Consider the following 72,089-nt stretch of genomic DNA (forward strand, 5'->3'; position numbering starts at 1 on the left):
CCCTCATTTAACCCACTTTCTCCCCACCTCATGCCCTCCATAACCAACACGAACACTCACTTGACATTTCCAGAAAAAAGTTTCACCCGGTTTGTGCAGGAAGTGTAATGTGGGTCACCACATATTCGTACTAGGGTCACCACATATTCGTACTAGGGTCACCACATACTGTCACTCTCTAAGTTCAGTGAATTTTTGTACTCACTTGATATTGCTCTACACTCACGGCCTCTAAAGACCTAATTCAAACTACTTTCTCCCCATCTCATGCCCACCCAACCAACACAAACACTCACTTCACATTTTCAGAAAAAGTTTTATGGGTCTGTGCAAGAAGTGTAATGTGGGTCATCACATATTTGTACTAGGGTCACCACATACTGTCACTCTCTAAGTTGAGTGAATTTTGTGCTTACTTGACAATGCCTTAAACTCATGGCCTCTAAAATCCTAATTTAAATCATTTTCTCCCCACATCATGCTCATCCCAACCAACACGAACACTCACTTCAGATTTCCAAAAAAAGTTTCACTCGGTATCTGCATGAAGTCTAATGTGGGTCACCACATATTCCTACTAGGGTCACCACATACTGTCACCCTCTAAGTTCAGTCAATTTTGTGCTTCCTTGACATTGCCCTACACTCTTGGCCTCTAAAAACCTGATTTACCTCACTTTGTCCCTACATCATGCCCTACCCCAACCAGAAAATGTCTTTTTTGGAGAAAAAAAAATACTAAAAAAGCATACATAGTTACACAAACTAAGTAACACATGGCAAATAACAAAGATCACCCAACACAAATCACACAACATGAATGTTTCACTTAATAAAGAAATGAATACAAAATGTATTACCTTTGGTCACCAATCCCTAAACCCACCACCGTGAAAAGAGTTGCAAAAGTGACGAACGGTGGAAGAGAAGGTGGAGGAGAAAGCTTGAGAAGAAGGTGGGAGGGGATGCACACCCACTAAAGAATGAAAGAGGACAGAAAGGCAACGTATGAAGATGAAAGAAAAGAATAGCACGAAAGAGGAAGAAAGTGAAGAACAGAGTTAAATGTGAAAGAGGAACGATCCCCCAATTTGTTATGCCCTAATTTCATATACGGTTGTATGGTGGGGCAACTTCATTGCCAGTTGTTCAACCATCATTTTTCATTAGCTAAATGATTTCTCATGCCACGTGTCTTGCGAGCCAAAGACAATGATAATAATAAGAAATGTTCAAGAATGAAGATGTATCACGTGAAATGAAATGTGATTGCAGTTACTAGTAACTGTAAAACGTAAGGATTATGAGAGAGGTATGTGTAAGACCGTGTGTGCACAAATGGGCAGGTTTCGTTCCCTTTTCACATTTTGGTTTTGGAAATTTTTTTCGGAAAAAAAACAACAGTTTCTAAAAAGAATCGTCATATATGGACAAATCTATAATAATAATATTCATAACAGTAACTATACTAATATTAATAATAATAATAATAATTTTAATTTTAATTTTAATATTAATACTAATTTTAATAATAATAATAATAATGTTAAGATTAATAATATTAATGATAATTACAATAATATTCTTCCAACTTAGTAAGTATTATTTATTTATCTTATATTCTTACAATCTTAATTTAGAGTAGTCAAATATGTTGTTGAATAAAATAAATATATATCGTAAATATACTTTTGAATTGGATTTTCTTGACAGTATTGTTATTATTTTATTCAAAATGTTTTTTTGTATGCTTAAATAGATTGTGATTAGCTTTAGTATGAATGATTTCATTTATTGAAGTATTGGCCAATTAGACTTTAGTATAGTTGAGGTTAATGTGTTGGTGATTCACAAAAATGGTTTAGGATGTCGTGACCCGATGTAAGTTTTTGCATAGTGATCAAGGAGGATGCTGAATAATGTAAGCTTAGTTTGTTTATCACTTGTGAAATTTATTTATCACATGAAAAATGAAATCAATTTAAACATTTTGAACAATGTAACAATGATAACATAGACACTCACTAATAAAATTGTCCAACCTAAAACATAAATTATAAATATTGTACACAACTACAGGTTCGACTGGTCCACTGTGATATTAGAGAAATTCACCTTGGTGTCACTTCACACAGACCTCATACACCACCCCACCAAACAACAATGGTAAGCTCAAAATATTGGGAATTTGTTTAGTGTGCAGAAAGTTGATAGCAAGTTACCACTTATTCCTACGCAAGTCACCACTTATTCCTACACAAGTTATCACTTATTGTGACTAACTACATTGATACTGAGATTAGAGAACTTTTCCTCGATGTCCTCCATTGAGGTCATTTTACACACACCTCAAGCACCACCCCACCAAAAACAACACAAAGCTCAAAATTTCTAAAATTATTTTACTGTGCAGGAACTTGGTAGCTAGTCACCATTTATTCCTACATAAGTCACCACTTAGTGTATCTGTCCCTAACTACATTGACACTAAGATTAAAAAACTTGACCTTAGTGTCTTGTACTGAGGTCACTTTACAAACACTTCATAAAACACCCCACCCAAAAACAACAATAAGCTCAGATTTTCAAAATTTTGATCAGTGTGCAGAAAATTGGTAGCAGGTCACCACTTATTCTTACACAGATCTCCACTTACTATGACTAATTACATTCACATCGAGATTAGAGAACTTGATCTTGGTGTCCTCCACTAAGGTCACTTTACACACACCTCATGCACCACCCCACCCAAGAACAAAACAAAGTTTAAAATATCCAAAATTACATCACTGTGCAGAAAAATGGTAGCAGTCACCATTTATTGTTACACGGGTCATCACTTATATTGACTAACTACATTGAAATTGAGATTAAGGAACTTGACATTCGTGTCCTCCACTGAGGTAACTTTACACACATGTTATGCATTGCCCATGAACAAAACAAAGTTTAAAATTTCTAAAATTATTTAACTGTACAAAAACTTAGTAGTAGGTTAACACTTATGCCTACACAGGTCACCACTTAATGTGATTGTGACTAACTACATTAACAATGCATTAGAGAACTTGACCATCATGTCCTCCACTGGGGTGACTTTACACACATCTCATGCATTACATTGTCCCACCAAAAAACAAAACAAAGCTCAAACTTTCTAAAATTACTTTGTTGTGCAAAAAGTTGGTAATTGTTCACCACTTATTCATACATAGGTCACCCCTTACTTTGAATAATTAACACTGGATTAGATAATTGTACTTTGGTGTCTTCCATTGAGGTCACTTTAAACACACCTCAAAAGGCATAGGTTTAAAATTGACGCCTAAAGAGTATTCACATGGCAAAACATGACTAGGTGTGCTTCATGTGTCTAATGACCGACCTAGGTTAAATTAAGGGTCTTAATGAAACCTTAATTTAATCTAAGTTGTTTTTTAGGTGCCTAATTCAACCCTAATTACAATTAAAAAAATTACAACTATTTTTCCTACTCTACTTTTTGCAAGAAAAATAAATTCTACTCTAGAAAACTACACTAGGTTATGGCATTTTTTAACATGTATAGAAGGGTGTCTTTGTCATCAGGAGCAGAATCTCAGTCTTCTTGTATCTTCCTTGCCATTGACCTAGTGGTTATCCTGAGCTTGGTCTTCTTCCATCACCTCATGCACCACCTCACACAAGAACAACACAAAGCTTAAAATTTTAAAATTACTTAACTGTGTAGAAACTTGGTAGTAGGTCACCAATTATTCCTACACATGTCACCACTTATTCTTACACATGTGATACAAACCAAGACAACAAGAAGATGACCAAGGATGTACACTATGAAAGGTCGTCTCAACATTCAAGTGAAAACCTCACCAGAGGAGAAATGGACAAAGACCAGACAATCTCAAGTTCTTCCTCCTGGTCTTCTTAAGAATAAAACAAGTTGTAAATAATTTGGGCTCACTTTGGAGGTCCAAATAGCAAATATAGGCTAGAATAAGGTGCCTTTAGCATAATAGGGGTGTAGTTATCATTTTAGCTTGTTCCTAGCCCTTTTGGAAGGCATTTTGACCTAGTTTCTAGAAGGACAAGTCTAGGATGCAGTTTTGACTTAGTCAAACCCTAAGTCTGCCCTTTTTTTTCCCTTTTCTCATCCTACCCCTTTAGTTTGTTCTCAAAGGCTCCTTCACCTATAAATAGGAGGCCTTCATGTTGAAATTTTTAGAAGAAGAGAAACTCTGCATCTTTTGTGTGAGATTTGTGAGCTTGTTAGCTTAGGTCTTATCTTGTGAGAGTGTGAGTTCTTCAAGTGGCGGCCAACTTTCACTTATCTTGTAGGACCTCCATACTCCAAGTGGCATGTTTCTTCCATTGCCATCTCCATAAGTTTCCTCTCCTTCATCTTGTTTCCAATTCCATCTATGTTTTCCTTTCCTAGAGTTTATGTAATTGTTATTCTCTTGTATTCCATCCGGTTATATGCTCTTTAATTTGTTTCCTTTCAAGTTATTCCATTTTCGCGTCATCATCATGCTCACCATATCATGTGTTTTCCTTTTGCCTTTGTGAAGTGAACATTCACACTTACTTAACCACTTGGTTAAGTTCGTATCCAATGGGAATCTTCCTTAGGTTTCACCATTAAAAGTGCTAAAATCTCAATCTAAGTAAAGTGTCACCTCTTAAAATGAACAATCCTAAAATCAACACACATCAACATGTCACCATTTAATATGACTTTCTCTAACTACATTAATACTCATATTAGAGAACTTGACATTTTTGTCCTTCACTAGGGTTACTTTACACATACCTCATGCACTGCACCACCCTACACAAGAACAACACAAATCTCAAAATTTTTAAAATTAATTAACTGTGCAAAAAGTTGGTGGTAGGGGTCACCACTTATTCCGACACAAGTCACCACTTACTCTGATTAACTATTAACATTGAGATTAGATAATTGTACCTTGGTCTCCTCCATTGAGGTCACGTTACACACACCTCATGCACCACTCTGCCTAAGAACAACACAAAGCTCACATGTTAACATAAGTGGTAGCCTTTGTATAGGGTTTTACCTTCTTGATAAAACCGTTGAAACAAGAAACACTCATATATGGTTGGTTAAATTTGCTTGGAGTAATTGACTATATATCACTTATATTTAGCTAAGAGATGTTTGTGGTGGTGCTGAAAATGACAATCGTGTAAAAGGGTTGTTAAATACAAATGAATGCACTCAAACCCTTTTGAATAAATGATTTTAAAATTTGTAATCCATATCATCATTTTGTTCTTTTTTTAATACTTATTTTATTTTTGTAAATTTTGTGATTCTTTTGATGATAGTATTTTGTTATATTACATGTACTCAATGTATATTATTATGAGTATGTACTTTATTAATTAGGTTACGAGGTCAAACTTTGTAAATTTCTTGTAATTATTTAAGAAAAACTTCTAAAGAATGCTATTAACATTCTAACAAGAAAGAAATAAGGATGTAAACAATAAAAAATACAATTAAGTTTTACGATATTAATAATATATAACTATTTCACAAGTTTATACCTATACGAATTTTTTTATGTTTAAAAATTATGAATCTCATAAATTATAAATAAATAAATAAATAAATTTTTTTATATTGATAATAACATATGACTTTTATTATTCAAATTTTATTTTATTTTGAGAAAAAATAGATTTTCATATCTTTATATAAATATTTTTTTTTGGAATCATAATAAATTTATTTGAAATCGTTAGTTTATAGAAATCTTACACAAATATGAGATTTTTTTGAGTTTGAATTTTTTTTATCAAACATTTGTCTTGTTTAAATTGAATATGATTTTAATATTTTAAAAAATTAATTACTTAACAATTAATAATATCAAAATTTTAATTATATTTTTTATTTTTAAATTTAAATATGATATATTTTATTATATTGTTATATTATTAAAAGTAATTATTGAAATGATATTTTTAAAATGTGAAAGAAAAAGTTTTAACTTCACATTTATATCTTTGATCACATTAATGTTTTGTTTCACCACGGTTTTCAATTTTATCTGCATTCATCACTTGATAAAACTGTCATGCCATTAACTATCTCTCTCCTAGTCATTGATTGTAATCTTGTAATCTAGGGCAAGAGTAATTTTTTTATTCTAAAAATTAACTTTTCATTACACACAGTTACTTCTCCGTCCAAAATCTAAATAAACCACAAAATGGAAATAGTTCAAGCTATTTTAAAATCCAAACTGTTCCAATTTTAACAAAATGATAATGTCGATGGAGGAATTTAGTGATTCTCTGTTTTCGATTAAACAGTTTTTTCTCCTGAGACTACAATAAATATGTGAAAACGTGTTTATCTTTTCAATATCAAATCATGATTTTGGTCCAAGCCTATAATAATGCAATTTCGGTCATTGTGTTTATAATATGATCCATCAAATAAGTTTTTTTTTTCCAATTTAAAAAAACTAAACAGTTTCTAAAATGAGGAATCAATGCACCTAAAAACCAATAAATATTATTATGATTTAAAGTTTATTAAGTAATAAAAATGATGTCATCTTCTCTAGAATCGGATTTCAAAACGAACACACTCTCATATCATATCAACTGACTACACCCGAATATTGTCCAAATACTTCTTAAGAGTCTCTGACTGTTTTTTAATAGCTTCCGCGTACATTTTAAGAACCTCTAGTTCAGTTTTAAAAGTCTTAATCTCATTTATTTTTATGTTACGTTCAGATTTCAATTTTTTTATTTTGGAGTTCAATGTCCCAATTTCTTCGGTCTGTTTAATATCTTCCACGATCTTCTTTAGCGAAGGGAGTTCTATTATGTAATGGTGCAATCTATCAATCGTCACATAAAGGAACAGTAAAATTCCTGCACATTTTATATGCGAAATCATGAATACAAATTCTAAATATACCAAGTACTTACATATACCAAACAATAACATAGGAGAAAATCTAAATATGATGAATCTCCAAGATTTGAAGCAATTAGAGTGGTGCACACAAGGCAATTAACATATAAGATCTAATAAATTGAACATTGAACCTGTTGAGGTGTAGTTGAATAAAATTAAACAATATACTATTAAAATTTAATAGTTTTAAATTACATAATATTATTCTTTCTCACTATTCAAAAGAATTTTGTCCATCAGTTAATAAGTACTTATTACACGGTTGTGTTAACTGTGTTAGGAAGAGGCTCTTGTTGATGTTTGAAACACCTAAGAAAAGGAAACAAAACAATGTCAATCAAGCTAGTGATTAACATAATCAAATATCAAATAACATTGAATAATCAATATATAAACGTAAATCTATATTATACGTATGGACAAAGTTGAATACTTTTTAAATATAAAAAAAAACTAAAAAATAGAGATTGTTTAGATACAAAGATGTAGAAGCCAAATGAGTAAGTAATTAAACCATCACAATCGAATTTCCTAAAAAACCGCATATATGGATAATAGCACAGAAAATCCACTATCGATTCATAAATCAATATAAATAATTAGTCCTTCACCGTAGGTTTTTTTTCACCATCAACGAAAATAAATAAATAACTCAAACAAATTAACCTAATATTGACCTTTGAGTTTTGAAAAATACCCATGAGAGAAGCTTTCAGCATGTGATTGGACATAAGAACTTGGTGAGTTGCTGCATCTTGACCGTGTTGTAGAGGTGGAAGAGAAAACCCCTACGGTGTGACGCGAAGTGTCTTGAAATCAAAGGTGAAAATCCGAAGCATTTTGCTGAAAATAGCAGTATAGTAACTGCAACATTTTTTTAAATTCACTGACAGAAAATACTAGAATTAGGAAGAGAATAAAATAGAAGAAAGGATAAATAGAGAAAAATAAGAAATGTGTGGGTTCAGTGAGGGTCTGAATTCAGCCCCTGCATGTGTTTAGAATTTTCAATATTCAAAACTTCATTTCAATCTCTAAACAAGTCAAGAAATACGTGTTAAGTCATGCGTCATGCATGCGAGAGTAGTTATAACTTTCTATAAATAATGTGTTAACTCATGCGTCATGCATGCGAGAGTAGTTATAACTTTCTATATAAGTAAAATATTACCGACAAAAACAATTATAGAAAATTTTATATAACTATTTTTGGTTTCAAATATTTATACTTATTATTTAAAAATTTCGGTATTCATTCTTGGATATTTTTGTTTCTTTTATTTCTCATTTAAATTAATATAGGATTTCTTTAGACTAATTTCTACATCAGAATATTAAGCAATATATAAACAAAATATAAAATTATTTTTAATTAATTGAAATTAACTTAGGTATAAGTTGATTTAAAAAAATTTTCTCATAAACTGAAATATTTAGCGAAACCAGGTAAAAGCTATCAAATAAGCATAACTAATTATTAAATCACATCTTAAAGGTTGAGTAATTATATATTTTAATAACTAAAACTTTATATTTTAATTTATTTAAAATTTTTATAATCTCAAAATTTATATAAATTAAATTTCAGGTCAAATTTGTCTAAAAATTTATTCTTCATTATAATTTAAAATAGTTATTTTTTTCTCAATAAAAATAAATACTTTATTACAAAAGGAATAATCAAATTAATAATAAATAAATATAACATTAAATCAATAATTCAAAAGAGTGTAGCAATTAAATAATAAATTAAAAATTATAGTCATAAACATGATTTAAACATTAAGATTTTTTAATATTATTAAAAAATAAAATTGGTAAATAAAACTTACATATTAACCGCGGTTATTTTATAAAATTAATATAAATAACTTATTAAAATAAAATTATTAAAAAGCTATCTTCCCCACTCCAAAAAAAAATTTATAGAATTTTATTTATCGATCTTATTTACCATTGTAGAAAAGTTAATTTTTAATTTTTTAAAACTTTTCTAAAAATTCTTATAAAATGTTAGTGTATACCCTTGATAAATAATAGTATAATCATAATATAAGAGGCATTGGTCATGGGGTGAGGTATTATAATGGAGGTTACTGATCAATTATGTATAATTAATTATATACCCAAATAGTTGTCTAAATAAGACAAGGACAATGACAGTGGAATAAAATTTTCATATATTAAAATAGAAAATTATATTTTTATATGTTGATACAGTGAATTGTCAAATATTATTTCTTTATCTTGAAGTTATACATAAATGCTCTTCTACTATAAAAGTGATTTCCTTTTTTTTTTATCAATATACGATTTATCCATATAAGAAAAAAAAAATAAAAACATGTTTAGAAATGCGAATTTAAAATAAAGTTATAAAAAAAATTAAAATTGTATTTAAAAATAGTGATTATTAAAAAAAAAATTAAAACATCCTCTTAAGCAAGCATACGAGGCTCAGACACTCCTCTTAAATGTGGCGTATCCATATCAGATACACATATCGGACACTAACACTCATACAACACGTATCAGTTAAGGAGAAATACAATAATTTTTTAAAAATTCAAACTTATTGTATAAATTTTTAGTATGATTATAAAAATAAGGAACAAATCCTTTTGAATCACCATGAAAAACATATTTATGCTAAAAAAAACTAAAACATACTTGTAGACATAAATCTTTATATCAATTTATATAATTATATAATTTATAATTATATAATATATAAATATATGTCATACATTTTAGATATTATACGTATCTTTGTGTCCATGTTTGTACCTTATATTAAATTGTGCTTAGTATAATTTTTCTATTTTAAAATTTTGCTTTTAAAAAATATAATTTATTTTAATAAAATCACAAAGAAATTATAAACTTTTTTAGTAAAATAAACTCTATAATGTCATCATTTTTACTAATTCTAACTAAAAATAATTTCTAAAACCTATTATTTTCTTTATGACACCCTCTCATTTGTTACTGACTCTTTCAATTCCGATTGACTTTGAAGATGCGATCATATTCCTTAAGGAAATCTTTCAACTGCTTTTTAAGAGTCTCTGACTGCTTTTTAAGAGTCTCTGACTGCCTTTTAAGAGCATCTACTTCTGTTTCTAAATTTTTAGTCTGTACCTCTGTATTGTCACTTTTGTCATCTTCAAAACTTCGGTTTTGTTTCTTAATAACTTCCATAGTTTTCCTTAGTAAAGATAACTCTCTTATGCAATGGTGCAATCTATCAATCATCATAGAGGAACAGCAATCCTGCACATTTTATACGACACTCTTAACCCACCGAAAGCACTTTTGACATATAAAATCTAATAAATTGAAGTTACTTGAGGTGCAATTGAATACAATATTAAAATTTAATAGTTTTAAAAAAAAAAAATATCAATTAACAATTTATACCTTTTATTCCTAGTGAGTTAAATTTTATATTATATTAAAAGAATAAAAGGTAGTTTTTATTAAAAAGGAAAGGTAAGTTTCAAGATTTGTACTACTTTAAATCATTTAAATTTATTGGAGCCTCTAATTCCTTCTCCCAGTAAATTGGAAACATCAGAAGAAATGTAAGGTTTTACACTTTATTTATTTTACTATTCCTTCCCCTTATCCCTTCCATCTCCCTTTACCTTTGTAACTCCCAATCACACCCAAAAAAGCTAGATCTTAATGCCTTTATAGATTTTGACAAAACACAATGAATACTTTAGTTGTCTTACCAAGTGGAACAGGCTTTTCTTGATGTTTGAAACACTTATTAAAAGGAAACAAAACAATGCAAATCAAGCTAGTAATTGACACAATCAAATAATATTATATTACGTCTTCCACAAAGTAGAAAAGGACCGTCACTCTTATGATCTTAGCATAACATTATATAGTAAACAAATACGCTGATATCATATTTATCACAAAGCTACAGATTACAACGGTCACCATACCATCACTTCATTCTTCAGATATCTAGTTTGAAAGCGTTATCATAAAACAAATAAATAACCCAGGGTAACTAAACCACATCACTTGCATGTTGTTTTTTTTTTTATCAGCAAAGAATTAAGTTAAATTAAGGGGATACAAAAGGGGTATCCCAACCCTTTACATAACCCAAACCCTGTTTTTTAGGACCTCTAAGAGGCATCCCAAAACAGGAGGGAAAAAAGATATATCATAAAAACAGCCCCAAACTACTACTATTGTAATGCTGGACTGCTTCAAAACACTAAACAGCAATTTCACACCACCATAACACCATTAGGTCCTCCCACCAGTTTGACTACTACTTGAAGAGTGACTTTCCGCAACCTCCACACCCAATGGCTAGTGCTGCCTCTCTCAACCTACTATAACAGCGAACATAAATTACCCCCTGCCAAGTTCTTCAGTTTTATACGTAAACCTCCAACAGCTTCAATTAGGCTTTCTGGAAAACCCAGCGATGTGCCTACCACGGCGATTTCCGGTTATCTGATCTTCAGTTCTTCAAGTACAGCGATGATACATACCTACGGCGACCACCGACTACGCACTCACGGAGATCGCCGCTTCATCGACCGACGATCATGTTGGCCTTCTCAACTGCGCTCCTTTCTCTTAACCATACACCTGCAACTCAGCCCGTAACTCATCAACATCGCCCCTCACTTCCAATTATCTGATCTTCTGTTCTTCAACTATTATAAGTGTTTACCATGGTGGTAACAATCCGAACCACCAAAACAGAACCAGACATATACTTTTGACCTCCAACACGAACCAGATTTAGGCACCTACATGTTCGGATCAAACTTGGTACCCAAAACCTCCTGATCACATCACCCTGAAACCATCTCCTCTCCTTTTAGAAGCTCCCACACCGACCTCAGTCTATATAGTGGTGCCCTTCTATTTTATACTTTTAATACAAACAAACGGGTTAAGTAACCAATCCTCAAACGAATATGAATGGAAAGCAGCTTTATGCTTCATCCACAACCAAGACTTGAGTTGTGCCATCTGTAGAATCTCTTCAGCATCAACAACTTGTTGTTTAAACAAAATTGAGTTTCTCTGATCCCAAATACACCTCACGATAGCGGCCCAAATTCCTTTGAGGACCAAATTTTGCTTACTACTGCTTTGGGCTACGTGGAAACTCACAAAGTGGTCCTTAAGGTCGTTGTGTTGGACTAACGTGATACCTAACCATTTGAGGCATAGAGACCACACCTGTTGTGCATACACACATTCTAAGAACAAGTGCTTGCAAGATTCCTCATTATCTTCACATAGCACACAAACTACAAAACTCATCTGAACGCCTCTTCTACTCAGCGCCTCCCTAGTTGGGATCCTATTTACAAGCACCCTCCAAGTTGTTGACAAAACAGTGGGAAACGCTTTTGCTCTCCATAAAGACTCGAAAGCTGCATGATACGTGCCTCCGTTTCCATTAGACAAGGTATTGTAAGCTGCATTGACTGAGTATGTCTCCAGATCCTCTGTCCCCCAGACTCGGATATCATTCTTGGCTTGCTTTACATCAGCCCTTGCAAGATATTCGACAAAGTTTACTTCCAGCTCCGATTCCCATTCGAATCTATCTCGTCTCCATTCTAGCCTCCATTTCCATTCCGAACCTTCCCACACCCCTACATCTTCCACTTTGTACTCCTGATTAACCGACAAAGAATATAGTCTCTGGAACAAGAAATTGAGGCTTGTGTCACCAACCCACACATCCTCCCAGAACCTGACCTTATCCCCCCTACCTAATTTCCAGTGTATCTCCTTTTGGAACCATCCTTCACCACCTCCCTCCCTACACACCTTTACTAGATCTCTCCACCACCATGATTGGTATTTTACTGGTAGATGGGGACTTACTAGTTCCACCCCATACTTTGACTCTAACACCTCCTTCCACTTCCCTTTTTCTTGAGACATAAACCTCCATCTCCACTTTCCTAAGAGAGCAAAGTTGAACTTTCTAATGTCTTTTAACCCCAACCCTCCCTCCTCTTTCGTTTTACAAAGATCTTCCCAACTTACCCATGCAATAGGCCTATTTTCCTTGCCCCATCCCCACAGAAACTGCCTTTGAATACTTATAATGCTTTTGTAGATTGACTCTGGCGCTTTGAAAACTGAAAGATAGAAAAGGGGGATTGCATTGAGAACAGACTTTATAACACACGTCCTTCCTGCCATTGATAAGAACCGCCCCTTCCACACACTTAGCCTTGCTTTGAGTTTGTTGAGAACAGGCTCCCAAAACGCCTTCTTCCTTGGATTCCCTCCCACTTCTAATCCCACTTCAAAAACTTTGAATAGCAAAGGAGATTAATAGACTGCACATTTACACCTGCTAGGCTTGATTTGTGGAAGTTGATCTTCAACCCTGATGCTACCTCAAAACCCCTTAAGATAGACTTCATTACAACCACATTGCTCCATGAGTCCTCACAAAAGAAGAGAGTGTCATCTGCAAACTGGATTAAAGACACCTCTACCTCCTTGTTTCCCACCTTAACTCCGGATAGAAGATCCGCTTTCATTGCTTGTCGAACAAGTCCAGCTAGGCCTTCCGCCACCACTATAAAGAGAAAAGATGTTATGGGATCGCCCTTCCTTAACCCTCTAGTGGGTTTAAACTCCTCTGTGGGACTTCCGTTGACAAGTACTGATACTGTAGCTGATTCTATGCATCCTCTAATCCAATTTATCCAAACATTATGGAAACCCAACCTTCGAAGCACATCGTACAGGAATTCCCATCTGATAGAATCATATGCTTTTTCAAAATCTACCTTGAAGCACAGACCCCTCTTCCCTCTCCTTCTAATATCTTCGATCACCTCATTTGCCAAAAGCACACTGTCTACCAGACCTCTTCCTTCAATGAAAGTCGATTGACTACCATCTAGAAGAGCAGGTAGAACTTTCTTTATTCGCCCTGCTAAAACTTTTGAGATGACTTTGTAGATGGCACCCACTAGGGATATGGGTCTAAACTGATGAAGGTTACACGGGTCCCGTACTTTAGGTACTAATGCTATGAATGAAGCATTGCACCCCTTCGGGATCACACCTGTTTCATGAAAGCACTTCAACGTTGCCACAAAATCAGATTTTAGAAAATTCCAACTCTTCTTGATGAAATTGAAATTGAAGCCGTCTGGGCCAGGACTCTTCATACCCTCACATTGCCATACAGCTGCCTTGATTTCTTCCTCACTAAAGGCCTCAATCATACTCAGGCTTACTTCTGGCAATAAAGAATTAAACTCAACCCCATCCAGTCTCACCCCAAGGTCCTTCGTTGCTTTAAATCTGGATTCAAACAGATTCTTTGCTTCATGCCGAATAGTGCATGGTTCCTCACACCATACACCCCCTATATCAACACCCTTCACTTCATTCCTAAGCCTTCTCCATCTTAAAGACGAGTGAAAGAACCTTGTGCAGGAGTCACCATATTTGAGCCAATTAGTTCTAGCCTTTTGACGTAGAAGGGATTCAATCTTTGCTTCATTCTCCCAAAACCTCCTTACCAAATCTGATCTAAGCTTCTTCTGACTCTCATCCAAACAGCCTCGGCTATCCTGGCAATCCAGGTTTTCAATGTCCTGCAATAAGGACTGCTTTGTAGAATTCAAGTTCCCAAAAACGTCCTTATTCCATACTTTTAGATCCAGTTTAAGGAGTTTAAACTTCTCCTTAAGCACCTTTATGACATTTCCTTGGCCCTCATAGGACCTCCACTTACCCTCCACCATCCCCAAAAAACCTCTCTTTAAGAACCAAGCATCAATAGTTCTAAAAGGTTTGGGACCCCAATCCTTGTCTATGCACTTAATCATCAAAGCGCAATGATCTGAGACTTCCCTCCGTTGGACATATTGCTTGCACATCGGCCATCTCTGCAACCATTCCTCGGAAACTAAGACTCTATCAATCCTACTCTTCGCCGTCCCATTTGCTTTAAACCATGTGTATTTCTTCCCCACAATAGGCACCTCCAATAACAAGTTTGACTCTATAAAGTCATTAAAACCATTTATCTCACTGGAGAAATCCCCCCTATCCACCCCTTTCCTTTCATTCCTGCTTCTAATTGCATTAAAATCTCCACAAAAGCACCACACTTCGACCTGGGAGGCCAATTTGAAACTAGAGAGTTCCTCCCAAAGAAGTTTCTTTTCTCTCAGATTGCAAGCGGCATAAACATTTACCACACAACACCTTTGGGCCGATTTCACATGACTACCCACTGTAGCTATGTAGCCCTTACCCAAGGAATGACTCTCATAGACGAAAGCCTCTTTATGCCACATTGAGAGAAGACTTCCACTGCAATTTACCCCTTCATTATGAATCCACCCAATTTTGTTGTCCCCCCACAGCGAGAAACACCTAGCATCCGTGACTTGCACTGTTTTTGTTTCCTGAAGGCACACAAACTCTGCCTCCTCTGAAGATATACACTGCCTCAGATATCTGACTTTTATTCCTCCCCCCAGTCCTCTAATATTCATATTAAAAATCAATATAAAAAACCATTCAGATTACCCCCTGTTATGCTCTTCATAAACTGCAAATCTCTGTCCTCCATACATTGGTATTCTTGGATCACCTCCTCTTCTTCCCTACGGCAGACTAACCCCATCTGTTTTCCTTGATCCCATAACATAGTTGGTTCCTCTCTAGATTCATAATTTCGAAGGCGAGAATTGAAATTACCAATATCCCCATCCGATAAAGACTTAGATAACGAACCTTCTCTGGTGAACAAATCCTTCCTAGCTTGAGATGACTTCTCCCTCAATCTTACGGACCTCCTTGGATGGGTGCTTGGCTCCACCAGGTCGCGAAGCCCCTTCATTTTCCTCCGGCGAAGAGGAGTTTCACATTTGCTTACCAAATTTGTATCCTCCGCACCCAGCACACAAGGCAAATCAGAGTCATTTTCATCCTTATTTCCTCAGAGGACTCACTTACTTGCTCTGCTAGCGGTTGGGTTCTAGGGACGTTTCCTTCTAACAGAGATTGCGACTTGTCCTCTTTCTGTTGCAAATCAGCCATACCAAAAGCATCCTCTATTCCTTGTCGTTCTGCCTCTTCCCCACCCCGAGCGAAAGCTTCTTTATTCTCTTTTTGTCCTACCTTACAAACGCCTTCCACCATATCAAAGTTATTATTTACTGTGTTGCATACAATCGCAGAGAACGCGAACTCCTTGTTTTCACACGCCGCTGGTTGATTCCCACTAACTTCCATATTCTGGACACGTCCCGCGGCTACTCCTTCCCCTGCTCCACAATCACCGTTGTTTACCCCATGGGCTTGTTGGCAACTTTCCCTGAAATGGGCCTCTATAGGTTTGGGCCTGGAGTTCAAAAAACTTGATATCCCCACCTCCTCTACTAACTTAGCCACAGAATTTTGAATAAGGGCACATGCGTAAGATATTTTTTGATTTGCAAACAGAGCTGACCCGTCCTCAGATAAACCTTGCTTACACAATTCCTTTCTTGTGAAAGGTAAAGACCTCTTTTTCTGACAAACCTCCAACCAGTCTACACATTCCTTTTCCTGTGCTTTCTTTGTCCCTGTCGTTGACCCACCACTTCCTTCTCCGTCGGTCTTCTTCGGCCGCCAACGGTTCACCTCCTCATCCCCTCCTTCTAGGTTGCCTGAATCACCTGAAAAGATTGTGTTTTCAACAAAGGTTTCTGTTGACGAAACACTATCCGACGAGCTATAATGGTTAAGGGCACACTTGCATACAAATTCAGCACCACCATGGGGCTCCACCTCCTCCACAATATTAATATTATACACCACTCCATTAATCCTAAACCCCTTAGACATCTCTGCCTTTGTTGACTGAAGCACACGCACCCGAATCCGAGCATACTCTAAACACTCCCATTTCAGCGTGGCTTCATCAACCTCCACCAGAGTTGCGACTTCCCCTACAACTTTCGATAAACACTCCTTGCTCCACAGCGAAAGAGGCAACCCATAACACCTAACCCACACTACTTTGTAATCTGCTACACATGAAGTTGTCCACGGTTTAATATCTTCAAACAAGCCTTCAAACCATTCCTTATTAAGCTTGACAAAGTTTGCCTTACGTTCTTCTGCTTTAGGTGTCATTAGGACAAGATTATCCCCCAGATATCTTACCATAAACATGTTCATTCCTCCCTTAAAGTACTCTTCCTGTAGGAGCTCAAAGTTAAGCTCGGCTGTCATACGACCAACCAAGCTATTAGTCATCCATGGCAGAGTTACCATTTTAGTCGTTAGGCTCGGGCCCCTCCACTGGTCTTGTGTTCTCTTTCTAACTACATCTGCATATGACTGGGTGACAATACCATTCTTGTGACCTTCCTTCCCACTTTTTTCCCTCCACACCTCCTTTCCTTTCCTCTGCCCAAAAGGATGGACATCTCCACCACTTCTTAATCCTTTAGGATCTTTATGCTCAACACGTTTACGTTCAAACTCATCTCTCTGGTATCTTGGTAGGTTAACATACAGTTTCCTATTTCCAATATAACACTGGTCTAGATCCCTCTCCAGGCTCGCTGCATTGTTGACGTTGAAGAATCTAACGAAATCGAACCTTCTACCCCACCGATTCAGACGCCTGGATATGAACACTTCTTTGACCCTTGCCCATCTCTGGAACAACTTGAACATATCATATTCTCCATGACTATCCGGAAAATTTGAGAAAAAGAACGTAGTAGATGAGCTTGATGAAGGGTACTGTTTACGTTCCACCGTCCCCCTCCAGTATTTCTCCCCCATAACCGATTACCTTGAGTGATAACTGAACAAACTATTAGTTCGTAGCAATAACACTTAATGCAAGATCACTTACTGGGCAGTAGGCTTGGGTCAATCTTAATATCTGAAATATCGTTCGCCTGAACTGCTAAGTGTCATGCACATTTCTATGTCATCGCCTAAAACTCTGCTAACTTAGTTCTCGCCGTGTACTTCTTCTTTCGAGCTTCAACCACAAAGCCATAGGCTTCCAAGGATGCTATTTTCCTCTTAACTGCCAAGGCGTCCTCTGCGGAGCTGCCTCATACCTTGAGCTATCAACTTTTACTTGCATGTTGCTTCTTCCCTCTTTTTGTTCTAATTTTCTTAAAAGAGTAATTTTCCATTTTTTTTTCTTATGATTATCCATGTCAAGTTTTTACTTAACATCTCACAATTCAAATTCAAATAGACAATTTTCCTAAAATTCCAAGCAATCATTATATAAGGGAAGCTGATGGCCATTTCAGTAATTCCATATCCCTTTCCTAAGACACCCTTAATCACCTCCATCCAAAATAAAAACCCATTCACACGAGAAAGTTAGAAACAACCTACCTAATACTGAATAATTCTACACCAATTACTACATAAGATAAGAAATAAGTGAAATCCATGAGCACCATTTCTAAAACATTAAATAGTACTGAAGAACCAATATATAAATAGAAATCCATATTATACAAAGTCGATTACTTTTTAAATACAAGAACTAAAACGTAAAGATTGTTTAGATATAAAAAGATATGGAGGCAAAATGAGTAAGTAATTAAACCCTAAAAACAACACAATGAAATCTTCTATAAAAATCATCACAATCGACAAAAGTAAATAAATAACTCAAACAAACAAAATAAAGGTTATTTTGAGATACCTATAAGAGAAACTTCCAGCATGGACTTGAACATAAAAACTTGATTGGTGGGGTTAAGTACAGCGGCCACAAGGGTGTGTTGCTAAAACTTGACCATGTTGTAAAGGCTGAAAGAGAGAATCACCATCAATGTGGCGCCGAAAGTGTACACCACCATGGGGCCATGACCGCGTTTGAACCGATCGAGAAAAATGATGACAAATTTTCTGAGAGGTCTTGAAAATGAGGGTGAGAATCATAAACATTTCAACATCTTGTTGGAATCACCTTGGATAACTGAAACAAAATATAGAATTATTTTTAATTAATTGAAATTAACTTATGTATAAGTTGATTTACAAACAATTCTCTCATACAAATATTTAGCAAAGTCAGTTCAAAGCTATCAAATAAGCATAACTAATTATTAAATCACACCTTAAATGTTGAGTAATTATATATTTTAATAACTAAAACTTTATTTTTTAATTTATTTTAAATTGTTATAATCTAAAAATTTATATAAATTAAATTTCAGGTCAAATTTGTGTAAAAAATTATTCTTCATTATCATTTAAAATAGTTATTTTTTCTCAATAAAAGTAAATACTTTATTAAACAAAGAATAATCAAATTAATAATAAATAAATATAACATTAAATAAATAATTCAAAAAGAGTGTAGCAATTAAATAATAATCTAAAAATTATAGTCATAAACATGATTTAAACATTAAGATTTTTTAATATTATTAAAAAATAAAATTGGTAAATAGAACTTACATATTAACGAGTTATTTTATAAAGTTAATATAAATAACTTGTTGAAATAAAATTGTTAAAAAACTATCTTCCCCCGCTAAAAAAAAATATAGAATTTTGTAGGGATATCGTGTGCGGAAGCGTGATAATTTCAACAAAAGATTATGAGAAATTAAAGTAACAAGTAAAGTGAGAATGATACCAAAATTTTTAGGTGGAAAACCCCTTTAAATAGAGGTAAAAACCACCGGCAAGAGAGTATGGAAAAGAGAGATGAAGCAAGTGTGTGTTGCTGTTTGTTGTGTGTTACATTGCTTGAAGGAAGCCACTATATATAGTGGTTATAGGAGACAACAATAATAAATACAATTAATGGTAATTAACCTCCCATTGATTGCAATTGATTGTGGCAATTAACCTCCCATTGATTGCAATTGATTGTGACAATTAACCTCCCATTGATTGCAATTGATTATGGCAAGTAACCTCCCACTTATGACAAGAAAACGGAAAGGTGAGTCATAACCCACAAATCTCCACCTTGACTTGCCTTTGACTGGAACACTCTCTCGCCATGAAGTCTTGATTGAGTATGGATAATACCAGCTAAGTTCAGGCAATGATCAAACATAGCCGATGGAAGTGGCTTGGTTAACATGTCTGTAGAATTTTCAGCCGTATGAATTTTTTCAACAATTATATCTCCTGTATCAACAATGTCTCGGATAAAATGGTGTTTAATTGCTTGGTCCTTGAGTGATACTTATTGTTCCTGGTTAAGTGGACAACACTCTGACTATCACAAAATATAACAAGAACATCTTGTTGAAGACCAAGTTCACTTACCAAGCCTCGAAGCCATATAACCTCTTTCATACCTTCTGTAGTAGCAATATATTCTGCTTCAGTGGTGGACAAAACCGCAATGGCTTGAAGTGAAGAATATCAGCTGATAGCAGACCCACATAGGATAAAAATGTAGGTTGAAAGTGACCTTCTTCGATCTAAATCACCACCATAGTCAGCATCAACATAGCCAACTGCTCCTCCGGGATCGGCTCTATGTTGATCAAATACCAAACCAAGATTTGGAGACCCTTTCAGATAACAAAGTATCCATTTAACGGCTTCCCAGTGTGCCTTGCCTGGATTATGCATGAACCTGCTAACAATGCTAACAGCATAAGCTAAATCAGGTCTAGTACATACCATAGCATACATGAGACTTCCAATTGCATTTGAATACGGGACATGTGACATGCGTCTTTTGTCCTAGTCTGATTCTGGACACTGATCTAATGACAACTTGAAGTGGGCGCAATTAGAGTATTAACAGCTTTGCAATCTCGCATTCCAAATTTGTCAAGCATCTTAAGAACATACTTCTTTTGTGATAGAAAAAGATTTCCAGCTTGACGATCTCTGTTGATCTCCATTCCCAATATTTTCTTGGCAGGACCTAAGTCCTTCATATCAAATTCACTGCTAAGCTGAGCCTTTAACTTGTTAACTAAAAATTTATCTCTTGCAACAATCAACATGTCATCAACATATAGCAACAAGTATACAAAAGACCCATCAGATGTCTTTTGAAAATAAACACAGTTATCATAGCTGCTTCTGGAGTATCCATGTCCAACCATGAAAGAATCAAACCTCTTATACCATTGTCTTGGTGATTGCTTCAAGCCGTAAAGAGATTTTTTCAAACGACATACATGGTCCTCCTTTCCAGGTACAACGAAGCCCTCAGGCTGCTGGATGTAAATCTCTTCCTCAAGATTACCATGAAGAAAAGCAGTTTTCACATCTAACTGTTCCAGCTCCAAATCATACAAGACAACTAAAGCAAGTAATATACGTATTGAAGTATGACGAACAACAGGAGAAAATACTTCATTAAAGTCAATACCTTTCTCTTGGTCAAAACCTCTTACAACAAATCTTCCTTGTACTAAGCAAGTGTGTGTTGTTTGTTTGTTGTGTGTTACATTGCTTGAAGGAAGCCACTATATATAGTGGTTCTAAGAGACAACAATAATAAATACAATTAATGGTAATTAACCTCCTATTGATTGCAATTGATTGTGGCAATTAACCTCTCATTGATTGCAATTGATTGTGACAATTAACCTCCCATTGATTGCAATTGATTGTGGCAAGTAACCTCCCAATTATGAAAAAAAAAACGGAAAGGTGAGTCATAACCCACAAATTTCATCTATCAAATTTACCATACATTCACTACAAAAATTTATAATTTTAGTAAAAGGATTATTAATAGAGCTATTATAACTTCCAGTAAGACATACATTGCATTTATAAATAACAATAACAAAATAAATATTCATTTACTTTAGTTGTCTAATTTCACCTCTCGATCTAAATATTCTAGTATTATTATTATTATTATCAATTACTTATCTATAAAATTATATACAAATCATCTCTATTTTTGGATCACTTCATCTTAAAAGTTATATTTATTGTGATAAACAATAACTCCTTGTAGATTCAACAACCCTTAATTATAATACAATTGTCTCGATCCACTTCCCAAATAAAAGAAGTGGGACTTAACAATTCCGCCATCAATTATACATTACCTTTTGTTCTAATAAACAACACAATATAATATAAGTACTTAGAGGTCTTACACACATTACTATACCGATTGAAAACATTTTTTTAATTATATTTTCAATAATCAAATATCGAATGGAAAAGGTTGAAATTATTTATATAATTTTATATGTAATAAATTAATATACGTTTTTTTTTTCATTTGAGGCAATTATACAATATATTATTTCATGAATAACTCCATGCCATACTTAAAAATATGTCATACTTAAAAATATTGCATAAAATTAGTGATAAATATAGTAAAAAATTTATTTATTTGATAGACATAGGTGCTTACAAATATAACCATAAATTTAGTGTAAAATCAAACCTCACATTATGCTTTTCGGATTTTACCGAAATGAAAGTAGCTTCAACACAATTTTTTTTTAAAGGAAGACATAATAAATTATGGTTGATAGCATAATAGATTATTTTACCACCCATAATCCATTAAGCCTTCATGCAAAAATACAACCCCAAATCACCTTCCTCATGCCACATCGTACTTCGATTCATTACGTTAGGGAAGTTGGAGCACTTATTTCACCTTGCTTCTCAAACTCTTTGCTAGTGATGATATTGTTTGAGTCCATGTAAAAAAACATAACATTAATCATTAACCTTCCATAATCCTGACTACTGAAACCATAACCCAATCCACTTACCTCTCAAGACCTTCACAACTTACTAACAACCTTCCTTCTCAAACTTTTCATGTTGATTGAGTGTAGCACATAAATATCTTCACCTTCTTACCCTATAAGACAACATTCTTTGGTCAAACCATACACCATCAACCATAGGGAGTTAAGACACACTAACCTCTTACACAAAATGCACAATTAACTCATCCCTCGTCACTCACAGATTTAATTTTCCACACTCCTTAACTTGCCAACAAAGTCTAGATTAAACTTATGCATGTCGTTTTACTGTGCGCCTTACTCTCTTTCCTTACTTTCTTCGAAAACAACACAAATGAATCTCCTCCATTTTCCAGAAACTAACGTTAACTACACTAAATGCTAAACAATTTCTAAGAATGTGATTACATGTGTAATATTTTTAATATATTTGTTCAAAGAATGTCATGTTTGTATAGGGCGTGTTAATTATTTCCATATAAAACTATAAGGCTTCTTTCTATAATTCAAGTTGTTGAAAGAGGAAACCTTGTGAGATTCATTCCTACTTCATTGTTTTGCCCATGGAATAAAACATGTATTATGCATTGTTATCTATGCATAACTTTTCATTGCTTTATCTCTCAACCTTCCAAATCTGTACAAACATAAGCTCTCATTTTTCAAATACATTATTTCTTAATATTTTATGTATATGTGACCATGACTTGATAAAAGAAAAGGTTAAAAACCATGATAATTGTAAGCAATAATTTAATTGCCCTAATCACAATTATTAGTGCACGAAAGACCAACGTTTCAATCGATATATTTTTTTATCTCCCTACAAAACACTTAAGCGTGGACTATGCATCACCCAAAAATGACCGCTAAAACTCTGAAAACAAAGGATTTTAGCGTCGACTTAGTGAAAGACACAATTAGCGCGGACTAAAAAGACGCTAAGCTGAACAAAACATTTTTTTAGTTTAAATTAAGTGTGGGTTGGACAGATACCTGGACAACAAAGAAAATATTAAAAATAATTTAAGGGTTAAGCCGATACAAAATCCTATCCTATGTAAATATAAATATAAAAAAAAAGTTTCAATTTGCAAGAAACTAGTTTTGAACCTTTTAAAAAACATTCAAAACAAAACCATTCTGATTAATTTCTATTTCAACTAATCAATTTTCAATTTAAAAAATCATCTATCAATTTCACCACAAACAAAAAAATTTAAAATACAGAAACAAACTCAAAATTGAAATAAAAAAAATCCATATAACTCACCTTTCAGGAATTTGAAAACACTCCACCAATTTAGACGAACCCCTTCAATCCCATTGCAATCACAAAATCTTCATTCAACGAAAATAATTTTTAAAAAAAAAACTAAAACAATAACAGCTGTGAGGACTAAAATGGAGTTGCAGTGGTGTAGGCCAATCCCAACAAATAATTCAAAATCTAGAAACAAACTTAAAATTGAAAAAAAAAATCATACAACTCACCAACTTAGACGAATCCCTTCAATCCCACTGCAATCCCAAAATCTACATTCAACGAAAATAAAATATAAAAAACTAAAAAAATAACAGGTTTGAGGACGTGAAATGGAATTGCGGTGTTGTAGTTGGGAAAGAAGAAAATGGAGAGAAAGAGGAGACTCACCTGCAGAAGGAGGAGGTGGGCGACGGAGGGCAACGACGAGGTCGGAGCTAACTTAGGAGAGCAACAAAAGAGGTTGCAAGAGGAGGAGGGGCGAAGGAAATTGAGCGTACCTTGGGATTTTAGATTTGGAAACTGAGTGCGCAATGAAGAAAGTGAGTTGGGTTAGGCTATACAAATAAATGTAAAAAATAACACAATTAAATATATTATAGATAGTGGTATAATAACACATCATTATGATAAAAAAAAATGTAAAAACATTTAGGTTAATTTTCCTACAATTAATTAAATTGAGATAGATTATTAAATTATAATCTAATTATTTTAAATTTATTCTTAAGTAATAATATATATTTGATAGAATAAAATATATTATATTTTAGGATTGTAATATTCAGATATGAAAACTGTATCATTGTGAAAATCTTGCCATTCATCAACCTAGGGATGAGAAAAACTTTAATTAAAATCCATCTTAAAAAAATTGCAAATATTTAATCACTTTTAAAACAATAATAAATTTTGAGTCATGTTATTCTTAATTTAATGAGTTTTTTTTTTAATTTTGTTAATTTAATAAACGGTTAATCCATGATAAAATATGTATTAAAATATATACTAGACAATCCTTCTTCAATCAACAAATTATGTTATTTTGTTCATTATATAAAAATAACATAATTAAATATATTATTCATATATATCTATTGTATTAAAGTTGTGGTATAATAACAAAATTATTGTAATAAAATATATATATTAAAAAACTTAGGTTAATTTTCGTATAATTAATTAAATTGAGATTGACATATTAAATTATAATCTAGTTTGTTTTAAATTCATTCTTAAATGAGTATGTCCAACTACATATTTTAAGTAATAATATATCTATACTTATTTATATCTATATAAAGGATTCTCCATTTTAATTTATTCTATTAATTTATTGCTGATAAAAAACTGTTCTAAATTTTTTTTTTATTTTATCCTTACTTAATATTTTATTTTATTGATTTATTTTTGTTATTTTGACATTTTGTAATTTCAGAAGTTAATAAAACAGTTTTTTTAATTTTAAAATTTATTTTATTTGTTATCATTTAACTAGTAGGGGAGTGGAGAAATTGGTTACCCTACTTTTCTGTTTTAAAGATCTTTTTCTCTATTAAATAAAAATTAAAGATATTTGTTAATATTTGTTGTTAGATATGGACGCAGGAGAGTGAAAATATTGGTACGTTACTTTTCTGTTCCAAATTGATCTTCTTTTCTATTAAATAAATTAAAAATAATTGTGTTCATTTGAAAAGAATGAGTAAGTAAAACTTTGAATTGAAATGTGGGTTGATAGACATTTACTTTAACTCACTCAAACACCAAAAAATGTATTTCATTATTGTTACCCTTACTCTTTTGTTTGAATATTGAAAGAATTATTACTTATCTTGATAGATATATTTGAATATTGAAAAAATTATTACTTATCTTGATAGATAGGTATACTTCTCTTTATAGATATCTATACATAATTTATAATTTATAAAGTGAAAAATATATTTCATTATTTTTACCAATATTGTAATATTTTCAATCAAGTTTATCAATAACTAATTTTTTTATTCAAAAACTAATTACTAGTTTTAATAGAATTTTCTTTTTAAGTACTCATTTTTCTATCCAATAATTTTGAACCAATCAAAAAGTTGAAAACTCATTGCTAAATATTTAAAAGATAAATATTATTGCAAATATTAACTAACATCCCGTGTATCTAGCCATAATAATAGATAATTTTGAAATAAAATCTTTATACATTATTAATATTATATTGCGAATTTTGTGTATCATTGGCCATAAAAACGGACCCAATATGCAAACGCAAGAAGCAGTTGGAGAAGGTAGCTTTTGACATTGTAAACAACTCTCATTCCCAAAGTCACGAAGTGGTTGTTGAGAGATGTGCCCTTTGAGGTTTATCTTGGTGTTCTTCTCCGCCGTGCTCGCCAGTTATTTTGCGTGGGAAACAGTGCATTCTTCTCCACCGTTTAGCAGATAGCACACCTATAAGGGCCAGTATTGGCATCCCACTAATAGTATTATCATGCATAGCACAAGCGAGGTGGTGCACCCACGCAGCCTCCCACAACCACCCCACTATCACTGCCCCAGCAACACCAGTACCTGCACCCCTGCTCCAGCTTCTTCTCCTCCATTTGCTGCAACTTTCCCAGCTCAGTCATATTGGGAATGTGTAAGATTTTTGGGGTGGTAAAGCATTGACAATGGAGGGAGGGAGGGTCTGAAGAAATGGAGAAAGGGGAAAGCGGAAAAGGGATGAGAGAAGGCGAAGAATTAATAAACCCCACGTCTGCAAACCAATACCATAAGTGTAAGTGCCAATTTAGATAACTGTTGATGAAAACTTAAAAGAATGGACCAATTTAAATATTTTTTAAAAAGCATAAGATTAAATTAATTTGTTTTAAAACCACAGTGCTAAATCCAAATTTTGATTAAAGTACATCTTAAAAATATTACCAAAACAAATATTTAATCACTTTTTAAGACTTTAATAAATTTTTTGATTTGTTATTTTTAATTTAATGAGTATTTTCTTTCTAATTTTGTTAATTTTAAAAAAAATTTAATCCATGATAAAATATGTATTAAAATATATATTAGACATTGATTTATCATCATTCGTTACAAGAAAATAATTAAATAGAAATCAAGTTTAGAAAAAAAAAATTAGTTGATATACTAACAAAATTATATATTATTTTAGAGATTAAAAAAATTATTGGTATTTAAATTAGTTTTATTATTGATAAATCTAAATTAATTTATATTATTGATAAATAATTTATAAATTAGTATCTAATTAGATACCAACTTTAGAATATAAATAATTGGTAGCTAGAACTTAGTAACTAATTAGATACCAATTTAGAAACTATTTATCAATAATAGAATTTAATTTAGATATCAATAATTTTGTTTAGTCTTTAAAATAGTATCTAATTTAGTTAATATAAAAGCTAATAATTTTTTGTCTATAAAATTGATTTCTATTTAATGATTTTATAGTAGTGAATCAACAAATACCTATCTAAAAATCGTATGTAAATGTCACAATGGTTCAACGCCTCCATAAATATTCAAATACTTTACAATTAAATATAAAACTTACAATTATAACAAATTTTTTTAACAAATTCCATATTTTAACAATTTATAAGAACAACACAATTTAAATTGTCAATTTATAGTTTCACTATTCAAATTCTTTTTATTTAGAACCTTAAAATTAAACAACATCACAAAAACAAAAATTTCTTATATTTGTTTTCAAATAATAGAGTTTTTTTTTTTTTTAACTTCAAGTTCAATAGTACATTAAACATTAAATATCAAATTAACTTCTCTAAAATTTGTATAGTAATTGATATAAAAATTTAAAACTTATAAATACTTATTTATATTTTATGCTTAAAAAACATGTTTATTTTATATTTAATATATTACAAATTTTCTTAAATTTGCTTTTTTCATTAATTTTTATTTATTTTAAGTACTATTTTATATCTTATGTTTTTAATTAAATTATTATTATGTCTCTTACCATTTCTTTCTTAAGCTTTTCTTATTTTTATTTTTATGAATTTAATTATTAAAATTCTTATTAATTATATTATAAAATTAATAAAAAATAATAGTACTTCTTTTAATTAATTTAATTACTTATAATTAAATTAATTATAATATTTAAATACATATAATATAAAAAATTAAACATTTATGTGACAGATAAGTAGACGTATATAACATATGAATAAAAAAACATGCAGTGTCGACTTAGTCCACATTAACTTATCTAATTATTTTTAAAATTATATTTTTTAGCGTCTCATAAGTCGACGTAAACTATTTTTTTTTATCTAATGTCTAAGTAGAGTGAGTTTGGTCCACGCTAATTTGTTTTGTCCGCTTATTTTGACTTGACCCACTTTATTTGTGTCCAACCATGAACTCATGCTAATACGTGACAACTAATTCGTCTTTTTCTTCTAGTGTCTTGTGATTGACTTCATATAATTGTTTTTTTTAGACATTTTTTTTCACGATATTTTACATTGCACATCAATATAACAAATAAATATAATTACTTATATTGGATTTTATGGAACATAAGAGTAGCGGTAGGAATCAGTGTGTGCACAGAGATGGGTAAAGACAAACCCTATTCACGAATAATAGAGAAGAAGATAGAATGAAAGAGAAAAGAAAATCTGAAATTGAATCTAATCTGCAATAGTTCAAACACGTGTCTTAGTTATGGTGGTAAAGGTACATATATAGAAAAGCAAAAAAAAAATAGTAAAGGATTACATAATGGGTCAAGCCCAATAGAGCAATAAAGGATTACATAATGGACCAAGCCCTATAGAGGCAAAGAAAGCATGCATACTAAATTCAAGTCCATTATCAATACGTATTGTTTTAATTTTCGTATGAAATTGAGTTTCCACATAAAGAGTAAAGTTTATGATATGGTTACGAAGCATGATAACCCAAGTATAGCGTGAATAATCATCAACAACAGTCAATAAGTATTTAAAACCTTGCATAAAAGTAATAGAGCAAGGACCCCATATATAAAAAATGTACAATATCAAAGATACTTGCAGTAGTAGTATTGCTTAAAGAGAAAGGTAGTTTCTTTTGTTTGGCTCTATTACAAGTATCACACAAATCAAGTTTATGAACACTAATAAAAGGATATTGAGCACTCAAGATAGTTAATCTTTCATGAAAAGGATGACCCATTCTATAATGACATAGATGTTTATCCTTAATATTGCTAATTATAGAAGGAAAGTGAATCTGTGGTGTTGTGTGTGAGGGAACAGAAAGAGCATTAAAAAGGTACAACCCGGCAGTAGCCTTAACTATACCAATCTTCTCGTGTGACAAATTGTCCTGTATTATACAAAGAGTAGAATTGAAAGTTAAGGTACATTTAAGCTGTAAAGAAAGTTTAGATGTTGAGATAAGGTTCAATTTAAAATGTGGTACATATAACACATCAAGAAGATAAAATTTATCAGAAAATTTTGCTAATCCAGAGTAGTGTGAAAAACAGTGTGACCATTAAGAAGATTAATTAAAACAGGAGAAATTTTGGTGTAATGTGTAAAAACAGAAAGATCAGTGAATACATGATCAGTGGCACCAGAATCAATTATCCAGGAATTATGAATAGTAGGTGTAAAAGACAATGTATTACCTGCTGGAGACTGATTGTTGGGATTGTTGGTATCAACCGAAAAGGTGCCAAGCTGATTTACTTGTGCTTGAGCAGTAGTGGCGGCAGTAATATTATGGCGCAGGAGGTCATTTAAGAATTGACATTGTTGAGAGGTTAGCTGGAAATCTTTCACATCCTGTTCTTTTGAAATGTTATCAATAAAGAGATCATCAGTAGTAATCAGATTATGAATCTGTGTGTGACGAGTGAAATTCTGAACTTTATATCTAGGAGAAAAGCCGTGTTTCTTGTAGAAGGTATCAATGGTGTGACCAACTTTATTGCAATAGGTACAAAATTTTCCACCAGAATAGACTCTAGTATTTCTAACATCAGTAGTAGGAAATCCGACTTTCCTAAAGCAAACAGTCTCACTATGGCCCAGTTTTCCACAAAAATCACACAAAAGAGGATTTGACGAAGTAGTGCGACTAACATTAGTGCTATGAGGAGAAGGTAGAGGCAGAATAGTGGAAAGTTGACGTTCTTGTTGGACAGCTAAAGAGAAAATTTTAGGGAAAGGAGGTATGGGATCCATAAGCAAAACATGGGAACGAATATTACTGTATTGATCATTCAAACCCCTAAGAAAATGCATAACACGGTCTTCACATTTTCTTTGGGTCATCACAGTTTGCACAAAACAAGAACATTTAACAGAACAGGTGCAAAGGGGATTAGGACGAAAATTATCTAGCTCATCCCAAATTATACGCAGTTTGGTAAAATAGTCAGTGACACAAAGATCACCCTGACTTAAAGATGCGACTTCTAATTGTAAATCAGAGATGCAGGATAAATCTCCTTGAGAGTAACGGGTTTTCAAATCGTTCCAAATATCAATAGCAACATCCATCCAGATTATACTCTACCTAATGGGAAGAGAAACAAAATGAACTAACTAGAACACCACCATGTTATTGCAGCGTATCCACGCAGGAAAATTAGGGTTATCTTGTGACGGATGAGGGTTATCACCGAGAATGAACTCTACCTTGTTCTTGGCGCTTAGAGCAGTTATCATTGAGCAGCTCTAAGAATGGTAGTTGGTGGAATCGAGAACCGGAGAGACTAGAGAAGTTGCATGGTTTTCACTCGAATGCAGATACAAAAAAACTATTTGTTGGTTGTTCCGATTGAGTGAGCGACATAACCCCTTCGCCTGCCATTGATCCTACACAAGAAAGAAGAAAATCAAGGCACTCAAGAACAAAAAAAAGAAAATTAAAGAAAAGGTAAGATAATGAAAAAGGGGAATCGAAGGAATCAGGGTAGCGCATCAGAGCTCTTCATTTGAAGAGCTCTTATATCATATTGGATTTTATGGAACATAAGATTAGCAGTAGGAATCGATGTGTACATAAAGATGGGTAAAGGCGAACCCTATTCACGAAGAACAAAGAAGAAGATAGAATGAAAGAGAAAATGAAATCTGAAATTGAATCTAATCTGTAATAGTTCATACACGTGTCTTAGTTATGGTGGTGGAGGTATGTATATAGAAAAGCATAAACAAAATAGTAAAGGACTACATAATGGGCCAAGCCCAATAGAGCAATAAAGCCCTGTAACAACTCATAACCTAATATTAATTTACTCTTATAAAAGAAACTTTTCTTACAAATGACCAAATTTTATTATAACTTTTATATACTTATAATTTCTTTTTTGTGAAAAATCTTATTTTATTTAATTCAATATTTCTATTGTACAAGTTATTATACAACTTCTGGAAATATATTCTAATTGTAATGTATATGGTTAAATTTTTAAAAAATATTATTTAATATAAATGCAAGACCATTTTTTGAAACATGATGCAGTAGAATTTTTTTAATACTTTAATCACACCTCATTATTGACCCCACCATCTATACTTAATACATTTGAAGGGAGCACAAACATAAAGTTTTACACTTGTCACTTCCACAATTTAAAAAAATTACTAAAACAAAAACTTTTGACACGTGGCCCAATGAGTAACTTCTTGAGGTCTATTGCAACAAAAGAGGCCTAAAATCTTCAGTTGGCCCAAAAAAAATGAGGACAAATTGGAGCAATTAGGGTTTTGTTTTGGGTGTATTTGGGGTCATTGCTTTTCGAGAACATGGTGCAGAAGAATCACAAAGAAACCTAAAAGATAATTTTTTTTTTAATTTGAATTGCATTTTCGGATGAGTCTAGCACCTTTTTTACACTACATATATTTGCTCTTCATACCTCATTTGACATTGCATCCACAATCCATTATTATGTTGTTGCTCATGCCATTGTTAACCTGATTGTGATTTTTTACCGAAGTTTGTTGTCTGTTTTATCTAATAAAAATGAATGTTTATGTGCATTGTTTTTTTTTTTGTACATCATATCTTCTGTGGCATGCATTCTGCACTACATTTCACAGTTTTCTTTTGCAGTGTGTTAGAGATTCTTCACAAGCAACCATTCTATGTTTTTCAAATTATGCTAACATTAAATTTTTTGTTATGTGTAGGTTGAGTTTGAAGAACACACTGCTGCTTATTATGTAAATATAAGGATCAAAAAAATTTGTAGGATCAAAGAACTTTCATTTATAGGATTGATACAAGGATCAAAGAATTCTTTGATTGTGTAAAGATACATTTTGTATACTCTAATGAAAGAAATTTGTATTAATGTAAAATCAACTTTTGATGTAAACTGTTTAGATTATGTTCAAGGTCATTTCCTCTGTTTTTTGAAGCTTGATGTAAACAGATTGAGAATGGTAAATAATATGAATATTCTGTCATTGTTTGGAAACTTTTTTCTATTGCATTGAATATTGCACTATGAATGATGATATATTTGAATACTATATAATCATGAGTCACATTAAATAATTAATCATATATCCAACATAAGTTTAAATCAAACTGTGTATAGAAGAATGAACGTTAAATAGCGTATGAGATTCAAATGGTGGTTCTTATAGCAGTGAGATCAAAGAACTTTCATTTATATGATTGATACAAGGATCAAAGATTTCTTTGATTATGTAAAGACACATTTTGTATACTTTGATGAAAGAAGTAAAAACAACATTTAGAATGATAATATTATGTGAATAATATATAATCGATAATAACATTAAATAGTTGATCATAGATCCAGAATAAGTAATGTCATAAGAAAATGAATGTATACAAATAATTATGATTTAAATTCAACTTCATCATCATTCCTAATGGATTTAATATTGCACTGTATAATCTGTCGTTACATTTAATAGTTACTCATATATCCAACATAAGTATAAATCAAAGTGTTTATAGATAAATGAAAAATAAACAGTATATGACAATATTATGGTACTTGTTATAGCAGTTAGATTGCAAGACGAAAATATTCTATTGCATTGAATATTGCATTGTGAATGATGGAGGTGTCAAACACAAAGTAATATACATTCATTACTTTCAACATAGGAATAAAAAGTTTAAAGGGTATGTAATCTGCAAAATAAAACAATTTGATACTTAAACAAAAAAAAAAGTAATAATAAACATGACATAATCTTCAGAACAATGGGAAACAAAAAAAAAAGCAATACAAAATTCCAATATTTGTTAATAAAGTGTATAAACTTTAGATAAGCATACAAAAATTGTAAAGAAATATTTGTAAATTTTCTTTGCTATATATCACAGTTGTTGTAGGGAACCAAGTGACAAAGATGTCAATATAATGAAGTACTATGACTTAGAGAAAAACAATAGACTGTGATACATGTGTGAGCCTTGCCCGAACTGTGTTCAAATTGGTCTGAGACATGGATACTTGAATTTGAAAAGCATCTGTGAACATGCATTGTTAAACTCAACTATACAAAAATGTGCAATAGAAGTTTTGCAAAATTAGTGTGAAAATTCAGATAAATTTATTTTCAGAATCTACACAGAACAAAATTTAAATATAAGTGCCAATGGAGAAAGAATTGATATCTTTTATGAATGGATTAAGTAGTAGTTATAAGTTTGTGGCATCACATTATTTATATGAAGTTGATTATTGTTAATTCACGGAGTTATATTTTGTCATTGTTTTTCTCTATTTTATAATGTATTGTATTAACAACTCTGTATAATCAGAATGAGAATAAAAAGATCACACATCAGGTTAAGAAGACATTGAACATAGTAATAAAAAAATGAAAAGGTAATTTGTGCACTCACATTACACGTGAAAGAATGCACAATGTTGAGTGATGGCCTAAGGACAAATGCAATAAACAAATACTGGAGAAACATAACATTGTGTGTAATCTACAAAATAAAACAACTTTATACCCAACCAAAAAAAAACAATAAAGCAATACAAACTAAAGAATGTTTGTTGCAATAGTGTATAAAGTTGCGAAACTCATACCAACACTCTAAGAACTTTGTACAAATTTCTTTTTCTACATAGCACAACTATTGTAGGCAACCAAATGTGTTGGACAAAAATCATTTTGAAAAAGTCAACCAAATGCCAAAGTTGCCAATACAATGAAGTTTTGTGACCTAGAGAAAAAGTTGTGCCTTGGGCTTGCCCGAACGGTGTTAAAATTGGGCTGACACATGAAATGTTGAATATGAAAAGCATCACAAGAACTGGATTCTGAAGCTCTGCTATACAACTGTTCTGTGTAATCCCATATTTGCTCAATTAGTGTAATAATTTAGAAAAGGTAATTTGAATAATATGCACAGAAACTAAATTAACTAGGCAGCAGCTTTGGCACGTAATGCAAATTTAAATTTTTCATGTGAATCTATTAATCAAAATGTAGCATCATTTTTGTGGCATTCCACTATTTATATCAACTTCGTCATTGTAAAGACATTATGTTTTTATTCTGTCATTGTGTTTTCTCAATGAAATTGTTTACTCCATTTCTTGGTATACAATATGTTTATAGTGAAATTGGATAAAATGTTCTATGGCTTAAATGATGTGAACTCAACAAAGGAGATCTAGAATGTTGTTGTCAGAGTGGTACGACTATGGTGTATGCAAGACTTCACGAAGCAAAAAAATATTGTTTTCAATGGAGATAATGCTACGAGACCAATAAGTAATTTTTTCATAAAAGTCTCAATTTTGACTTACATAATTTTATATGTGCTACATTTAAACATACTTTGGTTTTGCATTTTTTAAGGGAGTCCAAATCCATGCATCAGTTAGAAGGACGCTTATATACAAATTTCAAAGTCAGATATCTGATGGTTGTGTGTATTTCATTCAATTGTTTAATGTTGCATCAAATGGAGGTTCTTACATAACAACAACACATTCTTATAAAATAAACTTTCAATATGGAACAAAGGTATCTTTAATGGATAATGAACTGGTATCACAAACTACCTCACTGTACACACCTCTTTTAGTGATTTTTGCGCCTGGCTTTGACACTACCTATTTAGTTGGTTAATTCAATTATATACTTCTTTTTAATACATGTTCACTACAGGATTACAATGATCACATTCAGTATTGTTTTATGTAGATATAATTGAAATTCTTACTAGAGTTGAAACAGAACGAGAGTTACAAAGGAATGCATAAGTACTAAAACGAATGTCATATCCATAGATTGTGATGGATAATTTTCTAACTTCATTCCACCATTTTTTATTTTTTTTTTGTAAACTAGTTGTGTAACAAAGTCTTTTTTTTAGAGTAGTTTTAGGATTCAGTGTACCCTGATCGAAAATTATGTAGATGACTTAAATGCTTTCCTTTCAGCTAGTGAAATAGAAAAATGTAGTCATAAGTAACCAATTTGCCAAAGTGAAGCTCTTTTGAGGCATTCTTTTGGATTAATCAAATTCCACTTTTTCTACTAAACATATATTACTTCTATTTTCAATTATTAGGTTTGATTTATTTCTTCTGTTACATGTTAATTTTAATTTTATGTATAAACAACTTCTATATTCAGAACTATATCGATTACACAAAAGTGGAAGACAATGTAGTGACTGAAGAGACATTACTTTTGAAGAAGAGGTACTTAACAAATGACATTATTTTTGTTTTGAAAACACGTTTTGATTTGAATCTAATGTAGTTTATATGATAAAGGATGTTAGAAAGTATAAATTCACTTTAAAGTGTAAAAGCCATTTTAGAATGTAAAGAAAAGAAAGTGTGGCTAGTGTGAACAAAGCCATGAACCATGCAAGAGTATGGACAGAAGAGGGTATAGATGAAAATAAACGTCTGAGAGCAAGAGCATCTTGGATTGGCTCAATGAGGATCTTCAATAGAAAAGCTTGGCTTGTGAGAGAAAAACCAATCCTAAAGTACCCTGCATGGAATTGTGTCAAAATAGAGGAAATAGATTGGAATTGGATACCATTTGACTCAGTTTTGGAGATTGAAATATATATTGTTAACTCTACATGGGGTTGTGGATGTTGTTTCTCGTTGTCATCCATTCCAACCTTCGTGTCAAAATTATTTTGATGTGGTTTTTTAGAAGAGAGTGATGTATTTATAGGGTGTCTTAATCACCATGAAACTTTTCAAAATTATGTGACTATTTTTTTAATAGATTTCAATATTTAAGAATGTAATTACTACTAAAACACATTTTCTTTTCCAAGTGAATTAAGTATAGTAAGATATTTCATAACTTGGGAAATATTTTAATTAATCACAAAATACTTTAGTTGATTATTCGTGTATTAGTTTTACTTCTCGCATTTATGGTGATCACTAGTCTTCAAAGCTAAAACAAACCGTTAGAAAACAAACATTTCTTTTCTTTTCTTTTGATAATTTGGAACAAACATTTCATTATCAAAATCAAGTAAAAATATTATTATTTTCTACTTATTATTTAATTTGAATGTTAATATGTTGATAATCTTACACAAAATTATAACTGGAATTTTTTTTTATTGAAATGAAATAATTTTAAAATTATATTAATCAAATCACAATTATAAATTAATATATTTTAATATAGAGTTCTAAAAAGTAACATTTTTCAATTTAATCAATAATTTTTTTTTACCATCCTAACCTCTTAGTTAAAAAGTATGACACTGATGTCTGTGTCACTACCATTGTAGTGAGAGAATATGTTATGAAACTTGAGAGGATGCAGCAGTAACAATTTTTGACGTTTTCTTCTCAACATAAGCCATAACTTATTCATAATATTGGTATCATTTAAAGCTATACATACAGACCATTTTGCATATAATATTCATATTTCTTTAGGAATTTTGTATATGGTCCAAACAATGTAAATACTTTATGTTCTTAATTGTCAATAAAAATATTTATATATCTTTATGTATTTTTGAGTATTGTTTGGTAAGAGTTAATTAAGGCAGGAAGATAAAGAAAATGAAATGGTAAGAAAATAAGAATTTGATAACATTGTTTAGATGGAATAATGGAATGTGAGGAGAGGAAAGAAGAAGAAGAAGAAGAATTAAAGTGCAAAATAGTTTTATCGATGAAAGAAAGTATAATTGATTTGAAAAAGGAAAACAATCATAATTCCTTTTTCAGGCAATCAATACGTTGTGCTTGCATCCAAATTTTAGTCCTAATTCATTATGTCTCACTTTCTATTTGACATAATTAATTATAATAAACGTATATTAAATTATAAATTATGAATTCTATAGGATTGTTTTAAGTTGGTATTTGAAGAATATTAAATAATTATTTGTTGATTGAAATGTTTTTTTTTATATATATTTCTATATGCTCTCTCATTATGAAAATTTATTTCGATATCATTGTGTGTCATGTTTATTTTGTAAGTATATAAATGTTTATTTCGAGCAAGAGCAGATAAAGATTATCTTGAAGACAATATGACTCTATGTTATGTTTAGACTCTCTTAGGTTCACAATATGATAGGTAGTTTAAAGTTGGAGAGTTACACATTTATGTTTTATGTTTAATTATATTTTGCAAAAAAAAATTTAAAAAAAAAATTGAAAAAAATATACATTTTAAAAATAAACAAGTGCATACACATTTTAATAGCATGACACATCTTTCAATAGCATAATATACTAGAAATTACTAGGATATTTTTTATTTTTCTTGAAAAAATAGAAATAAATATTATCTTTTTCTTTTTACTATCTTTGATTTTATTTTATTTTATTTTTTATTGTGGATTTTGTATTATAACTTATTGTTAAGAATAAAATAAAAAATAATTTGTGTAGATTAAAAAAATCTCCTTAATTATTATTATTAGTAAATTTACAAATCTTCTCAAAAGGCTTTCAAAGTTACAGTGAAACGAATGACAGAATGGGCCGTTGAAGGATCATAGAGCACAGTCTCAAGTGTAGCATAGCCCCTCACAAATCGAAACCTCCCAGTTCCAGACACCACCGAAAGCTCTTTATAATTCTCGTGTTGCCGACTTACGCCTTGGATCTCTAACGTGCTTCCACTGTACTCTGAATTCGTGAACACAATTGAAAGAATCGCGTTCACGTTAGCGCCATCCTGGGCTGACACTACCAGCAGCCCTTGGGCCCGCCCCACTTGAGTAGAGAGTGAGGCTGGGCCCATCATGACAGGGTCGTTGACTGCAATTATAGTTCCGAATTGGTCGTAGGTCCAATCCCTTCCGGTGAGACCCGTGATTGGAGAAACGGTTGCACCGGGCCCTTTTCCTATGTCTTGAAGGTAGAAAGTCAAAGTTGTTGGAACATTGTATTGACCATTAGCTTCGTAAAGCATTGTTGTGGATATCAGAAGTAGCAGTGTGAAGAAGAAGAATTTGGATGCTGCCATTTTTATGCTTTGAGATGGATTTGGAAGCTAACATTGGATCATATTTATAGCCCTAAGCCAAAAATTAGGTTATTAATTTAATGCTTCCTTATGCGTTAAACAAAATTGTTCTCATTTCTCATGTGAGTTGTCTGAGTAATAATATTAAGATAGTAGTATAAAGAAAGAAGCTCAGAATAATGCTTTTGTTTGGATTGAGTTTTGGAAAATTGAGAGTGTGGGAAAATGAGAGTGTGAGAAGAAAGTGTGAAAAAAGTTAATGTGTTTGGATTAGGGTATATTAGAGTGGATGTGTAAGAAAATTTATAAGAGTATTTTAAATTATTTTGAATAGTGTAAATTTAAATATAAAAAAGAATAAATAATTATTAATTTTGTGCATATTTTAGTTAATTAAAATAATTTTAAGTTTCATTTATAAATAAAAAAATGTAAAATTCAAAGAAATAATTAAATATAATTTTAAATGTAAGTATAATTTTATTATTTTTCATTTTATTAATTTAAATTAATTTTGTTACTTAAGTTATTTTATTTAGATAATTTTAATATTATTTATAATTCTTTAAAATATATTATGTTAACATAAAATTATTAATAATAATAATTTCCATTATTAATATTATTGTATGAAGGGCACCATGGTCTTTTCATCTCATTCCACTTTCCTTTCTCTTCAATTATGAGAGGATCTAAATACTCTCAACTTTTCACTCAAACTCACCCTCAACCTCCCCTCTCATAGAAGCAAACAAGGGTGACACTCATTCACCCTCATCCTCAACCTCCATCACCCCAAAAGCAAACACACCCTAAAGCTTTTTTGTTTTTTCTTTTGCTAACTGCTTATGATTCCAAACCTCTTGTTTGCATTGATGTAACATGAAGAAAATCGTGTTTGCTTATATTCTGATAATCTATTTTAATGATTTATTTGTACAAGAATTTGTTACTACTAAATATTACGTGTAATTTCCTTATACATGTTTTTTTACTAGGATGGTTTGATTTCATACTAGGTATAGGTTTATTATACTTTTGTTATGAAAATATATGTTTTGACGGATAAAAAATATATTCAGAAATCATTTTTAATTTCAATTTCCAAGTGATGTTGATTTTTTTAATGTACTAAATACGTTTTTTTTTTCAAAACTAAAAAACAATAATATTTATGTCTTTCATTCATTAATAATATTAGCGAAGTTATGATTGTAATAAAATATATTCAAATCCATTTATGTGAATAGTAATATCATTTACTCCAATACTTTTAAGGACCACATTTTAATAAATATATATGATTATATTAATTAATAATTTTTAATTTTATTTCACTCCTATAAAAGTTTTAAGTTCTTTGCGAGTATTATATTTATTACTTTTAGAAATAATCAAGAATTTCTGTTTTGAATATGAAAAATTGTGTCACCTTGATATGAATTTAGTTCAAAATTATTAGAATGGAAGTTATTATGGACAAGAATGACTTTGATTGATTATGTAATTAAAACTTAGTTAAAGTCGTGTCATTCATGCACGATTTTAGTTATATGAATTTTACATTAAAGTTTTACATGTAGAATAGAACTTCAAACTTAAGTTTTATTAAAAAAAAATTAAAAATTGTTCAGTTTTATTTATTTTTTTTAAAAATGGAATAATTAACTGAATGATTGTAATAAAATACATTCAATACATTTATGTGAACATTAATATCATTTAATCCAACACCCACCACATTTTAATAAACATGATTATATACTAATTAGTACTTTTTTTTATTTTATTTTACACCTACAAATTTTTTAAATTCTTTGGAAGTAAAAATTATATTTATTACATTTAGACATAATGGGTTTGACACGAATTTGGTGCAATTTGAAATTTAAAAATTATGAGTTTGAACAAGTCGTATCTCATTGCATGACTTCAAGGACACATAACTTCATATCAGGATGCGTTCCATGTGAAAGTCATGTCACCATTACATGACTTTTGTGTAGAATTACTAGAACTGAAGTTGTCATGGGTAAGAACGATTTTGATTAATTATGCAATTAAGACTTAGATAAAGTCGTTCCACCCTTACACAATTTCAGTTGTATGAAATTTACACTAAAATTGTGCATAAAAAAGCAAACTTCACCTTTGTTAATTTTTTTTCAAAAAAAATGTTTTTTTTTTAAAATTGGAATAATTAATTAAATGATTGTAATAAAATATATGCATTTATGTGAACAATAATATCAATTAGTCCATCACGCTCAAGGGACCAAATTTTAATAAACATGATTATACTAATTAGCACTTCTTTACTTTATTTTACTCCTATAAATTTTTGAAGTTATTTGGTAGTATTATATTTGTTACTTTTAGAAATAATCAAGAATTCGGGTTTTTGCATGGATTTGGCATAATTTGAGATTTAGAAATTATGAGTTTGGACAAGTCGTGTCTTGTTGACACGACTTTAAGGACACGTAACTTCAGGTTAGGATATGTTCCATGTGAAAGTCATGCTACTACGACATAACTTTAGTGCAAAATTATTAGAATTGAAGTTGTCATGAGCAAGAACGATTTTGATTGATTATGCAATTAAGACTTAGTTAAAGTCGTACCACCCATGCACAATTTTAATTGTATGAAATTTACACTAAAGTTGTGCATGCAAAACTAGACTTCAACTTTGTTAATCTTTTTTGTTTAAAAAATTGTTTCTGTTTTATCTTTTAAAATTGGAATAATTAATTGAATGATTGTAATAAAAAATATGCAATACATTTATCTGAACAATAATATCATTTACTCCAACACTCTTAAGGGACCACATTTTAATAAACATGATGATACTAATTAGCATTTCTTTATTTTATTTTAGTTCTATAAATTTTTGAAATTATTTGGTAGTGTTGTATTTATTACTTTTAGAAATAATCCAGAATTTGAGTTTTTGCACGAATTTGGTGCAATTTGAAATTTAAAAATTATGAGTTTGGACAAGTCATGTCTTGTGGATACGACTTCATGGACACATAACTTCAAGTCGGGATGCGTTTTATGTAAAAGTCGTGCCACCACGACATATCTTGAGTGCAAAATTATTAGAATTAGAGTTGTCATGAGCAAAAACGACTTTAATTGATTATGCAATTAAGACTTAGTTAAAGTCGTACCACCCATGCACGATTTCACTTGTAAGAAATTTACACTAAAATTGTGCATGTTGTACCGGACTACAACTTGGTTAATTTTTTTTTTTGAAAATGGTTTATCTTTTATTTTTTAAAAATTGGAATAATTAATTGAATTATTAATTTGAATTTTTTTATAAAATTAAAAATATTTAGTTATTTTTTAATTGAAAATTTAATTAAAAAATAATATTAAAATCCTAAACCCAAAACAGTAAATTAAAAGTCTAAAATATAAAAAAAAATATTAATAAATGAATGAATTTTTAAAAATTTGGTATCTACCATCCACTTTCAAAATTAACCATGTTTTTTTTATAAAAGCTCTCATGTTATGCATCATTATACAACTTGATATCTCAACTAAGCTGACACCTCAAATAACAACAATCATCTGTCATCACATGAAAAAAAATTATTATTACAAAAAAGAAAGAAAATAAAAAAATATAAAAAATATGGAGGATTAGACTGAAACTCATATGTTAACAAAAACAACGCATACCTATTCATCAAGAATTTTAAAAACAAACTAGATGAAAACTTATTATACCAATAAAATGTTTCTCTATAAATAAATCCTAATGTTATTCCTTACCTAGTTTAGTTATATATCTTCAAGTGAATTTGCATATAAACTTCGTTTTTTCCGAAAAATCTAAGAAGTGGGGAACAAGTGTTATTAGTGTGGATATACTATTTTTTTCTTATTTTCCTGGATTTATCAGACTAAATAGTTGTTAATTAAAATAATAAGAAAAAAAATCAGGAATTCGAATCTCAATTTTGAGATAAAAATTATAAGTTAAAGAAAATAACGGATATCTAATAATACTTAATTAAGAAGTAAAAATGACTAAACTGAAATAATATGAATGGTATTTTGAAGTGGTGAAAATGGTCGTCTGATATTATTTAGAAGCAGACAAACAGTAATACATGACCAAGTATTCTTAATTTTGAGTTTGTATAGTTACAGTCAAACGAATGATGGAGCGCGTAGTTTGAGGATCATAAACCACAGTTTGCAATGAAGCATAGCCTCTTGCAAAACGAAATTGGCCAGTTCCAGACACCACAGAGAGCTCTTTATAATTCTCTCTCTGCCGACTAATGCCTTGCAGCTCCAAGGTGCTACCACTGTACTGCGAATTGCTGAACACAATTGAAAGAACAACATTCACATTAGCTGCATCATGAGACGAAACAACCATCAAACCTTGGGCCCGCCCCACTATTGTAGAACCTGGGTTTGGGCCCAGCATGACTGGGTCATCAACCACAAATATGCTTCCAAAGGTGTTGTAGTTCCAATCCCTTCCCTTAATGCCCGTCACTGCAGCAACTGTGGCATTAGGGCCTGTTGTTACGTCTTGTAGATAGAACACAGAGGTTGTTTGACGAGCCCTAGGTAGAGGTAATTGAGCATGGGCTTGATAAACCATTGTGATGATGAATATCATGACCATTGAAATGGAGAAGGGTGTTGAAACTGTTGCTGCTGCCATTTTCTTTTGTAGTAGGTACTACAGAACTTTTGAGATGTAGATGTGAAGAAACATTGATGAATTTATAGCAGTGAGGGTGTGTTTGGAAGAGCTTGAGGTTCTTCATTGTTGCTGGTTTTGTTGGAAAAAGATTGTTTTTTATAATGTTTTTTAACTGTTAAAGTTTATCTTTTTGTAAGCTTGTGCATCACCTATCACGTGAGTAAATGACTCCAATGAATGACTAGAAACAGAAACTGAATAAGATTTGCATTTCCTAAGGAAAAAAGTACAGAAAAAACAAGAGGAGTTACATTAAAAGTGGCAGTTTGAATGGGAGGTTTCATAACCGTGTTTAACGTAATTTGAGTGTGATTATGAGGCACAAGAACAACATCAAAATGTCATATTAGCTTGAACTAGCTGGCTATGATTTCTTCATTTTCTTTCATTCATTAGCTGGCTATTTTTGATTTTGGGTTGTAAAAGTTAAGATTCATATTTAATATTTCAAATAATTTAAGTATGAATGAACAAAAATAATAAATTATAAAAAAAAACTTACAATTTATTATTTTAATATTTTAAGTTTAAAATGGTGTATTTTTTTATATAATTTGTTCATAACCTATCAGTACTAAATTAATGTGATCTAAAAAGAATACGCGTGGAGTGAATTTTAATAGATTTAAAAAAAAATCACTGCATATTTTCCAATTATTACATTTTTCTATCCTTTTCGAATGCTTTCATGGACTAATTGGCTACAAAGAAAAATGTCACACAACAAAAAAAATTATTGAAAAATCAGAAATAATTTTTAATTTTTTAGATATAAAATGGAAAAATCTCCTCACTTTGACAAGTAACTTTCACAAGTAAAATTTACGTGATTAAATTTAGAAAATGTTTTTATTATAAAAATAAGATTATAACTTACTATATGAAATAACACTTAATCTAATAATAATAATAATAATAATATATATATATATATATATATATATATAAATAAATAAGGGTGGACAAAAAATCCAAATTACAAAATCCAATCCATAATTATTCATATCCATATTAGTTTTAATCCATTTAAATGGATTTATTTCAAATCTAAATCCAAATTTTTGGATTTTAAATCCAATCCATTTAATTGGATATGGATTAGATATAGATTGGATACATTTCTAGATTATACAAATTGCATTTTGGGATAGATTGTGACTTGGCCCGATCCAAGTTAAGCCAAGACAATCCAGCCGATGTCGAGTTGAGCGGGCCCGGGCCGATGTCTAACCGAACAGTCTCGGGCCCCAGGACGATTTCGAGTCGAGCATTCCCGAGTCGATGTCGAACCAAGCTGGCCCGGACCAATGTTAAGCCGAGCTGGCCCGGGTCAATATCGAGCCGAGCAACCCAGGATGATGTCTAGTCGTTGGGCCCGTATCGATGTCGAGCCGAACGACCCAGGCCAATGTCGAGCTGAGCAAGCCCGGTCTGATGTCAAGCCGAACGGGCCCAGTCCAATGTCGAGCTGAGCAAGCCCGGGATGATATCGAGCCAAACGGGCCATTCCAATGTTGAGCTGAGCAAGCCCGGGCTGATATCGAGCCGAACGAGCCATTCCAATGTCAAGTTGAGCAAGCCCGGGCTGATGTCGAGTCGAACGCGCTCGAGTCAATGTCGAGTCTCCCAGGCCCGGGCCGATATCGAGTTGATTGGGCTCGGGCCAATGTCGAGTGGAAAGGGCATGAGTCGATGTCAAGTCGATTGGGCCCTAACAAATGTTGAGCCAAACGAGCTCGAACCAATGTCGAGTCTCCCAAGCCGAGCCAATGTCGAGTCGATTAGGCTCGGACCAATGTCGAGCTGAGTCGGCCCGAGCCAATGTCGAGTCTCCCGGGCCCGTCTGATGTCGAGCCAAACGGGCCCAGGTCGATGTAGAAAGGAGCGGGCCTGGGTCTATGTCGAGTCGATTGGGCCCTGGCCAATGTCGAGCCGAGAGGGATCGGGCCGATGTTGAGCTGAGCGGGCTCGAGCCGATGTCGAATCGTCCGGGCCCGGACCGATGTCGAGTCGTCCGGGCTCGAGCCAATGTCAAGTGGAGTGGGCCCGGGTCGATGTCGAGTCGAGTGGGCCTAGGCCAATGTTGAATCATCCAGGCCCGAGCGAGTCGTCTGGGCATGGGCCCATGTTGAATCGTCCGGGCCGGGGCCCATGTCGAGTTGATTGGGGTCGGGCCGATGTCGAGCCCAGCCGGGCCAAGCCAATGTCGAATCTCCCGGGCCCGAGCCAATGTTGAGCTGAACGGGCTCGGGGCGATGTCAAGTGGAGCGGGCCTAGGTCTTATTTGAGTCGATTGGGACCTGTCCAATGTCGAGCCAAGCAGGCCTAGGTCGATGTCAAGCCGAGCAGGCCCAAGTCGATGTCGAGTTGTCCGGGCCCATACCATTGTCGAGTCGTCCAGACCTGGACTAATGTCGAGTCGTTTGGGCCCGGACCGATGTCGAGTTGTTTGGTCCCGGATTGATGTCGAGTCGTCTGGGTTCGGGCCATCGAGTCGTCCGAGTTCGAGCCGATGTCGAGTCGTTCGGGCTCGAGCCGATGTCGAGTGGAGCGGGCTTGAGTTGATGGGGCCCTGGATAATGTCTAGTTGAGCGGACTCGTGTCGATGTTGAGTCGAACGAGCTCGGACTGATGTCGAATCATCCAGGCCCGGGCTATTATGAAGTCGTCAAAATGGATTTAATGTAATTGACAAAGTGGATTTAATCTAATTAACAAAATTAACAAAATGGATTGAATCTAGATTTAATTCACTTTAAATGGATTTAAAAAAGATCCATTTAAATTTGATTTAGTTAAAATGAATATGGATTTTAAATCCAATCCATTTATTTGGATTTGGATTGAGCAAATTTATTATTTTAAGTTAAAGTATGTAATTTTTATATAATTTGTTCATAACATATCAGTATCAAATTATGATGCTAAAAGAATGCGTGTGGATGGAGTGAATTTTAGTAGATTTAAAAATAATTTTTCACTGGATTATTTTCCAATTATTAAGGTTTTCTATACTTTTCGAATGATTCCGTGGACTAATTAGCTACAAAGGAAAAGTATTAAAAAACAAAACTACAGATATAACAATTTCGATTTTTTTTAAAAATTAAAGTGGAAATTCTAAAATCTATTTTACAGACTTCAAATATATATTAGACCTGATATTTTTTAATTCAAGTTGTGAATTAATTTCTACACAATATACGATTATTCTCTTTACTTCTTTTAATCTTAATATTATTGTTATTTACTATAAAAAAAATTAAATTACTAATATAAATTTATTGACGAATTTATATTTATTGATAATTTTTATTATCAATAAATAACATTGACTCAATTCCTCATATAATACTATTTACATTTTTATTTTTCTATCTAGCACCTTTTGTTTTCATTTCCTCATCTGACATCCTTTTATTTTTATTATTTAGTACCATTTTAAAAATAAAAACAAAAATTAAAAAATTAAATTTTTTAATTTTAAATACATTAAAAAAATAAATATTTTTAATATTTAAAATAGTTATTAATGAATAAAGAAATGATTTTTTACAAAATAAAAAAATTAAAAATGTTTAGTTTTATTTTTTTTAAATGAAGAAAATAAAAAATTAAACCCCACAACAACATAAAAGTTAAATTTATAAACATAAATTAGTATTAATTTTTATTATTATTGATAATGTAATCATGTTAATTTCAACTAAAAAATATAGGAAATAATTATAAAAAAACCCAAAGTCAATTAGTATTAATTAGTAGTGGACACACAAATAATATTAAAGTGTCTACACATTTTTAAGCATTAAGTATTACATTTGCATTAGTGTCTACTCACTTCAATATTATGTGTATCAACTACTAATTAATAGTAATTGACTTTGGATTTTTTATAATTATGTCATGTATTTTTTACTTAAAATTAACATTATTACATCACCAATAATAATAAATAAATACTAAATTTTGTTTATAGATTCAACTTTTATGTTGTTGTAGGGTTAAATTTTTTATTTTCTTCATTCTTAAAAAAAAATTAAACTAAATATTTTTAATTTATTATTATTATTTTTTATTTTGTAAAAAATTATTTTTTATTTATTAATTTATTTCTAACTATTTTAAATATTAAAAATATTTATTTTTTTAATATATGAAAAATTAAAATTATCATTTTTTTTATTTATTAAGTTTTTTATTTATTTTTGAAATGGTGTTAGATAGGAAAATAAAAAAAAATGTTAAATAAAAAAATAAAAACAAAATAGTACTAAATAGAAAAATAAAAATATAAATAGTGATATAGGAAAAATTGAGTTGAATAACATTATTGATAAAATTAAATTTATTGATAATTATCAACAAATTTAAAAATTAAAAAGATATTTTTAATACGAATAAATATTTATTGGTAATTAAACAAAAAACATAATTCATTAATAATTCTGTTGATAACTGAACGTCAAATTTATTAAAGATAAAAAGTACATTTGTTACGTAATAAAACTAAACTCAGGTTCACAGAGTTGGAGAGGTGATACCCACCACACAGTTTCATTATTAATACAATTAATATTATTAATATTAATAATATTATTAATAATAATATTAATGTTATTAATATGATTTATATTAATATTATTGTAATTATTATTATTAATATCAATATTATTATAATTATAATTATTAATATGTTATTATAATTATTGTAATTATTGTTAATTTTATTAATAATAAAGTTAGTATTATTAGTATTAATATTATTACTATAACTATTATTTATATTACTAATATTATAATTATTAATATTATAATTATTAATATTATAATTATTATTAATTTATTAATATTAACATTAGCATTATTATTATTAATTTTATTAATATTAACATTATTATTATTTATACTTAATTTTATTAAAATTAAAATTATAATAATAATTATAATTATCATAAATTTTATTAATATTAAAATTATTATTATTAAAATAATATCATCATTAATAATAATATTTCTATCATTAGTAATTTTATTATTAAACTATTATTAATACCAATACTTATTATTATTAATTTTATATTAATGATTATAATGTTAACACTAATAATACTAATAAAATTATTAATAATTAAAATAATTATAATAATATTAATACTAATATTATTATCAATATTATTATTATTGATATTATTATTTTTATTTTTTATTTTAATAACATAATAAAATAAAAAATCAGAATATGATATTAAAATGACTTTGATTAAGTTGTTTCAGGCTCTCTTACGATATTATTATAATAATATATTGAGTTTGGTTAATGAATTTCAATAATAATAATATATTGTAATAATAATAAATAATTATTGAAAAAAATAATCATAAATAATATTTTTAAAATATTAATAATTATTGATAAAAAAAAATACTGTCCATATAATTTTTGTTGATAAATTTATTAATGGAAACTTTCTATTGATAAATTTACCAACAAGCATATTATCGATGGATTTTTGCCTGTAGTATTTTTGTCAGTAATATGTGCTTACCGATGTCCTTATTTTGTATTTATGTTTTTATATGGTGTTTGTAAAAGATAGAATCCATGGAATAAAAGCTCTATTATTTTTTATGGACTATTCTACTGCTGAGAGCAATGTTTCCAAAGACCTTTGTGTAAATCCTTCTAGTATTTATTATCTTCATTCTACTGAGAATCCTAGGACTATTTTTGTTAACCTTCAATTCAAAGAGCAAAATTATCACTATTGGAGTAGGAATATGAGAAGAGCCCTCTAATCGAAGAATAAATTAAAGTTTGTTGATGGAAGTATTAACATGCCTAAGCGCAATGATCCTCTATTCGAAGCATGGAAGAGGTGTAATGTGATGGTTTTATCTTAGAATAATCGCACCTTGTCTAAACAAATTGTCAATAGCATGATTTACATAGACATTGCAAAGAGTTTATGGGATGATTTAGGAACCTTTTTCAAGAGGAAACCATTTTCGCATCTCCGATTTACTCCAAGAAATTCATTTCATCAAACAAGGTGAGAAAATGGTTACCCAATTTTATATAGATCTGAAAATTATTTAGGAAAATTTGGAATATTTGAGACCTATACCAAGATGCAAATGTGGTGGTATATGCAAATTTGATATTTCAATAGTCTCTCAAATATAGAGATTTAGAGTATGTTATATATTTCTTGAAATGACTCAACGAGGTTTATAATGCTGTAAAAATCGAAATCTTGTTGATGGAAACTCTTTCCAACATTAATCGTATGTTTGTTTTGGTGATTTAACAGGAACACCAACTTACTAGAAATGGAAATTTGGAGAATAGAGTTGTGATTAATGTTACTGAGAAACAACAAAATTGAAACAACACTGATGAGTAGAATAATTGGAAATTACAAGATCAAGGGAGTTGGAAACTGCAAGGTAGAAACAATAATTGGAAAGGATGAAAAGGTGGAGGTAAACGTTATGATTAAGGGACACAATGCTCATATTGTCACAAATAGAATCACACAGTTGATGAATCTTAAGCGAAACACGGGTATCCTTCGTGGTACAAGCAAAGAAATGATCAATTTGAAAGAGAGAAAAGTAATGACCAATCTTGCAATCTCACTTTAAGAAATGATGGAGGTCAAATTCACAATAATAAGAGTGATAAAAAGATAAAAGAAAATAATCCCTTCACTGTTGAACAAGTCCAACAACTTTTGAAATTGTTGTAAGAATCACCAAATCATATAGTGTAAGCCAAATACCACATATGCAATTTTGCTTCCTATTTGCTATGTACTTTTTTTGTTTCTAAGTCTGCAAGAACACCACCACAAGGCAAAATGACTGTAAACATTTTGGCCTGAAACAGACTGCAAGGATTTTTTTTCACCACTATTCTGGTCTTCCCTTGATACTAACAATGATTCAATTAATGCATTTAAAATGTTAAAATTGGGACAAAAATTGAAAAGTGGGAACTAGTTTGTTTTGTCTTTTCTTTGTTTATCTTCTACGTAATGTTTGAAGAAAAATTCACCAACTCGTGACTTAAACATTGGTTATTCATAGGCAACTCTACGATTTATTACTCTAATATTTATTGCTTACTTCTACTCTGAAATCAAGATATAACTACTATTGTCTAAATTGCCTATAATCATTAAGCTAGTTCAGAGTGTTGTTTTGTCTGCTTTTTTATTTTGTACGCTATGTACAAGTTATGTTATAGATAGGTGTTGTGTAAGGGTTTTTCTTTTGTGTAGCAGATGGAAGAAAGGACATAAAGATAAGATGGTGGAACCAAAGGTGGAAAGAATGGAGCAATGGTAGGAGACATGTTGAAGCATGGGCAATAAAGGTTACTTAGTAGGTAGCAGAATGTTAAAGGGACTTGGGCACTTTGGTATGGTTGTTGTAGCTGGTTGGATCAAAAGCACCGATGAACTTCGTCAATATCCCGTATTCTAAGTCAAAATGGAAGAAAGATTGACATAAATACAAGATGGTGGAACCAAAGGTGGAAAGATTGGAGTTGTGGCAGAAGAAATGTTTAAGCAGGGGCAGTGAATGTAACATAGTATGTAAAAGGAAGGAAACATGTAGGTTGTTGTTGGTGTTGTGAAGTGATGTCTGCAGTTAGTGCTTTTTGCTGCATTAAATTGCTAGCATAATAGAACTCTCTGCCATGGTTTTAGAGAACTATTTCTAGCAAACCAGAGCATATATCATCTAGCACCATTTGGTTGTTTTCTTTTCAATACAAACATGTTGGAGGGTTGTCAGTTAAGAAGGTTTTTTTATTGGGTGATGAATGTAGGATCCCAGTCATTTACAGCTTTTGCCCTCTAATTGTAGAAGAATTTGGTACGGTTTATAGCTTTCTAGGATTAAGGGTGTCTTGGATAGTTTGTCTGATTTTGGTTATGATTTGTATTATGGTTTTAAGGATTATCCCTTTAATCCTTTGCATTAGGTTGGACATCATGAAATAATTTGTTTTATTTATTTTATTCTTTGTTGATAAAAAAAATTACTATTCTCTTTTTATTTTAGTTTCATATTTTTCATAGAATCTCTTATTCTATTAACAATTCAAATGTGATAAATATAGAAAGTTGTAAAATTAATTAATAAACAATTGTCCCATAAAATATTAATAATTAAAATCAATTAATAAAACATTAATAATTAAAATTAATTAATAAATAATTATCACATAAAATTTGACATTAAAAGGATATTAATTATTATTATTATTATTATAAATTAATAATACTGAAAAATAATTTATCTTTAAGGTTTAGGGATACCAGTGATGATTAATTTATCACTATTGTCTTATATATTTATGATATTTTCTTGTTGTCACTCTTAAGTATTCTTGTCACAATAGAGCTTAGTTTTAGTTACATTCAAAATTATTGTCACAAATATAATAGTGACAAGTGCACTATTGACAATTTAATTATTATCACAAGATATTAATAATGACATATTTATAAGTTTCAGTGATGAATACTTTATATCACTAAAATTATTTTTTCTTGTAGTGAGCATAACCTAAATGTAGCATCGATGAAGATGATGTGCTACATAGGACATACAAGAAAAAAAGAATCAGGACTGGATGTGGATGTATTGGAAAGAATGTAAAAGCAACACCTATTGGGGAACAAATTGTAGAGTCTCAGATAAGAATGTTTCGTCATGTCATGAATCAGAAGCCTCGATAATAGTTGGTCATATGGAAGAATGCACAATAAATAGAGATACATGAAGATAAACAAAAGTCAATGTATAATGCAAAGGGTATGTTTAGATAAGAGACTTACAAGGGAAAGGGAATCCAAAGCTTATTGTTAGCCTTTCACTGATTTGAGTGATTTTTAAAATAATTTCCCAAAATTTAGAAGAAATGGAGAGTTTTCAAATCTCTCCAAGATAACCCTGCCTTACCTACTTTTGAGTTCCCACAAATAAAGGTGTAAAAAGGGTTGAATGAAAAATTTAAAATTTGAATTGAAAACTAATGACAATAAAAAAAATGGAATTAAAATGACAAGAAAAAATGAAATTACAGTAATGAAACGAAAAACAAAGGAAGTTTTAGACGATGAAAATGCAATTATACTAAGTGAAAACAGGACATGAATATAAAAGTGATTTGAGACTACAATAAAACTTTAAAAAATATGTAAAATGCAGATAAATCTAGGGATCAATAAGACTAACACTATGTTTGGATCAGGGAGTGCGTTGCTGATGCAGACATAAATGAGGGTGCACCCCTTGTTCGCTTATGTGAATGTGAAGGGATGTGGGGGTGTGGAAGTGGAGGGATAGGGGCAAAGTGGTTCTTCTCACCTGATATAACCCAATTAGACAATGAGATAATCAATGACACAACAGAAACTTCACAATAAAGTCAGCCATCTCAACATACAAGACAAGATCCCACCAAACTTCAGAAGGACCTCAGCAGAAGAAGAATTGGACATAGGCCAGAGCATCAGATGTACTTTCTTCTGGTATTTTTAAAAGACAAGTTTATGTAAATAAATTGGGCTCACTTTGGGGGTCCAAATAGAAGAAATTGGGGTGTACTTAGCATAAATTAGGTTTGTGCCAAACCCACCTTTCATGACAAGTGCTTCTAGGTTATAGTTTCTTTGACTTACCTTCTAGAAGGTTTTTCACAAATGACACCCTTATCCCTCTATCTTGTTCTCCAAGACACTCTCTCCCATAAATAGAGTGCATTGCCTCATGTATTTCACACATTGAATTTGAATGAAGAAGAGAAACTCTGCTTGACTGATTAGTGAGCTTTGTCTCCTAAATTATCTTCGGCCTTATCTTGAGAGTAGTGCACCTTAAGTGGCGGCTCCTCACCACTCATCTTGGAAGCTCTCACCCTTCCAAGTGGCGTGACTCCTTACTCCATTTTCCATAAGTTGTCTTCATCTCTTCACATTTTCCTTTCTTTTCTTTGCGCCACTTTCCATTCCATTTTATATCTTTCTCTACTCTTTAATTTTGGCCTTTACATTGCTTTTCTTTATCTTGTTCCTTGTTTTAATTTTGCACCTCATAATCATCTTCACCATATAATTGTGTTTTCTCTTTGCCCTATATAAGTGAACCTTCACACTTACATAACCACTTGGTTAAGTTCGTGTTCAGTGGGAATCTTCTTTGGGTTTCTCACCATATTATGCTTAAAACAAAAACTCAAACAAAGTGCAACCCATAAAATGTGCAATCTTAAAATCAACTCACATAATCACCTTTGCAAATATTTATAAAGGAATGAAGAGGAAACCACATTTGCATCGTTAGATTACATATGTGCCCCTCATTTTCTTTCACATTTTTACACATGTGGTATGTTTTACATATACCACAATGTATAATCGATTAACCATATGAAAACACATGATCCATAATCGATTAACCATAAAAACAGTGCATAATCGATTATCCATAATGCATAATCGATTCCCTTCTTTTTTTCGAGCATAATCAATTATGTTGTGTGTGTTAATGGAAGCGTAATCGATTATGTTGTTAAAAACTATGAATAATCGATTATGTTTGTTTTTTAAGGCAAATCAAAATTGATTATGTTCTTCTTTTTTCTAGATTGTCTAGATTTTCCAGTTTTAGATTTTTTTTCTTTATTTATACCATACAAATTCAAATAAACAATGGTACATGAAATATAAAATATCATTTTTTTATGTTATTAATTCATATATCATAATATTTTTAAATTTTATATACTCGTTTACTTTTAAAATATATTAAAATTTTCATAATAATAATGAAAATCATCATTAATATTAATATTTTTATATAAATAAATTATATACTTAATATATATATATATATATATATATATATATATATATATATAACATAATATAATACAAATGAAATAATCATAAATATATTAAAATGATCTAAATACATAAATTTAACTAACAAAAATATTTAATTAACTAAATATTTAATTAACTAAAATATTTTAATTAACTAAAATCTACACAAAAATAACTCTTATTTCAATTTTCAATTTTTTTTATACACAAGGGTAAATTTGTAATCTTACATTTTACACCATTAAAAATAATTCAAAATAGCCTCACAACCATCACATCACTCACATACTTCAATAAAATTTACTCACACATTCACTCTAACATATTCTAATCCAAACACACAAACTTTCTTCACACTTTCTTCTCAAGTCCTAACACTTCCACTCTCTCAAATCCCCACAATTCCATTCCTCAATCCAAACACAACATAAGTGCAACCATTAGATCGTTTAATATATATATATATATATATATATGTGTGTGTGTGTGTGTGTGTATTAGTTTACTTGAATGTATACATATACATGTAAAGGTACGGTGAATATGAAGTTAGTGTACAATGATATAAAAATATGAGGTTAGGGACACCTTATACATAAAAAAACACGAAGTAAAATATTTTAAAGATGGCAACTGTCTCCTCCCTCATTACACTTGTGATTGCTGAAAATACACCTGGGTTGAATCAAAGTCCTTTACACTCTGTTTGGATTAGGTGTGCATTGTAGTTGACGACGGATGAGAGGGTGCACCCCTCGTTTGAATCAACGCAATGGAGAGGTAGGGGAGCGATGGTGAAAGCGAAAGGTCAGTGGGTGAGGGTCCCTCTTAACATTGGACAAAAAGTCACATAATACATGAGTGTTTTACCATTGTGCCCTTGCTTTTCTTCACTTTTTTTTTTCAATGAATATCGCACTACCATGCCATGCACCACAATTATTCCATTTAGAGATTCCTGACTTTAGCACAAGGAATCTCTTTGATCGTGTTGAACGTGTTCAATGCATTTCCTGGGTAGGTTAGGTCATAAATAAGTTACATTCACGAGAGCTGTTATATAACCATGCTTCTCATAAACACACATTGCATTAAAACACACATTTGCATTGCTCCACTAGCCTTGGAGAGTTTCATGAGTGAGTAGAGTGCGAAAGATAGTGAGTTGAACATGCATCTTCAATCTCAGATTAGTCATTTTGATATTTTTTACCGTGCCTAATCGATTAGCAATGGAAAAACACAGGACACTTAATCGATTATGCCCTAAAAATAAGTTGATAATCGATTAAGCAGAACACATAATCATTATCTGCTTTTTTTTAGGCTAATCAATTATCTTCTGTGTGTTAAATTGTGCCTAATCGATTATGTTATAAAACTGATGTACATAATTGATTAGGTTTGTTTTATAACACAAGGCATAATCGATTATAATGCTGAAAACTTTAGCTAATTGATTAAGTTGTATTTTTAAGACATAACATAATCGGTTATGTTCGTAGTTTTTTTTTTCTAGATTTTGCAGTTTGTGTTTTTCGTGATTTTTCTTCTTCTGTTTTTTAATAAAATATGAGTGTTTTTAGGTGTTTTGTTGGTGGAAATTGTTGAGATAAAGTTTCATCTTCCTCCCTTGTTGTGTTCTTCTTCTCTTGTTCAGGTATGTAATTTCTTTTTTCAATTTATATTTTGTTTGTGTTTTTTTGTTTCTGCTTTACATTTATGGTTTAAATTTATATTCTACTTTTCTTTATTTTTTAGGTATTTATTTTATTATAAATTTAATTTGTTTAATTTATTTCACAGTTGTTTATGTGAATAAGTTTGTAGTTTAAGTTGAATATGTTTCTATTTGATATGTTTTAGAAATTATTAATTGATATATATTTAAATTTGAAGTTATATTTATTTACAAAAGTTAGTTATAATTTAAATTAATTATATATTTGAATTTTAGATGTAAATATTTCATTTTAAATTATATAATTGTATTAATAAATTAATTATTCCTAGATTAAAAACTCTTATATAATTTATTATTGTATTTTCAAAGAAAAAAAATCAGGGATTGTTCTAGGGGTTAACTTAACACCGTCATGTCTGAGATCCACAATGTTCATCCAATCCAATTGATTAATGTGTATTCACTTTCCACAAATCTGAATGGCAAGGTCACCAAGAGGTGTGATCTTCAGATTTGTATAAAAACACTCGAACCAAGTCCTCATAAACCAGAAGTTTCATTCCAAGGAAAGGTTGTAAACGTTGGAAATTCAGAAGGTTTTGGAATTCAAACAGGTTTTGAAATTCAAACCTTGGAGCAACAAAAAAATGGAGAATGCATAGCTTTTGGAGATATGACTGGTCTTCCATGAAACATATTTTCAAACATCATCATTTTCCATTTTGTAGTAAAGTATCTTGAATAATCAAGTACTTCTTCAATCCCCGTTGTTAGTGTTGAAGATGGTTGCTGCCCCTTCAAGATTGTGTTTGATGAAGACTTCTATGTACATTTCATATGTATTGTGCTTTGCTTTAAGTGTGTCTTAGGTAGTGCTTAGAGGTTGTCTAAGAGTGGGCTTTTTGCTGAGTAACTCACCTCATAACCACTGGCCATGTGATAAGAACAAACATAAGTTTTCTTAAACTGTTTTTCACATGTTTTTACAAAAAACACGTTTACTGCATAAAAATAAATCTGTTCTTTTCTAAATAAACAAATTCATTTTTACACTGATGCTTTGGCTAAGTCTTGTGAAAATTAGATTTTGTGCATCATGTATTTTGACTAAGTCTTCTATCTTTCAAAACGACTGTGTTTCAAACTGTTAAGCTTTTCTGTTTTTGTTTTGAAAAATAAATCTGTTCATCTGTAAATGAATAGATTCTTTTTGTCTCTGGTGCCATGTCAAGCTTAAACGATTTTCAGTTTTATCTTTGCACCAGAATGGTTGACTAAGTCTCCTCACTTAACAAATTCTCTAACTGCTTTTGAAAATAAATTTGTTCTTTTTATTTTCAATCTGTTCATTTTATAACAGCTTTAACTATTTTTCAAAAATCTGTTATAAGTTGGTTTTCTATAAAATGCAAACTTGTTTCTGAGTTTAATAGTCGTTCATACATTTGCAAAAACAAGTTTTACAACAGAGAATCAAAAGTTTAAAAAGGATTAGCATTTGTTCTTCAAAGATTTCGAAAATCACAAAGTGCTTGTTCTTGGTTTGGTTCCAAAAGCTTGGTGTGAGGTGCAACTACTGTTCTAACAATCTTGCCTACTGGTTTAAGGCAGATCTTTGTATCCTCAATCAGGTGTAGTCGTTTCACTTCTCATTGCTTGTAATAGTTTGGTTGAACACTCTTCTTGATAGGTTTTCTTGGAGAGTGTGTGTGTGAGCTGAAATAGGTTTTTTCAGCAAGAGTACCTAAGTTCTTGTAGGTTTCAAGAACAGTGGGAATTGTACTTGGTTGTACTGTGTTTTAGTGATTTCCACCTGGTTTTGGTGAAGACTGGATGTAGCTCAGTTGAGTGAACCAGTATAACTGCTTGTGTTCATTCTCTCTCACTCTCTGCAATTTGTTTCTGCATAATTGATAAAACAACAAAGAAATAAATCTGTTCAGTTGAAGCTTGCTGTTCTGTGATTCATTGTTCTTAATTTCTGGAAAACTGTCTGGTTTCAATAAGAACACTGATAATCTGTTAAAGGCTAATAAAACAGGTTGTGTGTGATAGATTGTCTCACTAATTGTCAAGCCCTTAACTGAACCTAAATCACACGAATTGGAATTAAGGTTTGCTGTTTTTGTGTTTCACTGTTTTTCAATCTGATATCTGTGTGTGTGCATCTGGAAAATCTATCTGCATAATCTTGTGATTAACCTTGTTGTATTAAAAGCTTTTCAAACAAAAACAGTGCTGAAATAAATATGTTCATTTTCACATAAATCGATTTATTTTATGTAAAACTGTGTTAAACACTGTTTCTGCGAGAAAGTTTTAAAAAGTCAATTCACCCCCCCTCTTGAACCAAACTCATCAAGGGCACACTTTGAGGCTACTCATGCAAGGTTCCAACACCTTGATAATCAGATTGAAGGAGTTCAGGCACAACTTGCAGAGCTTTACTACAAGGATTAGTAGTTTTCTGTTTTTAATGCTTTCATTATCAGTTTTCAAGTTTCTGTAATGTTGAACAATTTGGTTTTTTGTTTCTGAACTATTATGATTGTGGTTTCTGCTTTATATCCCTTTATTCCCTATGCTTATATGCTGTTTGATGAATCCAAAGGGGGAGAAAAATAGCTCACCATGCTAGGTGATGCTAGCTGTAACAGGGAGTTAATTCTGCACCTTTAAATCAATTCATATGCTACGCAATACTGCTGTTTTTTCTGGTTTAAAATCTGGTGCAGTGCAGGTGCTATTTTGGTTTAAAATCTGGTGCAGTACAAGTGCTTAAAGCAACAATGCTATGAGGTTAGCTATGGGGATTTGTCTCCATCAAACAGGGGGAGATTGTTGAAGATGGTTGCTGCCCCTTCAAGATTATGTTTGATGAAGACTTATATGTAGTGTTTGATGAAGACTTGTATGTACTTTCCATGTATTTGTGCTTTGCTTTAAGTGTGTCTTAGTTAGTGCTTAGAGGTTGTCTAAGAGTAGCTTTTTGCTGGGTAACTCACCTCATAATCACTGGCCATGTGATAAGAACAAGCATAAGTTTTCTAAAACTGTTTTTCACATGTTTTACACAAAAACACGTTTTACTGCATAAAAATAAATCTGTTCTTTTCCAAATAAACAGATTCATTTTCTTCACTGATGTCTTGGCTAAAGTCTTGTAAAAATTGGATTTTGTGCATCAGGTATTTTGACTAAGTCTTCTTCTTTTCAAAACGACTGAGTTTCAAATAGTTAAACTTCCTCTGTTTTCGTTTTGAAAAATAAATCTGTTCATCTGTAAATGAATAGACTCTTTTTGCCTCTGGTGCCATGTCATGCTTAAACGTTTTTCAGTTTTATCTCAGCACCAGAATGGTTGACTAAGTCTCCTCACTTAACAGATTCTCTAACTGCTTTTGAAAATAAATCTGTTCATTTTATTTTCAATCTGTTCATTTTATAACAGCTTTAACTGTTTTTCAAAATTCTGTTATAAGCTGGTTGTCTATAAAATGCAAACTTGTTTCTGAGTTAAATAACGATTCAAACAGTTTATACATTTACAAAAAACAAGTTTTGACAGCAGAGAGTTAAGTGTTTTCAAGGATTAGCATTTGTTCTTCAAAGATTTCAAAAATCACAAAGTGCTTGTTCTTGGTTTGGTTCCAAAAGCTTGGTGTGAGGTGCAGCTACTGTTCTAGCAATCTTGCCTACTGGTTTAAGGCTGATCTTTGTTACCTCAATCAGGTGTAGTCGTTTCACTTCTTATTACTTGCAAAAGTTTGGTTGAATCCTCTTCTTGATAGGTGTTCTTGGAGAGTGGATGTGTGTGTATGAGTGCTGAAATAGGTTTTTTCAGCAAGAGTACCTAAGTTCTTGTAGGTTTCAAGAACAGTGGGAAGTGTACTTGATTGTACTGTGTGTTAGTGAATTCCACCTGTTGTTGGTGAAGACTGGATGCAGCTCAGGTTGAGTGAACCAGTATAATTGCTTGTGTTCATTCTCTCTCTCTCTGCAATTTCGTTTCTGCATAATTGATAAAACAACGAAGAAATAAATCTGTTCAATTGAAAATAAATCTGTTCTTTCTGGGCACAGTGCATACTGTTCTTGATTTCTGAAAAAGCTGTTTTAATCTGATAAGAACATATAAAATCTGCTAAAAGCCACTGGAACAGATTGATTGTGATAGGCTGATCAAGAAACTGTCAATATCATTAATTGAACCTTAAACAAATTGCTAAAAGTTGAAGCTTGCTGTTCTGTGATTAAGTGTTCTTAATTTCTGGAAAATTGCTTAACATCAAGAAGAACATTCATAGTCTGTTAAAGGCCACTGGAACAGCTTGTGTGCAAAGATCACTCAATTAATTAGCATGCTATCAATTGAACCTTAATCACTTGTTTGAAATTGAAGCTTGCAGTTTTGTGTTTCACTGTTTTTCAAATCAGATATTTGTGTGTGTGCTGCTGAAAATTTTCACTGCATGATCTTGTGATTAATCTTGCTGAATTAAAAGCTTTTCAAACAAAAACAGTGCTGAAATAAATCTGTTCATTTTTACATAAATCGATTTATTTTCTGTAAAACTGGGTTAAACACTGTTTCTGCGAAGAAGTTTTAAAAGGTCAATTCACCCCCCCTCTTGAACTTTGGCACTATTAAACCCAACAAATATTACATTACCCTAGAAAAGACAAACAAAATATTACATTACCTTAAAAATGTCAATAATAGAAATCCTCAAGTAGAATACTAAAACTTCTGATCATAATTATCCAATAACAAAGATAGACAGACAAATTACACAACAAGTCAAATGAAATTAAACGACAACTTGTAATTTAAAGACATGAAGGTAACGTGGACGCAAATATATGAAATCAACGCCTAGTCATAAATGCAAACAACTTTGTCATACGACGCTCATATGGCATCCCAAATAATTGCTTAACTCTTTCTGGATGCTTACCCAAAAACTCGTAGCATTGATCCATGACCTAGATGTTAAGCTCCACCAGCATTGCCCAAATATCAAACTCATAGAATTGGTACGATGCATGGCGATGATGATGGTGTACATGCTCAACATATAAGTCGTTTCTTTGTCTAATTTCCGCGGCTATATCTTGTGTTGCGGTTGCTTGTGCACGAGCAATGTCAACCAACTGAGAGGCATTATGATTTCCATCTTTCATTGACGAAACACATTGTTGAAGATTTGTATTCAACAAAGCAAAATGTTCATCAATTTCGTCCATGGTGGACCCTTTTCTTTTTTATCCTCAAGATGAGGATGTGCCCGCAGAGCTCGCAGAAGGCATAGAAGGAGTGTTTGAGGGAGTGTCAGAAGGAGTGTCATTTGATTGAATATGAGGAGCAGGTGACCGTGGGACGTAGTCATCTGCCTCTTCAAAGTTGGGATGCTCGGGTATATAATCCATATTATTGTCGTTAAGGTTGACACTGAAATTACTTATGTCAGGAGGTGAATTGATGTCACGGGCTGTCCAGACCCGACTTCCTGTGACTTTTTCATTAGACCACAAGTCCTTCATTAGGTTATAATGGTGAATGAGATTGACACTCCATTTCGCCGTAGATGGTGTGGCCCTAAATACATGTGACATATTAGTACATTATGTCCAATGTGCAATCAAATGTATTTGTTGTAAAATATACTTATCATCGTACCTTGATCAAGTCATTCCAAACTTCGTCCTTCGCTTCAAAACGTTTGTTGGTTTGGTTCCATGCGAAACCACTCAATCCACCAAACAAATCATGTACTTCCCTCCACTTGTCCTTTAGACTTTTTTGACGGTTTTTGACATGGTTTTTCTTAATACCCGATAATTCAGCCTTGTGTAGAGCCATAACAATGTTAGTATATCCCTGAGTGGTCCAGCTACCGTCAATTCTGGATCCTCGACGTACCTCTTCAATCATTGAATTTAGCATAATTAGGTCCATTTTCGTCGTCTACTTAGTGAACTCTCGATAACCACCTGATGAATTTGGAGCAACATTCTTCCCGCGATCCATTTAATTTACTTAAATAAAGTTAGGATGACAAACATTGGAAGAAAACAAAAAATATATTATTTCATCAAATTAATTGTTTACATAATCTTTCCACATTTTGTTTGTTATAGTGTCCCTAATATGACACCCTACCCTATAATCATGCTCACGAGCATGGGTAGGGGTTGGTTGTACATCTTCTTGTAACAATTCATGATCTACTTCTTCAATCAGAGACTCATCATTGTCGACCCCGCGAATAAAGTTATGTAGAATACAACAAGCTAAAACAATTTTTGTCATAGTATCGACATCATAATGTGGCTCAGTCCCACTAGCTATAATTGGAAATCATTTTTTCAACACCCCAAATGTTCTTTCAATTACATTTCTAAGTGATGAATATCGAAGATTAGATAACTCTTTAGCATTTTGTGGCCCTCTTCGCAAATATTTTTTCAAATGGTATCCACTATAAGGTGTTATTATATTTGGTTTTAACATAAAACCTGCATCACCAAGATAGTATTTTCCTACAAAAATTGTGGAAATGTGCGTTAGTATATACTACTATAACCTATTTATTGTTGTGCACACCCAATCCCAAAAACTAACCTTCTGGAATAATCAAAGGATCGTCTCAACCAAAGCGTCTTTCAATATCCTTGAATCCAAGGCAGTTCCTTCCCAACTGACCAGGACATATGTGAACTTCATGTCAAAGTCACAAGCTGCAAATATGTTTTGGGTTGGCCAATCTTTTCTCCCTCGAAAACGAGGTGCATCAGCACGTGCAACCTTAACACGTATATGAGTCTCATCTATGACCCCTAAACAATCCTAATGTAAACCAAATTTCATAACTTTAATTAAACACAAAATAAATAAAACATTATACATGATTTAAAATAATATTATAATAAACAAACCTTAAAGTAGGGGTAAAATCGATTGTTGTTAAGGATGTGCAATTCTACAAGCGTTCCATTTGGTTGAATTAAGAATTCCCCCTCCAACCTTAAAATTGCACTCAAAATATTATGAAAGTGACGAGAAACTGTTTCTCGAGACTGATGGAAAAAGAATGACACACTGCGATTCTTTACATTATGCCCAATAATGTGTAGAAATCTCACAACTTGTTCTTCCACGGTTGATCGATATGCATCTTTAACAAGTTCAGTTCCCCGTATTCGTTGACATAATTGAAGGAAAGCTTCTGGTCCCATGTGAATAATATCACGACATTGTTCAGTGTGAACCAAGTACTCCATCAATTCTTGTCTATGACGCTCATTTTGTGGTTGGAACTCACTCATAGAGTTGCTTCTAGTACACACCGTGCGTAACAAATTCAATCCAAAATCAATCATACAAAGGATCATCACTCATGCACCTTTAGTTTTTTTTTTTTAATTTGTTCTTGGATTTGTGAAATTAAATTCATGTTCACCGCAACAAGATTGTCATAAATTGCAACCGTTTCCTCAAAATGTACCATCTCTGCCTCGTCGTAATGCCTTGTCGAATTCATAATGTTATCCATGTAATCTTGAACTTTCATCCAGAACCATGGTAACGAGTAAGTGTCAATACAACATAATGAATACGGTTACCATTTCGGTGTAAAACTACACCAATACAATAACCCTAAAACCTAATTTTAATAAAATATTTATTGTAAATAACTCTATCATTTCATAATATAACAAAAATGATATAAATATATACACATATTAAATTTGTCAATATTATAATTTAATCAAACTACAAATAAACATAAACAAACAAAATTAACAATTACATCAAATTAAATAACTATAATAACAATAATAAGAATGTACAAATATTAAAATTTCAAATATTTATGTAAAATGTAAAATAAAAAACCCTAACCATTATAAATTTTTATTTTCATTCTGTAAAAATATATTTTTTAAAAAATTAATCTATTTTTTTTTTATAAAAAATTAAATATTAAAAAAATAAGAACTATCTACATATATTATTAAAATTTAAAATTTCTTCTCTAAACTTTTTCTGTTTTTTTAATTACTAGAACATTTTTTATAATCTTTTTAATTATAAGATTAATAATTTATGTAAAATCTAAAAGAAAAAACCCATAAACATTAAAAATTTCTATTTCCATTCTGTAATTTAAACTAAATAAATCTATTTTTATTAAAAATTAAATGTTAAAAAGAATAAGAATTATCTACATATATTATTACAAATTCAAATTTCTTCTCTAAACTTTTTTTTAATTACTACAACATTTTGTATAATGTTTTTAATGATAGCATTAATATTTTATGTAAAATCTATCAAAAAAAACCTAAACATTATAAATTTTTATTTCTATTCTGTACAAAATTTATTTTTAAATAAAAAAATTTATTTTTTATAAACAATTCATATTTGAAAAAATAATAACTATCTACATTTATTATTACAAAATTAAATTTCTTATCTAAACTTTTTCTGCTTTTCTTAATTACTACAACATTTTGTATAATGTTTTTAATCATAACATTAATAATTTATGTAAAATCTAAAAAAAAACCTAAACATTATAAATTTATATTTCCATTCTGTGAAAATATTATTTTTAAATAAAAAATTCTAATTTTTATAAAGAATTAACTACGCAAAATAATAACTATCTACATTTATTATTAAAAAATCAAATTTCTTCTCTAAACTTTTTCTGCTTATTTTAATTACTACAACATTTTGTATAATGTTTTTAATTATAATATTAATAACTTATGTCAAATATAAAAAAGCCCTACAAATTACAAATTTTTGTTTCCATTATGTAAAGATATTCATTTTAAATAAATAAATATATTTTTTTATAAATAATTAAATGTTTAAAAAATAATAACTATCTACATTTATTATTAAAAATTCAAATTTCTTATCTAAACTTTTTCTGCTTTCTTTAGTTACTACAACATTTATTTTACTTTTTTAATTTATAAGATTAATAATTTATGTAAAAAGTAAAATAAAAACCCTACATATTACAAATTTCTATTTCCATTTTGTAAAAATAATTACTTTAAATAAATAAATAAATAAATTTCTTATAAACAATTAAAAGTTAAAAAAATAATAACTATCTACACATATTATTTAAAATTAAAAATTTCTCCATAAAATAAAAATCTTCAAAAATACAATAATAAGTTACATAAACAACTTAATAGGAAAAATTAATTTACTAACTTATTAACATAAATAACCCCTAAACAAATTAAATTACAAATAAAAAAACAATATAAATCTAAACCACAAATACATAAAAAAAAAAAACTTGAACAACAGCAGAAGAAGATCAATTCAACTAGGATGAAGAACAACACCACAAGAACACACTACAAAGTTGTGCTTGAAAAAAAAAAACAAAAATAAGCAACACAAAAATTAACAAATCTGGAAAAAACATTAACATAACTTACTAACCCATGCCTTATAAAAACAACATTATCGATTATCCAAAGAATTCAGAGACATAATCGATTATTTCTACAGCTAAAAAACCAACTTAATCGATTATTTCTACAGCTAAAAAACCAACATAATTGATTAATCAAATACATAATCGATTACCCTCACTTTTACACAGATAACATAATCGATTATGCTCGACGAAAACATAACAAATAATCGATTATGCCACGAGAAGAATCGATTATTCACTATTACAACATAATCGATTATGTACTCCGCTCTTTTTCAATCATAATCGATTATCTGCAATACAAAACCAAGTCAATGCTAACATCAGGTCAAACAACCACTGCGAAACTCACCCCCTACTACTATGAGGCCTTACGAACCTCTCCAAGCCCAGTTTACCAATTCACAAGTCTGCAAACATACTTTGAGTTTCTTTCACTGAATTCTGAAGTTTCAAAGCACTAGTTTTATATACAACTGAAACAACAATTAATAGGCACCCGCATTTCACCCGCTGCATTGATATCTAAACCAAGAGCTACATCCAGTCCCCAGAAGTCACTGGGCAATCCACTAAGCAATCAACACAGATTACACACAAACCACCAAAGAAGTAACCTTGAACCCTTCAAGAAACATACTTCCTTTAGCACAACACACACCAAGAATTTTGATCTTGACAACCTCAAGAGCACACAACACTCCTTGGCAACAACACCAAAATTTACAGAGTATTCAGAACGAATTACACTTGTTTACAGAACAATCTGAAATCAATACAGATGTAATCTTATTCCACTCTCTCTTGAGAAAATCCAAAGCTGAAATGTGAATGTTCAAAACTTGATACAACTCAAAAACTCAAAATCTGTTTTTCCTTGTTTGTTATAAAACATAAATAAACTATTTATAGCTTTCAAAGATTGGTCAAAGCATTTAATAGAGGAACGTATTCAGTTGAAAACATTTAAAGCACACTCAACTAACAAAACAAAATTTTGTTAGGATTTTCAAACAAACAATCGATTGAAATCACGAAACAATCGATTGTTTTGGTTTGACAGCAAGTCAACCAACCAAAACAGTTTTCAACCTTTTCAAAAACACCTAAGAGTAAAACAATCGGTTGTTTCGACAAAACAACAAGTTATTTTTCACTTAGTTTGAAAAACACTTTAAACTTAAAAGGTTTTAAAAACACTTTAGCTTTAGATTCAACAAAGAGTGGATTACACAAATAAACTACCCAGATCCTATCCTAAACACAACAGCAACTCCAGCCTTGCATCAAACACTTGGATTTGGATTCTTCAAAGCCTTTGATCACTCTTGATCAACAACTTTCCCTTCACTACTCTCTCCTTTCTCTTCATTCCTCACATAAAAGACAAACACACACGTGTATATATATATATATATATATATATATATATATATATATATATATATATATACACAAGCATATTTCAATCCTGACCCAAATATTTGTCTCGTACAATTTGCCCTTTTATCATAGTTTGATGCAAAAAGTTCTACTACTAGAGTAGATTAGTAAAGGGAACTCTCTTATGAAGTGATACAATCTATCAATCATCAGATAGAGGAAAAGAAAACACCTTGCACATTTTATATGCGAAACCATGAATAAAAATATAAATAAATAACTCAAAGAACTTAACCTAATGGGTTTGAGTTTAGAAACAAAAGAAAGGTTTTTGAGATATACCCATTAGAGAACCTTCCAACCTGTATTTCAACATGAGAACTTGGTGGGTAGGGTTTAGTATACGAGTCTCAAGAGTGTGTTGCTGGATCTTTACCATACTGTAAAGGTTAGAAATAAGAACCACTATTAAAGTCGCACTCAAGATGGAGTCTACTATGGGGTTTAGCAAATTATTGTATGTAACTATTGTACGATATTGTACGTAATTATACTCATTCCTCAACTGACTTCAAAGACTGATTTTTAAGGGGACCAGTAACTCATAGAACTTAACCTAATGGGTTTGAGTTTAGAAACAAAAGAAAGGTTTTTGAGATATACCCATTAGAGAACCTTCCAACCTGTATTTCAACATGAGAACTTGGTAGGTAGGGTTGAGTATACGAGTCTCGAGGGTGTGTTGCTGGATCTTTACCATACGGTAGAGGTTAGAAATAAGAACCACGGTTAAAGTCGCACTCTAGATGGACTCTACTATGGGGTTTAGCAAATTATTGTATGTAACTTTTGTACGATATTATACGTAATTATACTCATTCGGTCAACTGACGTCAAATACTGATTTTTAAGAGCCTCCGACTGCTTTTTAAGAGCCTCTACTTCAGTTTTCAAAATCTTAGTCTCATGTCTTTTTGCCTCACGTACAAATTTTAATTTCTCAATTTTGGAGTTTAGTGTGATCATTTCAGTATGTTCCTCTTCTTTCATAATATCTTCCACGGTAAAGGGAACTCTCTTATGTAGTGATAAAATCTATCAATCATCAGATAGAGGAAAAGAAAACACCTTGCACATTTATATGCGAAACCATGAATAGAAATATAAATAAATAACTCAAAGAACTTAACCTAAGGGGTTTGAGTTTAGAAACAAAAAAAGGTTTTTGAGATATACTTATTAGAGAAGCTTCCAATATGTATTTAGACATGAGAACTTGGTGGGTATGGTTGAGTATACGAGTCTCGAGGGTGTGTTGCTGGATCTTTACCATACTGTAGAGGTTAGAAATAAGAACTACTGTCAAAGTTGCACTCAAGATGGAGTCTACTATAGGGTCACGATCAAATTTGACCCGATCGAGGAATATGATAATGAAATTTTTTTAGGGGTTCTTGAAAACTAGAGTGAAAATAAGAAACATTTCGATGAAAATCAAAGTGTAGAGTAGTCGCAATATCTTGTTGGAATTACCACCTTGGATTAGTGACATTGATAGAAAAATATTGTTAGCAAATTATTGTATGTAACTATTGTACAATATAGTACGTAATTATATTCATTTGTAAACTAACGTCAAAGACTGATTTTTAAGAGCATCCAACTGCTTTTTAAGAGCCTATACTTCAGTTTCCAAAATCATAGTCTCTCTTCCACTTATTTGTTAGTCTCATGTTATTTTTTTAACCTCTATTATAACCTCTATTTTAACCTCATCGACACATTTTATATGTGAAACCATGAACACATAAAAACTACAGTAAATAAAGAAACATCACACTCACGACACTTTTGACACACAAAAAGCACTTAAAGCATACCTAACAATAATTTGTTATTAAGGAAATAATAATTATCAAATTATACGCAATTATTATATGTAATTATTGTACGATATTGTACATAATGCATTCGCTTGTAATTTGGAGAAAGTCTCCATACACCTATATATTTCTTATACATGATGTAAATACACACAAGAGAACAAGAAATATCTACTTCAGTTTCCAAAGTTTTAGCCTCATTTCTTTTTGCCTGTTTAGATTTTTTGTTTCTCAATTTTGGAGTTCAATGTGGCAATTTCTTCAGTCTGTTATTTTTTATTGCCCTTTTTGCCATATTCAAAACTTCGGCTTTGTTTTTTAATCTCTTCCATGGTCTTCCTTACCCTTATGTAGTGGTGCAATCTACCAATCATCAGAAAGAGGAACAACTAGAACTAAACACATTTTATATGTGAAACAATGAATACAAAAAGATTACAATAAATAAAAAAACATCCAACTCACGACACTTTTGACACACAGAAGGCACTTAAAACATATCTAACAATAACAACAGAGAAAATTTAATTATGGCGAATCTTGAAATTATAGTTCATAAAAAAGACAAAAATGACCACTACAAACCTAAGATTTGAAGCAATTAGAACGGTCCACACGAGGCAACTCACATATAAGATCTAATAAATTGAACTTGTTGAAAGTGTAGTTGAATAAAATTAAACAATGCACTATTAAAATTTAATAGTTTAAAGAAAAAAAAAAGATATCAATTAAGAGGGATATATATCCATTTGTAACAAAATGGGCTGCCACTTATTTTTTTCAACTCTATTATAATGTGATGTTATTATTTATACTTCAAAGTCGCTAATTTTAATTTTATTCCCACTGACTTAAATTTTATAATATATTTTTATTAAGAAAATAATAATTATCAAATTATACTCAATTATTATATGTAATTATTGTACGATATTTTACGTAATTATATGCATTAGCTTGTAATTTGGAGAAAGTCTCCATACACTTATATATTTCTTATACATGTAGTGATGTAAATACACACAAGAGAATAAGACAAGAGAATAAGAAATATCTCTTTTTCTTACCTTCTTCTTATATATCATTTTTTTTATATGTATCAGAGCACCGATCTTGGTGCTCTCACAGCCTCTCCATTTTTATCTCTAAATAAGAGATCATGTCTGACAAAGAAGGCACCAATAACGTCACCAAGTCGGCTGCCATGGACACAACCAATCCCCACTGTGTTCATTATTCAGAACAACCAAGACCAACCAGGACACATGTTGGTGTCAACCAAATTGAACAGCGAAGAAGAAACTCAGATTTGTTGACGGTACCATAGAAATGCCGTCACGAGAAAAAGACCCATCCCAATTCGAATTTTCATGGTTAAGTCACTCCATCAAGGCATATATAGCCACAAGGGTAATTCACGCGCAGACCGCCTGTCTTTGGGAAGATCTCCGCGACCAGTTCAGATAGAAGAATGCCCTAACCATTTTTCAAATTCAGAAGGCAATAACAACCATGTCCCAAGGTACGATGTCAGTGGCTTCATACTACATTAATCTCAAAACGTTGTAGGATGAGCTCGAGCTATATCGTTCACCCATAGTTTGTAATTAGACAAAGGAGCACCAGATCGGAAGGAAGAAGATAAACTAATGCAATTCCTCATGGGGTTGAATGATTCGTTCAAAACAATCAGGTCCAATATTCTCGTCATGAATCCTTTACCCATTGTCTGACAAGCATACTCTCTGATTGTGCAAGAAGAGACACAACATTAGATGAATTCGGATCCTTGCGAGAATTTTTCAATCGCGACATCAGTACAAGGTCGATCTGTCAATTGGAAACAATCAAAAGGTAAGACCTGTGAACACTGTAACAAACCAGGTCATACCATAGACGAATGTCGTACTTTGAAATTTCATTGCACATACTATGATAAAAGAGGACACATGGAATATAGGAGTCGCATAAAAAATGGGACATGGAACTCCAATGGGCGCAATGGCCAGCAACAACGAATCAAAGATAACCCCAAAAGCTCTTATTCATCAACAACAAACATGGTAGATTCCTCTTCATTACCACATGACAACAATGAGTCCGATGGAAACCTTGTACAAGGGTTCACTGCCGAGCAAATTCAGCAATTGGCAAAGGCTGTTTACTTGCTAAAAAATAATGGTAAAACTGAAGCGTTTATAAATGGTGCAGGTCTATTTGCTCATAACTCGTCTATTAATTCTGCTTTTACAAAACCATGGATTTTGGATAGCGGAGCAAACAATCAAATTGCATCTGATTCACATTTTTTCACACACACTTCATCATCATTTATTCCAAATGTTAATCTGCCCACAGGTTCAATTGCGGCCATCTCATCTACGGGCACGATTAAATTCAATGACAATATCACTTTCAAAGATGTTCTTTGTGTTCCTTCCTTTAATTTAAATCTCATGTTTGTTAGTAAGATAACCAGTGCACTAAATTGTTGTGTCGTTCTTTTTCCACATGGTTGCATCTTGCAGGACTTGGCCATAGGAAGGATGATTGGCTCGGGTAAACAATACGCAGGCTTATACTACATGTCCCCTCTTCCAAACATAGCCCACGCATCTCAAATTTCGACCAACCCTGATTTATGGCACAAGTGCCTCGAACATCTTTCTCCGGCGCGTCTACAACTTGCATCTTCATTACTACCTATCACTAAAAATCTCATTCACATTCATAATAATTGTAGTGTTTGTCCCAAAGCTAAACAGACGAGGCTACCCTTTCCTTTAAGCACAATAAAATCTCATTCTCCATTTAATTTATTGCATTGTGACATTTGGGGTCCTCATAAAACCCCAACCCATTTTGGAAAACGTTTCTTTCTCACTATAGTCGATGACTATACTAGATGTACTTGGCTATTTCTTATGAATCACAAATTTGAAACCCAACATCTCTTAGAATCATTCATTACATTTGCACAAAATCAATTTCAAGCATCTATTAAAACCATCTGCGTTGACAACGGATTGGAATTTATTTCAATGCATAATTTTTTTCTCAATAAAGGTATTGAATGTCAACGCACTTGCGTTTACACTCCTCAACAAAATGGAATAGGAGAACGCAAACACAGACTCATTTTAAACACAACACGAGCCCTCCTATTTCAGTCCAATTTACCATTAGAATTTTGGGGGAATGCGTTTTAACCGCCACATATATCATTAATCGCTTGCCATCACCTTTACTAAAAAATAAATCACCTTTTGAGCTGCTATATAATCAACCACCTTCACTTTCTCACCTAAAACTTTTGGTTGGCTCTATTACGCAACTGTTGTTTCACCTAAGCAAAATTTTGATCTGCGCGCCTGAAAATGCATCTTCATTGGTTATCCTCACAGTAAAAAAGCATACAAATTATTTGATATAGATGCAAACACTTTTTTAACAAGTCGGGATGTAACCTTCCATGAAAGTGTTTTCCCATTCTGTCAACACTCTCAGACACAATTCTCACCTCCATTACAAGATATTTTGCCCGCCATTGACATTGACTTACCA

General features: G+C 31.4%; 3 protein-coding genes, 1 long non-coding RNA gene and 1 pseudogene across 4 annotated transcripts; all 5 read right to left on the minus strand.

Moving 5' to 3' along the window:
- Positions 1-9,949: 9,949 nt before the first annotated feature.
- Positions 9,950-18,922, minus strand: LOC137830505 (uncharacterized; annotated as a pseudogene).
- Positions 18,923-22,351: 3,429 nt separating this feature from the next.
- LOC137826661 (uncharacterized) lies at positions 22,352-24,478 on the minus strand. The gene is made up of 5 exons (XR_011083567.1): positions 24,344-24,478; positions 24,184-24,225; positions 23,963-24,030; positions 22,711-22,802; positions 22,352-22,612 (listed from the first exon to the last, which is right to left on the minus strand). It is a non-coding gene; the product is annotated as an uncharacterized lncRNA (long non-coding RNA).
- Positions 24,479-29,460: 4,982 nt separating this feature from the next.
- On the minus strand, positions 29,461-30,507 carry LOC137834136 (uncharacterized). Its single transcript, XM_068642202.1, has one exon. It carries the CDS (start codon positions 30,505-30,507, stop codon positions 29,461-29,463), a length of 1,047 nt encoding a protein of 348 aa, XP_068498303.1.
- A 7,372-nt stretch (positions 30,508-37,879) lies between these two features.
- Positions 37,880-38,442, minus strand: LOC137829974 (pterocarpan synthase 1-like). Its single transcript, XM_068637032.1, has one exon. The coding sequence runs from the start codon at positions 38,440-38,442 to the stop codon at positions 37,912-37,914; it is 531 nt and encodes a 176-aa protein (XP_068493133.1). The 3' UTR covers positions 37,880-37,911.
- A 4,078-nt stretch (positions 38,443-42,520) lies between these two features.
- On the minus strand, positions 42,521-43,192 carry LOC137824420 (pterocarpan synthase 1-like). The gene has a single exon (XM_068630065.1). It carries the CDS (start codon positions 43,145-43,147, stop codon positions 42,593-42,595), a length of 555 nt encoding a protein of 184 aa, XP_068486166.1. The 5' UTR covers positions 43,148-43,192; the 3' UTR covers positions 42,521-42,592.
- Positions 43,193-72,089: the final 28,897 nt, after the last annotated feature.

Source organism: Phaseolus vulgaris, chromosome 11 (genome assembly GCF_000499845.2).
Source record: "Phaseolus vulgaris cultivar G19833 chromosome 11, P. vulgaris v2.0, whole genome shotgun sequence".
In the NCBI taxonomy this organism is placed as follows: domain Eukaryota; kingdom Viridiplantae; phylum Streptophyta; class Magnoliopsida; order Fabales; family Fabaceae; genus Phaseolus; species Phaseolus vulgaris.

What these genes read in the sequence shown, in the direction of transcription:
- LOC137834136 (XM_068642202.1), bottom strand. Translation starts at nt 30,507, where the DNA reads ATGGATGTTGCTATTGATATTTGGAACGATTTGAAAACCCGTTACTCT.
- LOC137829974 (XM_068637032.1), bottom strand. Translation starts at nt 38,442, where the DNA reads ATGGCAGCATCCAAATTCTTCTTCTTCACACTGCTACTTCTGATATCC.
- LOC137824420 (XM_068630065.1), bottom strand. Translation starts at nt 43,147, where the DNA reads ATGGCAGCAGCAACAGTTTCAACACCCTTCTCCATTTCAATGGTCATG.